Below are 69,969 nucleotides of genomic sequence, written 5' to 3' on the forward strand. Positions count from 1 at the left end.
TTCCGCGCACACCAACACTGGGTACACGCACTGGCACCGGATTTACTAATCCCCGAGACGCAGCTAGCAGCTCTCGACATTTTGCAGGTTATGCCCAAAAAGGAACTCTGCAGCAATTTATGAAAAGTGGACTTGTCACCATAGCAACCAGTGATGGTTCCAACAGATTGCACAATTCGATCGGTTGCTATGGTGATAAGACTCTTTGCAGCGGAATCACTTCTACAGTCTAGTTTCGGGAGTCATTTGTATTAATATTGTACACCCCACCGGTGGGTAACTGCTTTACTGTAATTCCGGAAAACCAGAAGCGACTTTCGGGGGTGATTTACCGCCGTCCTCGCCCCCTGTCCCCCGGCATGGCTCAGACCCCACTACGGAAGCTGCCCTTTGCATTACATAGGAAAACTACAACTCCCGGCGTGCCCTGCGCGACGGCGTTCTGGCGTTGCTTGGTGACGGGGCGTGATGACGTCAGACGTTGTTTGTTGTTGTCGAAGTTCCTGATGGGAAGAGAAAGATGGCGGCTCACTGGAGCAGTGAGAATGTGGTGGTGGAATTCCGCGATTCGCAGGCTAGTAACCCGGGGTAGAGCCCAAGGGGGTAACTTGATTCTGGGTGGGGTATCAGAGGTTCGCGGCAGTGTTGCTGCCAGATGTGAGAGGGTTGTCGGTGTATGGCCGGGCTCTCCCCACCTAATCATTCGCTTTGCGTCAGTCTGTCAGACCCCTGGAATATAATATACGCTTTGAAAAAAGCGCTGCGTAGACTGCTGGGGCCGTATAAGTAAAAGAGAATAATAATAATAAATAATAATTATTCCTGAGCTGTCACCGTCTGTCTGTCAGTCCCGGCCCAGCGAGGGTTGCTTTGCCGTCCCGGGGCAGTTGTGTTGTTTTCGCCTGACGTTTGATTACTGTGCGTTTTCTCCTTACAGGCGACGGCCATGTCTGTGGACTGTCAGGGGCAGCTGGCGGTGCTGTCAGGGTGAGTTGCAATAGCAGTAAAGGGTTAATTATTTGGGGGCTCGTGTTCTGCGACTCTCTGATATATTCCTGCCTGTCAGATAAAAAGACCTGCCCTAATAGTTGACTTGCCCTGGGCCGCCTCCCGTAGGTGGCTTTGGCTGGGGCTGCCTCCCGTAGATGGCTTTGGCCGGGGCCGCCTCCCGTAGATGGCTTTGGCCGGGGCCGCCTCCCGTAGATGGCTTTGGCCGGGGCCGCCTCCCGTAGATGGCTTTGGCCGGGGCTGCCTCCCGTAGATGGCTTTGGCCGGGGCCGCCTCCCGTAGATGGCTTTGGCCCTTCCTTGTATCGCACAAGCTGTACAGCATGGTGACTGCGCCACTGCCTCTCTCTCCCCAGCCGCCGCTTCCTATACGTTGTGAATCTCGAGACCCCTATGGACGGGCATCGCAAGATATCTCGCCAAAGCAAGTGGGACATCGGGACGGTGCAGTGGAACCCGCATGAAAGCCACGCGCACTTCTTCGCTGCTTCAGTAAGTAAAGGATCACCCAGACCTCGGAGGCTACGGACTCGTATAACCTGTTCAGAAGACAGACGTTTGTAAAGCTGCTCCGCTAGGGGCCACGCCGGGCCGGCTTTGGGAGCCGCTGCTAACTGCACCCCAGTGAGTAAGGAGAGTGAATAGAAAGCTTAGCTCCGGCTGTATGTCGTTCCAGAGCAACCAGCGCGTGGATCTGTACCAGTGGAAGGACGGCGCCGGGGACGTGAGCTCCTCTCTGCAGGGACACACGCGCGTCATCAGGTTCAGCGGCCCTTTCTCTTGGGGGGTTTGTGCTGGGAAGGCGTCTGTGAGGCGGGGCCTTTAGCCGCAGTCAGTGTACTCGCTCCTCGGAGCGTTACCTGCGGGAGTACAGGGAATAAGGGGAAGCGTGTAACGGCCCGTCCCGGGAGACTCGCTCTTATGCACCGTTCTATGTTTTCTTTTGCTGCAGCGATCTGGACTGGTCGGTGTTTGAGCCAGACGTGCTGGTAACCAGTTCCATTGACACCTACATATACATTTGGGACATCAAGTAAGCACATGGTGGATGGATGGATTCATTGGGACAGCGTTGGTGACCCAGGGCCGCTTAATGGGCGAGCGAGTCAGACTTTGCTGTAACTCTAGGCAGCTACATTTGTAGAATCTTTACATATTGTCGCGTGATTGACATGCTGTAACTCGCCTCTTCGTGCGTTATGTACATACCTCTCCTTGCAGGGACACCAGGAAGCCCGCAGTGTCCTTGTCTGCAGTGGGTAAGTATTACAGCTGGCATCTGCCTTCCTACGCAATCTGAATAAGGGACCTCTGTGACGCATGCTACTTCTTCCTTATCCCCAGCGGGGGCGTCACAGGTAAAGTGGAACAAGAAGAACCCTAACTGCCTGGCGACGAGCCACGACGGAGACGTGAGGATCTGGGACCGAAGGGTGAGTGCAGGTTAAACACGGCGGCCGGTAGAAGTGAAGCGCGGTGCGTACGGTTTAGGCGCGTGGCTCAGATCACCGTTAAGCATTCCTCCTCTCTTACAGAAACCCAGCACTGCCATAGAGTACATTGCCGCTCACTTATACAAGATCCACGGTCTAGACTGGCATCCAGACAATGAGAACATCCTGGCCACTTCCAGCCAGGACAATTCTGTCAAGGTAACCGGCGTGCCGGACGGCGGCGTCTGATCACTAACCGTGGATTGTGTGGTGAGAGACGCCGGTAAACGATCGGATGCAGACCTGATGCCTAAAACATAGAGGAAGTGTCTCATCCCTGACTCTCCGCCGCTGTCTGCCTGATTGCTGTGTTGTGTTTCTCATATTATCGCGCATGTTCTCAACACGTGGATTCCATATTCCTTGTATTGCAGTTCTGGGATTCCCGGCAGCCGCGGAAAAATCTTAGCGTGTTAACCTGCCAGGTGCCTGTGTGGAAAGCACGTTACACGGTAAGAGCCTCAGGAGTGACACTCGATACACGGCAGAACGTTTAGTTGTTCGGAATAAACTTTATGAAATGGTTCTTTCCGTTTAGGGGATCCCTGGGCTAGCGAATCTTGCGGCGGGCTCTTATATCTCAGCCCAGCTTCTGTATGTGATGTATTTCTCATCTTCAGCCTTTTAGCAACGGCCTGGTGACCGTGATGGTGCCGCAGCTGCGTAGAGAGAACAGCCTCCTGCTTTGGAACGTGTACGACCTGCACTCTCCGGTTCATATATTCGTGGGACATGACGACGTGGTGCTCGAGTTCCAGTGGAGGAAGCAGAAGGAAGGTCCGTGCGTCGTGTGGAGCGGCTGGCTGAGGGTTGTCGCTGTGCTCAGTGCTTTTCTTTTCGTGCTTCCAGGGTTGAAGGATTACCAGCTGGTGACCTGGTCCCGAGACCAGACTCTGCGCATGTGGAGGGTGGATGCACAGCTGCAGCGGGTAAGAGCTTGGTAAATGTTGCCATGTTCTCAAGGGGCAGTGTGTGGGGTATTTATCTCTGTGGGATGAGGGCTGATGGTGGCGTGTGTGTAAGGGCCACCACTCTCCTCTTCCCTGCCAGCTTTGTGCTAATGACATTGTGGACCCAGTTGATGAGCTGATGGACGGGTTATCCTCGGTGCCTGAGCAAGAAAAGCCACTGCAGCCTCCGGAGCAAATCTCAGGCCCCTCAGAAGAAGATGGTGAGTTTTACTGCTACAGGATCTCGGTTGGCTGCTACTGACTCCACTACTACTGAGCTCCATATCGGCCTCAGTGTTACCCCAGGATCCAGTCGCGGCTCGTGCATGGGCTTTCTGTGATCTCATGTTCTGTATGTTACAAAGAGACACCTCTACAGCTAGTTTGAAATGCGAGGACAAGGGGCAGTAGTAACAATGGAGGGCCGGAGGGAGACTCCCAGCAGGAGTGGTAAATGTCATTGAAACATGTATGGGATGAACTTATGGCTGTCCTGAATACAAGACGATACCAAGGCCAAGTGTGAGCTCTAGCAGCAGTGGGAGACGTACGCGGGAGTGAGGGCTCTTTGGGTTCGGTTTGGGTAGTAATGGCATCGCGTGATGCGGTTAGAGCCAAAACTCGCTGAGCCGTTGCCTTTTCTCTTTATTTCTAGTCTTCGGCGAGGAGAAAGTCTCCCGTCCCGTGATGAGGCCAAACTCTGAGCAGCCGGGGCTCCCTCAAACTCTGCAGCAAGAGTTCTCCTTGATCAACGTGCAGATCAGGAACGTGATTGTTGAGGTGAGCGGTGCTGGGACGCGTTCCCCTGGCCATGCACGGCTTCTTCTGGCTGTTGAACGAGCTTTTCTCTTGGTAGATGGACGTTATGAATGGCAGCTGCACTGTGTCTGTGCACTGCGGGAATCACAGGGTGTGCATGCTGGTCATGTTTCCCGTTCAGTACCCCAACAACGCGGCTCCTTCCTTCCAGTTTGTCACCCCCACAACCATTTCTTCTGGTATGAAGGCCAAGCTATTAAAGGTAAGAGAATATTCTGGAAGGAGGGGGAGCGACGGTGCGGCTGCTGTCAGGTTCCTTCGTTGATTGCTTGGCAGGTTCGGCGGTGATCACTCTGCTTGCGCTCTCTTTCAGATCCTGAAGGACACGTCTCTGCAGAAGGTGAAGCGGAATCAGAGTTGCCTGGAGCCGTGTCTGCGGCAGCTCGTATCCTCTCTGGAGAGCTTTGTGGTAAGAAGACTGACTCGGCAGCAGAGGGAGTAGCGCTCTATTTAAACGTTTGCGGAGGTAGTATAGCTCTATACGGTGCTTTGCCTGGCATATTCTGCACTTTGAAGAGGTGCCCTCGCGTGGCTGCATTGATGCCAGCTCTCAGCCGGCCACGGTTGTCTCCCAATGCTTGGCTGTCTTTTTTTTCTTTCTTTCATAGAACCAGGAGTCCAGTCCCTCGAGCAACCCATACACCATGCAGAGCTCTGTCACTCCTCCGCTGCCCACCTTTGCCCGGGTCACAAATGCCTATGGCTCATACCAGGATGCAAATATCCCCTTTCCTCGAACTTCGGGTGCCCGTTTCTGTGGTGCTGGTGAGTGGCCTAAATCATTTCTGGTAACGCAAGTGCCAGCGAGGTGTGACTTGGCCTGTCTTCTGAGTGATGTCAGGCAGCTAGCCGTTTAGCCGTGCCGTGTCACTGTGCGCTGCTGTCTTTTCAGGGTACCTGGTGTATTTCACACGTCCCATGACCATGCACCGAGCTGTATCCCCCACTGAACCCACTCCACGGTAAGCAGACTACAAAGCAATCCTCCCTAAAGTGGCAAATCCTTTGCTTAGCTCTGGATCACCTGGAGGTCCATGAAGGCTGCATACGTTTATTATTTAATTCAGAAATTCCCCATCAGATGGGATGTTTCTTATCTAATGGAAACATTGCTTGTCCTTTAGGCTGCAGTTTTATTGTGTGCTTACATTATTCTGTCTGTATAGAATTGTCAGCAAAGGGAACTTTCAGTAAACTCAAGTGCGGCTCCAGTAAGACTTTTCATGTAGCTGCAATACCCACACTGTCCACTGGGTGTCACAGCTCCAGGGCAGGTACTCGCTGTACCCTCAGGGCATTTTGGAGATCCCAGCAGATTGATGGAATATAAAATATATGGAATATATAATAATTACTCTTAAGGGACCATTGAAAGTCCCCCTGGATAGACCTAAACTCCTCGAGGTGCTTTGACCCCCTGTTGTACCTTCAGCATTCCTTCATTCCGGGGCAGTTACACTGAGAAATATAGTTTCTGGAGGCAAATAAAGTGCTTAGCGCCGTGCTTGATACCTGTAGGTAACATGTCCTGTTCATTCTGTCTATCAGATCCCTCTCTGCCCTGTCAGCGTATCACAGCGGTGTCATCGCACCCATGAAAATGCGCACCGAGACCCCCGGGAACCTCCGTCTCTACAGTGGGAGTCCCACTCGCAGTGAGAAGGAACAAGTCTCCATCAGTTCTTTCTACTACAAGGAGAGGGTAGGTAGCTGCTGCCTGAGCCTTCACTCACTTATCTTATCAGTGTGTCCTCGCTCACTTCTGGACAAAGTACCTTAAATTGACTATAAACCGATTTATTACCTTACGAACCTGCTGACAGAGCTGACTGCGCGGTTATCTGCCCTTCCAAAACACTTTGTGGCAGAGCATAGTTACAGAGGACCCCTAGAGCACTCGCGCTCATGCGCAGCAGCCCGTCTTACTCGGTTTTCTGGAAGGACTCTGTGAGCACACGCTCATGCGCAGCAGCCTGTCTCACTTGATTGTTGGGAAGGACTCTGTGAGCACACGCTCATGCGCAGCAGCCCGTCTCACTTGATTGTTGGGAAGGACTCTGTGAGCACACGCTCATGCGCAGCAGCCCGTCTCACTCTTTTTTGCTGGTCCATGACTGATGTCTGGCAGGTGTCATGGTGGTCGCTGTCGCTGGTTTGGGGGCGTATGTGTGAGATTAAGTTATATTGCAGGCTGTAAGCTTCACTGGCCGGTCAGACCATTTCCAGTTCTTGATGATTATTTTTCCCTTTTCTTTGTTTTTTTCTCTTATCCTCTCCGTTTCCTCCTCATCCTCCTTTCTCTCCTCCTCTTCTGACATGCAGACGCCCCCCCTGTCTGCTCGCCGGCGCTGGTCCATCCAAGTGATTAACGACTTCCCGGTAACTGTGCCGTCTGCTAAGTAACTTCACCTCCTTTCTGCTCAGCAAGAAGACCCCAAGAATAAAGCCCTCGCTCTCCCACCGCTCTGATCGCTAGTTGTGTCCAGGCTAGAAGGTTGCCCCGGCTCCTGGCGGCCTTTTCAGTCTGACCGCTCGTAAAGTAACCTCCCAAAGAGATTGCACGAGATGCTCCGTAAGCGACCGTAACGGTGTTAATGCGGCCGTCCCAGGAAGAGGTCCCGTTACTACCCCCGGGGGGAGAGGGGGTACCATGAACTCCTGGCCAGAGTGCGGTTTGGAGACGTCAGGCTTTTTATTCTTGGGCTCTTGGTATTTTTGGCTTTTTCTTGTTGCCCACAGCCAGTCGGTGTCGGGAGTGTTTGCATCTCTTGTCACTTGTGGTGTTGACCCTCCATGTACTTTGTCATGCTCCTGCTTCCCGTGCTGGGTGCTCGCCGTATGGTACATGCCACCCACACATCTCTCCTCTTTCTCCTCTAAGGTCCCCCCCCGTTATTCTTTTTGATGCCTCTCCTCACTCTGGTGCTTATATTTCTGGTCGTCTGGCTTCTTTCTTTGTCTATGAATGATGTCTTCCAACTGGCACAATCACTCCGGGTGGTGCGATGCCAGTTCTCTGCCAGGCAGCGATTACTTATAAGATGGGCACGGGTCATAATCGGGTGGCAGGTGTTACTAATCTCAGTGTGCCAAATGTGATGTCGTATTATTGAGTGTTAAGTAAGTCCATCGGACGGGGGCTCGCCAACATCTCACCCTTATCCGTGGAGCAGGTAAATGAATAGAAAGCCAGGCACATCCAGACACACGGACCCAGCTTGGCGAAGCGGTGAAGGAATGGCAGCTGTCGTGGGCTCCGCTGAATGCTGTGCGTCCTCAAGGATTCATTTCTTTCTCTTCTTCTTGCTCCATGCCCACGTAACACAAAATAGAAGAGGGTCACCGCAGCCGAAACCGAGCGCAAGCTCACACTGGGACGTTAAGAGTTACTCCCGTAAACGAGCCGCAGGACACGCAGTTAACGTCCAGCGCTTTCGAGCCGCGCAGGGGGATTTCTCTTTCGTCGGACTCGCCCGAGTCACGGCTCGTGTGTCTGTTTTGTGCCCCCAGAAATCTCGCAGGTGGAAGTCGAAGCGTGAGAGCAGCGACTCGAGCACCCGGCCTATCAAAGCCGCGGGGAAAGTGATTATCCAGGACATCTCCTGCCTGCTGACTGTGCACAAGGCGCTGGGGGAGATGTACATGTAAGTCGTGTAACAGAACACATCCGTGTGCCGCAGTCTATCGTCCCGTCTCGCCCCACCTGCTGGATCTCCTCTTCTTTTGTCTCCCAGCCTGAACCGCGGGGACCTCCAGGAGATGTGTCAGAAGAATGCAGCGTCCGCCATGAGCGTGGGCCGCAAAGACCTGGTACAGGTAACAGTCCTCTCGGCATGTCGGTTGGTGGCACTTACTGTCACCGTCACCATGGAAACCACCCCGTCGGTTACAGAGAAAAAGCATTCATTTCTGATTAACGTTAATATTGTGTATTCAGGTTTGGGCCCTGGCGGCTGCTGCTAATGACATTTGTCTGAACCCCAAATCAGACCCGGATATGGAGACCCCGTGGGCACGTCACCCGTTTGGCCGGCAGCTGCTGGAGTCTCTGTACGTTGCCTCCTTTGTATTTTTTTACATGCCCATGATTTCTTGGCTCTTGCATCTTTCTGGGGTTTTTGGGTCTCGTGTCTGTGGCGTATCTACCCTGCACCCTCGTGTCTCTCTCTCCTCAGCCTGGCGCATTACTGCCACTTGCATGACGTTCAGACGTTGGCCATGCTGTGCAGCGTGTTTGATGCCCTGTGGCATCCACAAGGAGGTGGCGTGGCATCGTGCCCCCAGTTACCTGCTCGCTCGGCACACAGCCGCTATGTAAGACATGTCTGATTCCCCTTGCTCGGTTTAATGGCGCGCAGGGGCGAGGAGTTTACTCCTTATCCTGTTCTTTTCTCTCAGCCGAGCTTTACGTCCTCCGGTTCTGGTTCCAGTATGTCTGATCCGGGTTACAGTAACAGTGGCTGGAGTATTGGTAAGTGTGGCCTGTATTTGCTCTCTTATTAATAAGCATCGATCTTGAACCAGGCGAAGCATCCCATGGCCTGAATCCGGTGTGTTTTTACAGGTGGTCAAGACGGGGAACATGGGGCTCCGTGGGGAGATGCCTCTCCTGATGAGTATCGATACGGTAACATAAGCTACGTGGATCCCCGGGAACGAGAGCGAGACCAGCATGAAAAGAACAAGCGGTGATTATTAGCAGCAATGGAAAGCGACACAGGAGACCCGAGGGCGGAAAGGGGGGTACGCTGAATCGTGTGTTTGTGATATTGTCGGTTTGTTACCCGAGTTACTTTCTCCTGCAGCCTTCTGGACCCAGCAAACACGCAGCAGTTCGACGACTTTAAGAAATGCTACGGAGAGATCCTGTATCGTTGGGGGCTGCAGGAGAAACGAGCAGAAGTGCTTAAGTTTGTCTCCTGCCCACCTGAGCCTCATCGAGGTATAGGTGAGTGAATGAGGCCGCTTTGGCCTGGGATAACACATACCCGAGAGACAACAATGCCTTTTGTGTAGACACTTATCCCTATTTCAAGCCCATACACATGTTGTTAACCTGAGCAGTGGGGGGATGTCAGGACACATGGAGTGGGCACGATAGGGTCGGGGGACTTCTACAAGGGGTCAGTGTACTTCAGCATGAGGATAGTGGTGAGCTTTCTGTAATGTCTGACAACGCTTGTTCTCATTCTCTCCTGGCCAGAGTTTGGGGTATATTGCAGCCACTGCCGCAGCGAGGTGAGAGGGACGCAGTGCGCCATCTGTAAAGGCTTCACCTTCCAGTGTGCCATTTGTCACGTAGCTGTCCGCGGCTCCTCCAATTTCTGCCTGAGCTGTGGCCATGGTGGGCACACAAGCCACATGCTGGAGTGGTTCAGTACCCAAGAGGTTTGTCCCACTGGATGTGGCTGCCACTGCCTGCTGGAGAGCACCTTCTGAGGGGCAGGAGCGTCCATCTGCACTGGACAAGCCCAGTAATGGAGTAGTGTTGAAGAACGTCACGTGCCATCCAGGAGTGGGGACTGGCTGCAGAGCACCATGTTATTTGCAGCTATGTGATGAAGGACTAGTAAATGAGGATGGTGACCAGTGCAGAGCAAATCTTGTGTTTGTGTGCTCGGTGGGTATAGAATATGCCGGGAGACATTTCTTTTGGTCTGAGGGAACTCCACGAAAAGACTCCAACCCGTTTACTGCTTTAGACTTTTATTTTATACAAACCGGGGCAGTGAGGCCGGGCGGAAATCCGTGTCGCTTTTTGGCCACGTTTCCCCTTCAGAGACTGTCTGTTGCTCTACATTTTCTCTCGCAATGGAGCGATTCATCATCCAGCATCCCCGCACTCCTCACCTACCTGCTCTGTAACCTTACCGGGGGGCAATCGTCTCACCTAGGCCTTCACGCGGTGGAGGAGTTAATACTTTATTAACTTTAACATTTATTAACCGCTACCTCATCACACCCGCCTTCCCTTTCCCCTGGCGTGTTACGAGGGTTCATTCCTCTGCGTCTTGGTAAATGTAAGCGGTCTGGATAACGCGTCTGTGAGAGCGAGCGCCGAGCCTTGGGTAGCCGGGCAGGTGTTTGATCCCCAGGACCTGAACCCTAAGCCCGGTTCTAGTTTGTTCTGCGTCACAAAAAACGCATTCTTACCAAATCAATGAGATGGTCTATTTAAAGGAAATACAATATTTAATAAAGATGTTAACACATGAGCTGCTGTGTGCATGACAATACATAATCGTACTCATTAAGCACATAGACTAAGTTGCCCTACTCTACCCTAACCTTAAGTCCCCCGCTAATGCAGGCTTTCAGGATCTCCTTACCTGTACCGGGAGAGCTTGTCAGACTGTCAAGCTGTGGGGTGTCCTCCAGACCCAATCACTCCTTCTGACCTCCATGTCATCGGCCGCGTCCCTGATTGATCCCCCACATATTATATATAATATAATATTTATATATTATATATCATATATATATATATAATATAAATATACATTGCATGTGTGAATGTCCAGTAATATAAACAGGACGACAAAGACCGTAGTAACAGCCCACACAGACAGACACATATAGAGCTGATGCGTGATGTGCTGTGGGGTATATATATATATAATCTAAGCAGGGGAACCAGGTGAGTTGATCCCATAATGAGCGATAGGGCCACTGTAGGGAACGCGTGGGGGCAGCCATTTGTAAGCGGTACTACAAGCCCACAGTACCATCCGCTAAACAGGCAGTGCCCAGCACGCCTGGCCCTGGGCTCCTTCTCTGCGGACCCCTGGGGTGCCCCTTCCTCATATTTCCACAACACTCCAGGGATTCTTCATACATTAAGTAAAGAACATGAAACCACAACGCTGTTTTGGGCGACTTTATTCTTAAGCTGGTGTTTCTACCAAATACATGCAATAAATATACGTTTGTTGCTTCCCTGGGCACACAATCGAGGGGGCCATTAACATGGAAAGTGATGACAGCACCGGGCTGTGATGTCAAATTCAAGGCTTCTGATGTCATTGCTCAGGAAGCAAAGTTTCTGGGATACGTCACCGAGGCTCAGAGGGGCAGCGCGTTTCCCCACTGCGGGGTAGGGGCACAGGCCAAGCTGCCAGCGTGGAATCGAGTGCCATCTGTTGGGTCGCCATAACGTTTCCTTGTGTTATCCAGCAGCGGAGGCAGGAGATGCAGCCAAAGCTTGCAGCCAAAGACCTACAAGTGAAAGCAGACATAAGACCTCCTGTGGCCACTGTGACAGAAGCCTCCATCACTGGGGCCACTGGAGAGGCCTGACTGCCAGCCTCCTCCCTATTGACGATGGGCCCTGGGTTTGTAAAGACTTCTGTGTCACCCCCAGCAGTATCATCTCATCACTGGCTGAGGGGATTATCTCCGGCAGACAGCCAGGATCTGCAAGCTGGGAGTGACCGCCATTGTTTCAGTTTAATATCAGACCCCCCCACCCCATGGTGCGTTATTATGTTGTGTAAATCAGTCTCTCCCCCCCTCATTGTATTCTTAATCCCGTTACTGCCCCTTTTGTCTCTGGGGGGGCAGATTAAGGGGGTCGCTTTGTATCCCTATATCTTGTTTTATGTTAATGTGTGTTTGCTGGATATATATATATATATATATATATATATATATATATATATGTGTGTACACCCTACACTGAGTCTCGGCGAGTGACTGGGGAACCGGGAAAAGTGTGTTGTCCCAGGCTAAGGGCGCACAAGACAGCGGAGATAGTCGGTCGGACTAGCCAGATCCGTGACAACCACCGTAACGCGTGTCCATCTATCCGTTATAACTCCGGCGGTGAAGAAATCCCCGGAAACATTTTACAGACTCCTCTGCGGAGCTGAAATGAAACCAATCTCTGCGGAGCGGGCAGTCAGATGGCAGGGGAGCGATCAGTAACGACCCTAACGAGGGGCGAGTGAGGGACTTCTGCGGATTTATCACGGTCAAAGCGGGCATCAGACAAACACAGAAACTGGGGATGGACAGGAGTAGATGCCACTGGGCGGTGAGCTCTAACTAATGAACTAGGCACCCAGTAAATGCCCCTTCATAAAGTGTTTTGAAGGTTATTCTAGATAAATACCCTCAGATACAGATAATGCAACTTTGGACGGGAAGCAAAAAGAATAGTTTTTCTGCGAGGACAGTATATACTGGTGCATACTGGTGCATACTGGTGCATACTGGCATGCTTGGGGTTAGTGTAGAGCTGGCTCCTTAATACCCGACAGCACTTAGGACAAATGTTTGGAGCAAACGCCATGGGCAGGCAATATCACACCCCGACACGGCTGCTGCCCCCCAACACATGAATGGAGCTGCCGGCAAGTGAGTGGGCCACGGGAGGTGAGACCCACCTGTCGCCCTCTGCTGGCTGAAGCTCTCCATTGCAGCGGATCTCCCTGAGGCTGCGGATGAGTCTGGTGAGCTGCCTGAGCGTGAGCTCAGGAGCTGGGCTTCTCGCACGACGCCGGTGGCTGTGCCGTAAACACGGAGGGGCACCCAGCAGAGACAGCCAGCTCCTCCGGTTCTTGCCCGTAGCCGGCCACGCCGACTTGTTTCCATAGCACGAAGCGTACTGAAACACACACGGCTCCGCTCAGCATTACATGGAGATATGAACACGTTATAAACACGTTTGCCACGTCTGGTCTGCCCGTTTCTCCTTCCTTGGCCATTCCTTATATTCAGTGACCACAAGCTAAATCCACACGCATGTTAAAATCAGTAGTATACGTGTGTCTTCCCCTTAATAATAATAATACCGTCTCGTCACTAACACGCAGTGCGGCTACTCACGGGCAGGAAGGTGGCCATCGCAGAAGATCACGCTGATGGTATGTGTCTAGATGGAGTCACTGACAGGGCGGATAAACCAGGGGGGATTAACGTGAGCCTCCGGGATCTTACCCTCCCTCCACACCCTGCTGGTCATTAAATACCCCGTCCTCTGGCGAGTGTCAGGTGTCTGCGCGTTCTGAATATAAGACTCACGTTACCGTCAAGTGAATGGATCCTATGAATAAAAAAGCAGGGTGTGTTCCTCTTCGCACCTTCTGTGGGCTCCTGGCAGGCGCAGAGTATCCAGTTATACGCCGGTAAAGCCGCCTGTGGGCTCCTGGTAGGCGCAGAGTATCCGGTTATACGCGGTAATGCCGCCTGTGGGCTCCTGGCAGGCGCAGAGTATCCGGTTATATACGCCGGTAATGCCGCCTGTGGGCTCCTGGCAGGCGCAGAGTATCCGGTTATACGCCGGTAATGCCGCCTGTGGGCTCCTGGCAGGCGCAGAGTATCCGGTTATACGCCGGTAATGCCGCCTGTGGGCTCCTGGCAGGCGCAGAGTATCCGGTTATACGCGGTAATGCCGCCTGTGGGCTCCTGGCAGGCGCAGAGTATCCGGTTATACGCCGGTAATGCCGCCTGTGAGCTCCTGGCAGGCGCAGAGTATCCGGTTATATACGCCGGTAATGCCGCCTGTGGGCTCCTGGCAGGCGCAGAGTATCCGGTTATACGCCGGTAATGCCGCCTGTGAGCTCCTGGCAGGCGCAGAGTATCCGGTTATACGCCGGTAATGCCGCCTGTGGGCTCCTGGCAGGCGCAGAGTATCCGGTTATACGCCGGTAATGCCGCCTGTGGGCTCCTGGCAGGCGCAGAGTATCCGGTTATACGCCGGTAATGCCGCCTGTGGGCTCCTGGCAGGCGCAGAGTATCCGGTTATACGCGGTAATGCCGCCTGTGGGCTCCTGGCAGGCGCAGAGTATCCGGTTATACGCCGGTAATGCCGCCTGTGGGCTCCTGGCAGGCGCAGAGTATCCGGTTATACGCCGGTAATGCCGCCTGTGGGCTCCTGGCAGGCGCAGAGTATCCGGTTATACGCCGGTAATGCCGCCTGTGGGCTCCTGGCAGGCGCAGAGTATCCGGTTATACGCCGGTAATGCCGCCTGTGGGCTCCTGGCAGGCGCAGAGTATCCGGTTATACGCCGGTAATGCCGCCTGTGGGCTCCTGGCAGGCGCAGAGTATCCGGTTATACGCCGGTAATGCCGCCTGTGGGCTCCTGGCAGGCGCAGAGTATCCGGTTATACGCGGTAATGCCGCCTGTGGGCTCCTGGCAGGCGCAGAGTATCCGGTTATACGCCGGTAATGCCGCCTGTGGGCTCCTGGCAGGCGCAGAGTATCCGGTTATACGCCGGTAATGCCGCCTGTGGGCTCCTGGCAGGCGCAGAGTATCCGGTTATACGCCGGTAATGCCGCCTGTGGGCTCCTGGCAGGCGCAGAGTATCCGGTTATACGCCGGTAATGCCGCCTGTGGGCTCCTGGCAGGCGCAGAGTATCCGGTTATACGCCGGTGACCAGCAGTGATTTGCGAGAATATGGAGGACGTGGATTTGCCGGCATACAATAAATTCAGGACGTCTCATTTTGCCGACCGCACACAGTAAAGGAATTTGAGGTCCCAGGACGAGGGCACTACAGCGCATGTTCTGCGTGCTACTGTGTGTGATTGTGTGTTACTGCGCATGTTCTGTGTGTTACTGTGTGATTGTGTGTTACTGTGTGTGATCGCATGTTACTGAGTGTGATTGCATGTTACTGAGAGTGAATGCATGTTACTCTGTGTGATTGCGTGTTACACTGTATTTCTGACACAGCCTGTCGCTCAGAACATGACAGCATCCCAACAGAGGACCGTGTTCAGAGCTAACACGTGTTGCTACACTGTATGTAGCGTGTGCAGAGAGCGAGCCGAGTGCCTGGCAGTGAACGGGTTAAGCACTGTGTGTGAATGGGGCTCTTGTCTGCAATGTGTCTGTGGGGAGGCTGCGGGGGGCTCGGGCGGTCAGCAGAACAATAGGACCCAGTAAAGGTGCGGCCGTCCGGCCCCCTCCAGCATAGGAAGCGCGATGGGGCACAGCTGCAACTGGCAAGAAACTCCCTGATTGTCCTCATACAAAACCCAGCCTGTGGCCCCCTGCTCTCCGCTACAGGCCGGGGCACAACAGGGACACCATTAACCCACCAAAGGCTGGCATGGTGTCCCACCACAGAAGACCCATGAGCCCTGACCAACTACTGTGCCAGAAATTAAAGTGGGTACATGGAGGCAGGGAGTGGGCACACGGTGACACAGAGTGGGTACATGGAGGCAGGGAGTGGGCACACAGTGACACAGAGTGGGTACATGGAGGGAGGGAGGGAGTGGGCACACGGTGACACAGAGCAGGTACCTGGAGGCAAGGAGTGGGCACACGGTGACACAGAGTGGGTACATGGAGGCAGGGAGTGGGCACACAGTGACACAGAGCGGGTACATGGAGGGAGGGAGTGGGCATACGGTGACACAGAGCGGGTACATGGAGGCAGGGAGTGGGCACACAGTGACACAGAGCGGGTACATGGAGGGAGGGAGTGGGCATACGGTGACACAGAGCGGGTACATGGAGGCAGGGAGTGGGCACACAGTGACACAGAGTGGGTACATGGAGGGAGTGGGAGGAGAATGACAGGGAGTGGGAACATGGAGACAGGACCACATCCACGAGCGTCACACACCCATTATGTGTCAGGGGACATGTAGTCTGCCCTGAGGGAATTACCCCCCAGTGTCAGGGGCATGTAGTCTGCTCTGAGGAAATAACCCCCCAGTGTCAGGGGGCATGTAGTCTGCTCTGAGGAAATAACCCCCCAGTGTCAGGGGGCATGTAGTCTGCACTGAGGAAATAACCCCCCAGAGTCAGGGGGCATGAGGACTGTGCAGAGGAAATAACCCCCCAGTGTCAGGGGGCATGAGGACTGTGCAGAGGAAATAACCCCCCAGTGTCAGGGGGCAGTGTCAGGAGGAATGCTGTCCTCCCTGAGTGGAATCACCCCCGTTGGGGTGCCGCTGTTAGGCAGTTCTTGCCCCTTTCGCTGGCTCTTTCCGCAGCGTTGCCGCCAGGGGGCGGTGCTGGGCGTGCTGCTCTAGGCGTGTGTATGCAGATGAGGGGGCGTGTCCCGCCGGTGCAGCTCCCGGGCAGTCGCACGGTAGGCTCGCTCTCTTCTCATTCGGCTCGATGGCTGCGCGCGGGGTATCAGCTGCAGAGCTGCGGGGCAGGTGCTGGGTTCGCAGGGGCAGAAAAGTCTATGATGTGTCGGAGTTTGTGAAACTGCACCCCGGGGGGGAGAATCTGCTGCTGGGCCGGACTGGGAGCGATATCCAAGCGGACTTAGAGGGACCCCCACACCGGCATTCGGGGAATGCCCTGCGCTGGCTGGAGCAGTATTATGTGGGGCAATTGGAGGAAGATGCCCCGCAGGAGCAACCACGGGGGGGCGCAGAGAACCAGGTGAGACACAGGGGCATTTAAGGTAGTAGGGTGATTGCTTCTATATACTGTGGGGCAGGGGCATTTAAAGAGGGGTACAGGTAAGTGCTTACATATACTGTGGGGCTGGGGCATTTAAAGAGGGGTACAGCACACTGGCAGGGGGGCAGTAAACTGGTGTGTGCCTGACCGGAGCATGCGGAAGGCACAACCTGGCACTGAGTGATAACAGGGGCAGCTCCTGGTTGTGGTAGCTGAAGGGCAGTGGGGATGATGCAGTGGATTTCCACTCAGAGTGGGTGCTCTGTGACCTTTTAGCAAATTTTGGAGCAATAGGTAGAGGTGTCACCTACTGGCCACTGCGTTAGGAGTTTTAGCAATAAACTCTAATCCAGCTGGTGATAAACCGAGGGTGATCCTGCCATACAGGTGAGCAGTGGATATGCTTGAAGAGTGTGAAGGAATAGTGTGATACATAAGTATCAGAGCATGACAGGTAATAGTGTAAAACAGGTAAGCACTGAGTATGTTAGAGGGTGACAGATGTTACACATTTGAGGACTGGGTGTGATGGAGGGTGACAGGTAATAGTGTTACACAGGTGTATGAGAGAGTGACAGGTAATAGTGTTACACAGGTGTATGAGAGAGTGACGGGTAATAGTGCAACACAGGTGTATCAGGCAGTGACAGGTAATAGTGTTACAAAGGTAAGCCTGGGGTGTGTAGGACGGTGACAAGTAACATTGTTACACAAGTGAGGACTGGGTATGTTACACAGGTGACAACAGGGTGTGTCATATAGTGACAGGCAACAGTGAGACAGGTGAGCATGGGATGTGTTGGAGGGTGGCAGATAACAGTGTTACACATGTGAGCATGAGATGTGTCGGAGGATGACAGGTATCAATGTTACACAGGTGTATCAGAGAGTGACTGGTAATAGTGAGAGAGATGTGAACATGGGTTGTGCCGGATGGTTCCAGGTAATAGTGAGACAGGTGAGTATGGAATGTGTTGGAGGGAGACAGATAACAGTGTTACACAGTTGAGCATGGGGTATGTCGGAGGGTGACAGGTGAGCATGGGGTGTGTCGGAGGGTGACAGGTGAGCATGGGGTGTGTTGGAGGGTGACAGGTGGGCATGGGGTGTGTCGGAGGCAGTGACAGGTGAGCATGGGGTGTGTCGGAGGGTGACAGGTGAGCATGGGGTGTGTCGGAGGGTGACAGGTGGGCATGGGGTGTGTCGGAGGGTGACAGGTGAGCATGGGGTGTGTCGGAGGGTGACAGGTGGGCATGGGGTGTGTCGGAGGCAGTGACGTGTTGAGAAGGTGGTTTCAGGAAGAAATTAGTGACGGATACAGGTGGGTACAGGGTGGGGTGGGGGTGCCTAGTTTAACCCTGATGTCTTCATTAATGATCACAAAACTTTATTTGGTTGCTGGGACTGACACATGCCATCCAGATTGTGCTTTTAAAGAATTGACCTGTATTTCATAGAAAGACTAGTGAAGGCGTAAATAGAATTGTGGAGCGTCACAGGGGTAGACCTTTGCCTTGGGTCCACGAATGATCTCACCTGGTATGGATAGTAAGTGGTCAGCCATGGGCTCATTAAACATGTTGAATGGTAGGATGGGCCCCCGAGGGACTGCAGCATAAGCCCAGGTACACTGAAGCGCCATTTACACTTATCTGAGCCTCGGCAATTAGCTGCATTGGGGTGCTCAATGTGGGTCTGCACCCCGAGGGGATCAGGTAACGAAAGAGAAAAGCGAGAGACACCAATGCTTAGTAGAGAATGCAAGGCGACAATGGTCAGATGTCGGTGTGAGAGTTTGAATCATGGAAAGAACAGGGTAATAGAGAAAAAAAAAATGTAATATATTTTTATAAAAACATAACAATAAACAAATAATAATAACAATTTTGTATAAATAATATTATTGTTAGTTAATAAGACAAAAGATGTATGAAACTGCGCCCCTGACGCGTCACCGTTAGTCACTGGCAAGTGGAACTGTTTGAGCAAAGTATTATTGTCGATTGCGGTGTAATATAGAGACGTTTGCTGCACGTGATGCCATCTTGTCGTATTGTACACTAACCAGGCACTATGCATGTGTATGTCGTCAATATATCTGATCAACCCCCCTCACTAACATTAACCCACTCCTGCATGTGTTGTTAATGGACCACCAATACACTGCATGTGCTATCGGTGTATGTGACCACGGGCCTACTTGTGTAAGTCTTGACAGTGAATGCCACCAACTGGTCTATGTGTCACCAACATACGTGACAAACCCCTTACAGACATATGTGCTCCTTATATACCTGACCAAGGGCCACTCGTATAGGTGTTGCTTATGTACTTGATCAGTGTCCCAGTTGTGTAGGTCTTCGATGTAGAGCATCTGACTAATGCCCCACTTTTACATGTGTTGACCATGTACCTAACCAAATGCCCCCCTGCGTCGCGGGGACTTGTTGAGGTTGCCCCTCATCCTACGTTAGAGGATTTGAGAGACATGAACGTGGGTGAAAGGCCACCGAACCTGGTATTCCAGATCCCCGAGATCAGATAAAACTCTTTACAGAAATCTGATGCCTGCAAACAGGCGGCCCTACTGTCCTGTGACAGAGCCGTTTACAGCACCTTATCGCTGCCCTTATCTCCTAACTGCCCTCTGCCCACCACATGCTTCTCTCCTCAGCCATTATCACCTTTTTTCTGTTCACGTCTCCCAGATGTTACCTGCGCAGCTCCTATTCGGCCCTAAACGTCACGTTCTCGCTAAACCCCCCGTACAGGCGAGCTTACAATCTACCCTCCTAGTACCTGTCACCGAAGGCCCCCAGGGCCCTGGGCTTCTGTGGGTTAGCCCCCTTCCTACAGGCTACGGGCCCTGGCCTTGGAAGGGGTTCTGTTTTTAGGGAGGTGGGTACAGGGGGGGTCCATTAGGACTACTTCTTCCTCCTGGTACAGAGTGCCACGTTTTCCCAAGTACCAGAAATTCTAAAGACTGTGGAGCGCGGACACAGATTTGGGGTTCCTGCATTTTGGGGGGGTTATGTGTGGTGTTACTCTCCATCAGGTCAGGACTTACAGGACAGAGACCTCTATGACCAGTATTTGCACCAGGATCTGATATCCAGCAGGATTCGGACAGATGTCAGGGAACCAGCCGTGTTTACCATCTTCCCCGCGGACTACAGCAGCAACCCGCCACTGGGCGGAGATGGGCCTTGTGCAAATACTGAGCCGTGGACGTGATGGAAAACTATGTGTGTTTGGCTGTTACTATAGTAAGTAAAGTACCGGCTCGTACCGTTTAAATACCTCGCGTGTTTCTCATTAAACGGAGTCCCTATTTTACCCTCTAGTTCTGTCTGGTTCTTGGGGTAGTATGCGAAGAGCTCTGCTCGTTTAACCCTTCGTATGCTGGACCTCTGGGTCCTGTCCTGGGTTTAAGGAGCAGCTACCAGGACCAGTACCCACAGTCTGTGTTCTTGAGGGGAGCCTCCTGGCCACCCACCTTCCGTATCGCCCTCGCGACTATCCCCCCCAAGCAGCCCCTCTCCTCCGCTCGCCCTCGGCTTCCCAATGGATTGCACGCTGTAGTTACTTTGCTCTTCCTCTTTGTAACTGCGCCGCGGAATGTGTTGACGCTCTAGAAATAAATGTAATGGATAGAAGATTGGTAACAGTTTCATGGGAAAAAAAACGTGATCTCAGCCGGGACGAGGACCGAGTGACGTTTAATCACTGATGTGCGTGAAAGGTTGGTGCACGAGGCCACTGGTCCGAACCCAGCCACACCAACATGTGTTGGAATATTACGGGGTAATTGCTGAATCCTGCCCCGCTGGTGTGTGCGTCAGTAGTCTCTTCCCCCGTACACAATCCATGCAGGTGGAAATCCGTTAATGACGGACTCTTTCCTCCCCGATTCCTGTCGATTTTCCCCATGAGTGCTCCGGAGTGGTGCCGTGTGGCTCATGGCCGAGTATCTCGTACGTTGCGCTTCGTGCAGTATTGCGATCTGCGTGCAGCCATTACTTTGCTCGGTGTCCCACACAGACCTCCTTGTTCGCAGTGATGAACGGCTGCCTGTTTTCCGGCACTGAATGCCGTGCATTGTTACGGGAGGCAGAGCTGATTTCTGTGTCGCTGACGGTACCCGTGAAAGCACAAACCGCTCCAAACGTGGGCAGTGCGGTCATCCGATGGTCTTTGCCGTTATTGTCGGAGGGCTTGGGCTTCTCTCTCTCTGTTCACGCTTCGGTGTCTGAGTGTCGTGGCGTTCCATGTGCTACGTGCAGGGGTATTAGGGCTCCGAAGGTTCCTATGTGCGGGGTAGTTAGTGTAAGCGGTTCAGTAAATACCCCTCTGATCTGCACCAGCGAGATCTCCCTTTTTTTTGGATTCTCCCCCAGTTAAGATATTAAGTGTCAGTGAGAGTCTAAGGGACCACAAAGACCCACCAACAAAGGGTATTAAAGTATCTTTTAACATGCATTCTCTTCTTGCCCCCAAAAACACTTACCTGCCAATCACTTGCAAGAAAGCACTGCCACCCAAATCGAGAGGAGCGCTTCCTACGCACGTGGCCTTCTTAGAATGGGGGGTCAGGGAAAGAGGGCACCACAGGCTGGTTGCCCTGTCTATAACGATCAGTCACCCCCATTGGTGCGCGATGGGCTTTGGTGGCTCTTTAATCCAAGACTTGGAAGAACGGATGATGTTAAAGAGCCGTTAATGACCATGTGCTTGTCTCGCGCACGGAACGTCTCTCGGTCGTCTTTAAGGAAATAAGTAGGTTTTTGCTAAATAAGGAACCTAGATTCTGTGAGAATGGCGGACATTCTTTATGGTCCATCTGTTCTATTAGTTATTCCGTTATATTTGCAACATTTGACTTATTCCGGGAAGTGATTTTTACCGTTACACTGGCCTGCCTATCCTTGGGGGCTGATAATTGAGATCATTGTATGGGATGGGAGGTAGCATCACGTCTCAGCACAGGAACTAACCTTCACGGGCCCAACCAAAGGTAATGTTATTACCCCAGGGACAGTTATTTGGGAAAACATGCCGCCGGTATCCAGTGAGTTTCCGTTATGGTCTCGTTCATCGTCACCGGTCAGCACCGTATTGCTGGATGTTCTTCTCAGACGGAGCCCATTAGGTCAGCTGGGTGCCGTAACTCCTTTACCTGCGAGGTCGTCCTCCGATTCCTTCACGAGATGTCATTGTTTATTACAGACACACACAAGAACTTATTAGGCATTACCAACCATTCATACTTACAACCAGGGTCTATGTGAAATTCACTAAGTGCGAGCCAATCAGAAGAGTAGGAGAGGACCCTGACAATAACCCCACGTTACAACCAGCAGAGCTTCTTCTGCTCTCCCAGCTCATAAAGACACTTTTAATTTTGGCATCTTGACATTTTTGGGGGCAAATGTAAGACACGAGCACACTTTATATGATGCGTTTCTGAGATATCACAGAATCACAGATATCACAGTCATCAACGACAGGAAAACTCTGCGGTTGCTCAATGTTAGAAATGTTAGAAAGCGCTTGTGACTTCCAGCAAATGCCCGGCAGCATATTAAAGGAAGTCGCCGAGGAGAACGAGGGCCGTAACGCTGAGCTCCTTACTTACTGTAAGCGGAATACGGAATACGGGCGCATGTCTTTTTTCAGCCTATATAACTATGTAACTGTGAGATGGAGAGTAAACATTGTATCAGTTACATTATTCCGGGGATGTCTCGCACGCACTCAGTGTTATCGCGCAGCACGCACACTCCGGTCGCTGTGAGTTGCAGCCCAAGTGGCAGCTGGCCACCGGATGCAGTCTCTGCAGGGGATCAGGGAATGAGATATCGGCGATCAGCTCTGGGGGGTTATATTACTGTATACAGCGCTGGGGGTTATATTACTATATACAGCGCTGGGGGTTATATTACTATATACAGCGCTGGGGGGTTATATTACTGTATACAGCGCTGGGGGTTATATTACTGTATACAGCGCTGGGGGGTTATATTACTGGATACAGCGGTGGGGGTTATATTACTGTATACAGCGCTGGGGGTTATATTACTTTATACAGCGCTGGGGGTTATATTACTGTATACAGCGCTGGGGGGTTATATTACTGTATAGAGCGCTGGGGGTTATATTACTGTATACAGCGCTGGGGGTTATATTACTGTATACAGCGCTGGGGGTTATATTACTGTATATAGCGCTGGGGGTTATTACTGTATACAGCGCTGGGGGTTATATTACTGTATACAGCGCTGGGGGGTTATATTACTGTATACAGCGCTGGGGGTTATTACTGTATACAGCGCTGGGGGTTATATTACTGTATACAGCGCTGGGGGTTATATTACTGTATACAGCGCTGGGGGTTATATTACTGTATACAGCGCTGGGGGGGTATATTACTGTATATAGCGCTGGGGGTTATATTACTGTATACAGCGCTGGGGGTTATATTACTGTATACAGCGCTGGGGTTATATTACTGTATACAGCGCTGGGGGTTATATTACTGTATACAGCGCTGGGGGTTATTACTGTATACAGCGCTGGGGGTTATTACTGTATACAGCGCTGGGGGTTATATTACTGTATACAGCGCTGGGGGTTATTACTGTATACAGCGCTGGGGGTTATTACTGTATACAGCGCTGGGGGGTATATTACTGTATACAGCGCTGGGGGTTATATTACTGTATACAGCGCTGGGGGTTATTACTGTATACAGCGCTGGGGGTTATTACTGTATACAGCGCTGGGGGTTATATTACTGTATACAGCGCTGGGGGTTATATTACTGTATACAGCCCTGGGGGTTATTACTGTATACAGCGATGGGGGTTATTACTGTATACAGTGCTGGGGGTTATATAACTGTATACAGTGCTGGGGGTTATATTACTGTATACAGCGCTGGGGGGTTATATTACTGTATACAGCGCTGGGGGTTATATTACTGTATACAGCGCTGGGGGGTTATATTACTGTATACAGCGCTGGGGGTTATTACCGTATACAGCGCTGGGGGTTATTACTGTATACAGCGCTGGGGGTTATATTACTGTATACAGCGCTGGGGTTATTACTGTATACAGCGCTGGGGGTTATTACTGTATACAGCGCTGGGGGTTATTACTGTATACAGTGCTGGGGGTTATATAACTGTATACAGTGCTGGGGGTTATATTACTGTATACAGCGCTGGGGGTTATTACTGTATACAGCGATGGGGGTTATATTACTGTATACAGTGCTGGGGGGTTATATTACTGTATACAGCGCTGGGGTTTATATTACTGTATACAGCGCTGGGGGCTATATTACTGTATACAGTCCTGGGGGGTTATATTACTGTATACAGCGCTGGGGGGTTATATTACTGTATACAGCGCTGGGGGTTATATTACTGTATACAGCGCTGGGGGTTATTACTGTATACAGCGCTGGGGGTTATATTACTGTATACAGCGCTGGGGGGTATATTACTGTATACAGCACTGGGGGTAATATTACTGTATACAGCGCTGGGGGTTATATTACTGTATACAGCGCTGGGGGTTATATTACTGTATACAGCGCTGGGGGTCATGCTCGGGGGAAATGATATTTTTAGCGGGTCACACTGTGTGATTTCATCTTTTTTTAATTATCAGCTATTTCCGCGCGTTTCACAATACGACAGCCGGTGGGGAAACGAGTCCGGGAGCTTCAGCTGCTCTGTGTTCTAAACACAAAATGAGACACTGAATATGTAATTAAACAATTATAAGGTGTAACATATTACAAAATACCCGCCCTGAAATATTCTGTGCCACCCCCCCCCCCCCGGGTCATGTTCATGTTTAGAACCCTTTGGATTTCTAAACACACGCACATGTGAGTGCGTGTGCCCGCGGTGCGTGTGATCAGTGTACGGGGCAGACACACGCCTGTCCCCCCTGTAACAGGCTCCATCTTTGGACGGGGCTGATTGGCTGGGCTGCGTCACGGCCGCCGGGTATCTGCAGGTCTAGAAGATAGTTAAAAATTGATTAGAGAGCAAATACGAGGTCCCCTCAGTGCCTGGTACAACGGTCACAAGGACGTCAGGGCAGGCGTCCTCTGAGCGCTGCGGGGATTAACTCTTCCATCCACCGCCTTGCGCATGACCTTCCCCAACGAGCCAGCAGAGCTTGGATACGACTGCTTGATTTCTTAAGAGTCAATGTACTCCATAGCACCGTGTGGGGCTCTTCAGTCCGTCAATGAGCCGCTTACCTTACACCCAATAGCGTAGGGACTTGTAACACAGGGGTCCGGGGCAGCTGTACATGTTTAACATGGGGGATACTAGAGAGAGGGAGTGAGGGCACCTATATATTGGCGCATTCGAGCCGTTCTGCATGTTGGGGCCGGTGATGTTGGTCAGCCGTGCAGTGATTGCGGCTACTTGGTCGGCATAATACCCCCCCCCCCCCCCGCCGCAGCGAGCTGACATTTCATCCGACAGACAATGTAATACGTGGGCTCCGCTCTTATAGCGTGACTGCCGCCCCACGGCGAAGCTGCGTCTGCGGAGTGGGAGCTGGAATTTAACAAATGTTAATAGTGCTGAGCTGGCCCTGGGGAGTTTGGGGACAAAGAATAAAGAATGGGCAGAATGTAAAGAGGTTTTATTTAACCCCTGCGGGGATGCAGAGTCTCTCCCGTACCCAGGAGTACGCCGCCCTACCAACAGGCAGCCATCGTTTATATCGCAGTCGCTCAGCATAGCAATCCTTCGCTAAACACACAGATACAGGAAAGTACCCGGCACTCGTGCTTCCCTTACATGCGCAATAGTTCATGTGTGTATACGAGGCGCGTGTGTCTGTGACAGATCTGGGTGCGGGAGTGTATACGTCTACACCACACAGTCTTTGGGAAACACGGTCCTAATTGTTTCGTGTCTGTTTTCCCCCTTTAGCACGTGAGAGCGAGGGCAAATCAGTACAGTCCTGCCACAAGCCGTGCGAGCTGGGAGTCCGAAATGCAGTTCAAAACGCTGAACCCAAAGGAGGTAGGTCTGTGCCGAGCGTCCATCATGGCGGCAGGTTGGGGAGCGAGTTGGCTGAAGCCGGTGTCTGCTGGGACGCCTTTTGCTCCGGGAAGCAGCTCGCAGGCACGTAGAGATGTTCTATCCATGCAGGTTCCCATCGCATGTCCTGGAGAGTCCAGCGTGCCGGCTATATATATCTTAGCGGAGGGCACAGCGGGACCCCAAATAAACCCATGTCAGTCCCTCCACGCCCCATGTGTAAGCGGCCCCTTATTCTGGAGTTGAGACAGTTGTGTCTGGGGTAAGGGTCGCTGCGGTTGCTTATGTCAGGCGCATGCACAGATCGCATTGATAAGAGCCCAGTACAAAGGTTTTTTTTATTGATGCTCTCCTCGGTTGTTTGGAAGCTCGGTGGGGGTGCGTTTCTCCCTTCCCCCTCCGTGTGTTCACTTATTTCTGAGCAGTTTTATGATTAATATATTTTTCCCTTGATGTATCTCCGGCCCGTATCCGCTCAGTCGGCTGCTTCTCGTATTCGCCCTGCTGTTTAATCTTCTCCTCCGTGACATTTTAGTAACGGAGTAAACACGGAAATACAGTTTCACCGCCTGGCGTTAATTCTCACTTATAACTGTGAGACATTTCCTTTATCCAGTGTATAAAGTGCTGGTTTATTGGAAGCCATTTTTACGTAAAAATGAGGATTTGGTCAATTACCTTCCAATCTCCGAACTCTCTGAAAATGAAAATCTCCAGAAAAACCGTACATTAACCAGATGGTGTTCCCTCTCCAGGACCTGGTGGACTGGGAAAAGCCGCTGCTCTGGCAGGTGGGCCACTTACGGGAGAAGTATGACGAGTGGGTCCATCAGCCGGTGAACCGACCCATCCGGCTCTTCCACTCAGACTTCGTAGAGTGGTGTTCGAAAACCTCCTGGTAACTATTTGCTGGGGTGGTCTGAGCTGGGGGCACCTGGGCAATCTCTGGCAGTATGAGCGGCCGTTCCTTCTTAGTGAGCCTCGCTCCTGTACTCATTGAGTCAGAGGGCAACATGTCAGCCCCGCACCGAAGAGCCCTAAAACAAGCCACGCCGACAGGCGAGCGCCCGTCTTCTCCTAAGGACCCTTACCTGTCCTCCCATTAGCACGGGAGAGGGCATATGTTCTAGTCCATTCATCCATAACAGGTGATTAAACAATAACATGACGCGGGCAGCTCTCGTGCCGATATACCGGCAGCAGACGCTTGCGGGATATGAAGGGTTAACCCTTTCCTCCCCGCGTACAGGTACATCGTGCTGGCAGTGTGGGTCCCAGTGGTTGCGTACTTGGTCTGGTACTGCCTCACCGAGCTGGCCCAAGGAGAAACAAGACTCTTCTCTTCATTCACAACAGGTAATCGCCAAAGGAGCGTTCCTTCTCTAAGTGAAGGTCTCTGCTTCGGGGATGTATTTCGGGCTCACGTGACAATGTGTATTAATTTATTTTCAGATTATTCCATTCACGTCCCAATCGTATGCTTCTTCCCTCTCTTCCTGACCGGGGTAATGGTTTGGACGCTCATGGAATATGCCATTCATAGATACGTCTTCCACATGAATCCTCCGGCCAGCAACTACTTTCTCATCACCCTGCACTTCATGCTACACGGACAGCACCACAAAGTAAGAATCTCACTATATGAGGGATGACCTGCAGTGATTCACTGAGGAGTTCATCCAGATCCAGTCAGCCTGCTCTGCAACATTGTAGCAAATGTTCTTTAACAACCGAAGACAATGGTCACGGTCGCTTACATTGAGAATGATTGTCTTACGAACGATTGTATGGGGCCAGTGCTGGATCCTTACACTTTACTGCAGGGGCCGCGTTTGGAAGAGTAATGTGTCTTATTTCCACAGGCTCCCTTTGACAGCTCTCGGCTGGTCTTCCCCCCGGTCCCAGCGTCGTTCGTGATTGTACCGCTTTACATCATCCTGCAACGAGTGCTTCCCCCGCCGGTGGGGCTCTCGATCTTTGTGGGTGGACTATTCGGATACGTGGTGTACGACATGACGCACTACTATCTGCACTATGGTTCTCCTGCCAAAGGATCCTACCTGGCCTGGCTAAAGTCCTACCACGTCCGCCATCATTTTGAGCACCAAAAGTTAGGTATGGGCCCAATTTTCCCTTGGTTTTGTCATACATGTTCTGACTGGATCTTGATGAGTGAAAGAGGTTGTGTTGTCTGCCATTAATCTACTCCAAATAATAAGTTTGCTCCCCTCCCCAGGATTTGGCATTACCAGCACGCTATGGGACCGGCCCTTTAACACTCTCATCCCTGAAGATTCGGTTAAGGATCAATAGTCTCTGCTCTACAGAATCTCCAACTCGTCAAGGAACTCTGCTGACTACATTCATACTGGGGGAGGAAAGAACTGTTCTCGTTCAGTTTGTTTGCTTTTATGCGATTTCAGTGTTTTTTTCCATTGATCCCGCGTGGTATGGAGGCACAGAAAAAAATATATAATTATTTATTTAAAAATAAAAAGAAATTGGAGTGCGTTTCGGGAGTTCCACATCCTTCTCCCAGCTGCCTGTGGAGCCGCGCTGCTATCGGCCATGGATACATTTTTCTAGAATCTCATCATCTCACACGTGACGTTAACGATTACCTTTGCTACTCCCAGTCTGTGAAAAGGCCTAAAGTAAAATCCAGAATGTGTATAAATACCTGAAAATAAACTAACTTTTTTTTTTAAATTCGTCTACCTGAAGTCCTTTGTTACTTAAGCATGTCCACCCGTGGCGAGAAGGATGGATTCTGGTGAGCAGCGGGTGTTTTTCTAGAGATGACTGAAATCTTCCAATTATAATATATATATATATATATATATATATATATATATATATATATATATATAACTCACTAATGAGGGCAGAGTCAGATTGTGAATGGTGCAGTTTGTAGGAAACGATACTGACTTGTAACCACCATAAAGACAAGACTTGTGTATCTTACCAAACCGGTTGCTCCTCACAGAATGAAGATTACTAAACAAAGGTGTTTGTTAGGAAACTAAGAGCAAAGTTCATTCTCGTGGAAGGTGTAGCCATGTGAACTCAATGCAAACATACCATAAAATTATATTTTAGAAGCTTCCTATCTGCTAAAGAGCTCTTACATACCAGAGAGTGGCAGGTAAGACGAGAACAAAGGCTGAGCCTTAACATCGGGAAAAACGGGCGACTAGACGGGCCAAGTAGGGCCGATCTGCCGCCAGGTTCTCTATTAGAAGGAGCCTTAGCTGCCTACTGTTCTAGGAATCCCCTGATAATGGACCCAGTCCTTACAGATTACATCTCTGCTGGGAGTTGCTTCATACCTAACGCCTCGAACGATGGCACGGAAACCTGACACCATTAAAGAATCCTGCAGAATGGCCTCTGAGCCCTTCATTCACACGCTCTGTGCAGTTTATGCGAAAGAATACTGGATCGCCTGCTAGCAGTAACTGCTCATATTTCCTGAAGTGCCGGCTACATGGGTGTGAACCGATACCGACAATCACTTTGACATAAAGAGCCTCTCTTGTCACGAAGCTCTCGCAGAGAGCGCGTAGTGACCTAGGGCTCTCTGCTCGCTGACACGTGACGGTAGCCGGCACTTATCCCTTCCCAGTGTGTACCGTATAGACGTGTCGCAGGGACGTCTCCGAGGATGCCATCTAATAACTGGGCATCGGGACCACCCCTGAACAGTCTGTCGTTTTCTATGAATGTCAATGTTACCTTTTTCTTAGAATTTTGGAGCATTTCACAGATAAATAGGTAGCATTCATTGAAAACTAGAGACGGACCGAAACCCTGACCGGCTCCATCTTCCCCATTGATGTGAGCCGCTCGCCCCATGTAATCTGCCCGCGTCTCGTCTTTACATTCGATGACATGCCGTTTGCTGCTTAGCGTATGGTTTCCTTAGTGGATGTCAGTGTGCGTCTGTATCTGTCGGGGCGGAGTACAGACACACTGCCGGCTCCAATCCCTAGGACTACACACGTCAGTGGATACAGTTCTCGGGAGCACAGGCAGGGCACAGGGTGGCAATGCGCCATGGACGCCCCTTCCATATATATATATAGGGCATTTATCTCCTCTGTACCTGCCTGGGGGGCCACATAAAGTTCAGGTTTCCTGCAATACATTAAATATGGCGTACCCTCTCCAATCACTTATCCATTTTAGCTCCGGCGTTCCTTCCATGTTTAAACGAGAAGTAACAATTCCATAGACCAGTCACTAAATGTAATGCCCGGGGCAGAGGGAGCTCCGGGCAGCTCAAGGTCAGAAGCGTAAATCTCATTATACAAGCGGGCAATAAATCTACTTTCTGCAAAAAGATGGTAAATAATTACCCTCTATTGCCACCTGCTAAGCTCATTACCAGGGAACGTCCACTAAGTTTATGGTGGATATTTCAAAAGGCCGTGCGCTGAATTCCTTGCGGCGCTGCGTGTTAACCCTTTATCTCATGTTACGGTAAAGTGTAACAAGGAATTGCTCTGCGTTTGCTGTAGTGAGTGATGGTGATATGATGGACTTCTGTACTTAACGTACGCTGATCAGAACCAAAGCACCTCCGCAATGCTCATCCCTCAACATTCTGCACCAATTGCCCTTCCCATTCAGTGGGGCAGGAGACACCCCCCCCCCAGCTACTCTTGCATTAGACTGAAATTATTGTATTACGTGGCCAAAACAGCTTTAGACCTCTGGCCATCATATGCTGAACTTGCATGTTGTGTTCTAGGCTTCATACCCATACTCTGGACTCCTGGAAGGGCCCGGGGACTGCTGGGACTAGGCTTGCCCTGCGCCGGATCCACTATTTCTTGCAAAAGACCATTAGTCTTTTCCAGAGGTGGAACCGGGAGCCATGCTTTGTGTGTCTGGGTTTCCTCCAGATGAGCTTCTACTGGAGCCAACCTAGCCGCAACTCACTGAGCGAGACGTCACAGAGATGACTGCAAAAGGACTGCGGTATCCACTGTGTCCAAGCTTACTTAAGCCTGCGCTTGAAACCTCGTCCTTTTACAAAACCACAAGTCCATTTTATGGCCTGGTCTTGGTAATCCCGAAAGCATGCGCGTCTTTGCCTTTGCATGGACTTTATCCCGTGGCATTGATCTGCACCTGCTCCGCTGTTTGCTCTGACTAATCCACATGCTGATCTCTCCCACCTACAGCCAATGGCCCAGTACCCCGATCAAGTCACGCCTGGAGCTGAGTAACAATACAGGGCCCCATTCATTCATCTGGGAGCCCCCAATGGGCCCAACAGGAAAACGAGCCGTGTTAAAGCTGCAGGGGATGCCGCACGAGGCCCAGGGACCGGAGACATGCGTAATACAGTCACTAATTTCGATATCACACGGTGTGTGGCCGCGTGAGCGCCTCGGCGGACATATGTAGTTCCCCATTTCTCGATGTGTAAGCTGTAGAGTCTACTCAGTCGCTGGGCGCGCCACCCTGGGTTTACTACTCGGCCAAAGATAAAAGAGGCTAAAAGACGTGGGTCACCGATACTAATACCTGACAGCGAGTCATATCTCTGTTTACTCCACAAACCAATAACCCATTCATTTCTTATCACCCCTGTCCCCCATGCACAATGTGCCCTGCCCTATGAATACCTGCACGATGACACGTTGCTTCTGGGGAATGCCCTGATGGAAAGGTTGCGCACACCCTGCATCCATTACCACGGAGCCAACAACCTCATGTACACCGGATGTTAACACCACCATCTGGCTCTCTGCTGTGGCCATGGAACTCTTTCGTCTTTAGTAAATCTCTCTCCCCAAAGAAAACCCTCATTATTACACCTTGGCCATAGAAGGGCCCGATCCTTAAATACGGATGCAGACTAGCAGAAAAGAGCCTGCAAGGCCAGTATCTACAAGACACGTCTTCTAAAACGGCAGCGGCTAGGGGACGGTCAGCTGAGCTTTACATCCTGGACCCATATAGGCTGTTTGCTATATACACCAATCAGCTATAACGTTATTACCACCTGCCTAATATCGTGTCAGCCCCCTTTTGACCCATCGACGCATGGACTCCACAAGACCTCTGAAGCTGTGCTGTGGTATCCGGCACCGCGGCGGTTAAGTCCTGTAAGTCGCGATGTGCGGCCAGGACAGGCCTTTGGGGTGTGTGACCTGTGCGACCGCACAGGGCGCCACACTCCAGGGGGCGCCACCGCGGGGTCCGCCGCCGCCACGGGGTCCGACGCCACCGTAGCGTACCTAGCGCGGGGGGGGGGGGGGGGCGGTCCGCATCCTCATCAGGGGGGCACCCGGCACCTCTCCAGAGACGGACAGTAATGTCTGGCGCTGGAGGAGCAGGCTCGCAAGGGAGCGGTATCGGAGGTCTTTAAGCCGCGCCCACTGCCGTCCGTGCCCTCTGACCCGGAAGAAGACTGAAGAACTGAAGAAGAGGAGAGAAGAGAAGGAAAAGGACCTGTAAGGTGAAAAGAGGAAAGGTAGGAAAGCATTCAGTGAGAGTGAGAGTGGAATGGTATATGTGTGGATTAGTGTATGTGTGGATTAGTGTGTGTGGATTGGTATATGTGTGGATTGGTATGTGTGTGGATTGGTATATGTGTGGATTGGTAAATGTGGGTTGGTATATGTGTGGATTAGTGTATGTGTGTGGATTGGTATACGTGTGGATTGGTATACGTGTGGATTAGTGTATATGTGTGGATTGGTATACGTGTGGATTGGTATGCGTGTGGATTGGTATGCGTGTGGATTGGTATGCGTGTGGATTGGTATGCGTGTGGATTGGTATACGTGTGGATTGGTATATGTGTGGATTGGTATATGTGTGGATTGGAAAGTGTGTGAGAGTGATGGGTGTTATGCTGTACCATTTCCAATGTCTTTTTCAAGATCTAATTATGCTCTAAAAGTACATCATAACTCCCATCACTCTATACTGTTCCATACAGTGGCAGAGCTGGGAGGCAGAGGCCTTGCACCCCCACCGCAGGACTCCTGAAAGGTAAGTGAACTTCAAAGAGGGAAAGGGTAGATAGTTAGGAGGGGGTAGATAGGGAGAAGGGAGTGAGACAGGGGAAAGGGGGTAGATAGGGAGAAGGGAGTGAGAAGGGGTAGATAGGGCAATCATACTCCTATCATGCCAAGTCTGCGAGTACATCCTGGAATCTGGGTATGCCTGGGCATGATAGGAATGTGATTGCTGTTAATTATATATATATATATATATATAATATTGTTATTTAATTGACAATGAAGTGGTAGGCCTACACCACATCAATGTTTGGCGTAGTATATAGTGATTGGGGTTTTGTTACAAGTTTTTATTCCTTTCTTTTTTTGGGATGGGGGGGCGCCAGAGAAGTAGTCCGCATTGGGCACCAGAACACCTAAACCCGTCTCTGGGTGCGCCCGTTCTCCAGGTAAGCGACACACCCGACCATCCTCGTGATGTAAAAGAAAACATGATTCATCAGACCGGCCGCCTTCTTCCATCGCTCCGTGGACCAGTTCTTATGCTCACCTGGCCATTGTAGGCGCTTTCAGCTGCGGAGAGGGGTCAGCATAGGCACCCTGACTGTTCTGCAGCTACGCACCCCCATACGCAACAAACTGCGATGCTCTGCGGCTCCGCTGCCCTGTACGCAACAAACTGCGATGATCTGCGGCTCCGCTGCCCTGTACGCAACAAACTGCGATGCTCTGCGGCTCCGCTGCCCTGTACGCAACAAACTGCGATGCTCTGTGTTTTCTGACTCCTTTCTATCAGAACCAGCAGTCACTTTTTCAGCAGTTTGAGCTGCGGTTGCTCGTCTGTTGGAATTTGCCCACACAGGCCGGCCTTCTCCCCCCCACGTGCATCAAAGAGCCTCGGCCGCCCATGACTCTGTCGCTGCTTTTTCCTTCTTTGGACCCCTTTTGATAAATACTGACCACTGCAGACCGGACCCCCCACAAGAGCTGCCGTTTTGGAGATGCTCAGTCGTCACTCTAGCCACATAAATATTTATATATAATCTCGATGAGGCAACAATTATAGCAATGGAGTAAGTGACTCATAAGCCAGCGAGTGTTACCTGAGTGAGGCAGGGAGGATCAGCAGGCTAGGCAAGAGTTAATCTGTCTCCCTCTATAAATGATAGCATTAGAGAGTCACATCGTTAAATGACATCATGCCGTGACAGTCATACAACGGGCAGGTAGGGGCGCACTTTGCTCTGCCGGTGCACTTTTATCTTTTTGTCATGCTGACACGGGAAAAGCGGATCTCATCCCCAAGAGCTCGAGCAATGTGTGACAGACTGCTCTGACGGGCTGGGGTATCAGGTGGGACACGTTCATTGCTGCCAGTCTGGCGCCCTCTAGTGGAGTCATACTGCTAAGTGACACTTTTATTGGGCTAACATCGAAAAAGATAGAGTGACATAAGCTTTGGAGACCTTGAAAGTCTGATCCCGTGCTGCCTGCCTTGACCTATTGCCGTTTTTGCAACACTGATCCCGTGCCGCCTGCCTTGACCTATTGCAGTTGTCGTGACACTGATCCTGTGCCGCCTGCCTTGACCTATTGCCGTTTTCGCAACACTGATCCCGTGCCGCCTGCCTTGACCTATTGCTGTTGTCTTGACACTGATCCCGTGCTGCCTGCCTTGACCTATTGCAGTTGTCGTGACGCTGATCCCGTGCCGCCTGCCTTGACCTATTGCAGTTGTCGTGACGCTGATCCCGTGCCGCCTGCCTTGACCTATTGCAGTTGTCATGACACTGATCCCGTGCCGCCTGCCTTGACCTGTTGCTGCTTTCCTGGCACTGATCCCGTGCCGCCTGCCTTGACCTATTGCTGTTGTTGTGACACTGATCCCGTGCCGCCTGCCTTGACCTATTGCTGTTGTTGTGACACTGATCCCATGCCGCCTGCCTTGACCTGTTGCTGCTTTCCTGGAACTGATCCCGTGCCGCCTGCCTTGACCTATTGCTGTTGTTGTGACACTGATCCCGTGCCGCCTGCCTTGACCTGTTGCTGCTTTCCTGGCACTGATCCCGTGCCGCCTGTCTTGACCTATTGCAGTTGTCGTGACACTGATCCCGTGCCGCCTGCCTTGACCTATTGCTGTTGTAGTGACACTGATCCCGTGCCGCCTGCCTTGACCTATTGCAGTTGTCGTGACACTGATCCCGTGCTGCCTGCCTTGACCTATTGCATTTGTCATGACACTGATCCCGTGCTGCCTGCCTTGACCTATTGCTGTTGTCATGACATTGATCCCGTGCCGCCTGCCTTGACCTATTGCTGTTGTCTTGACACTGATCCCGTGCCGCCTGCCTTGACCTATTGCATTTGTCATGACACTGATCCCTTGCCGCCTGCCTTGACCTATTGCATTTGTCATGACACTGATCCCTTGCCACCTGCCTTGACCTATTGCATTTGTCATTACACTGATCCCGTGCCGCCTGCCTTGACCTGTTGCTGTTTTCATGACATCTGTTCTGTGCTGTCTGCCCTTACCTATTTGTACTGATTCTGCGTGCCCCCCTGATGTGTTGCTTCTTTATATGATTTGAAGGACTCCAGCAAAGGATCAGGACCGTAATGCGATATAAAGCAAGAGTTCATGTCAGTGATTTCACTGCCCTGGGGTCACGAAAAACAGTATGAAAAACTCCAGATTGTCAGAGGACACGTAAGGAGTACTGAAGTAAAGGGGGAATTTCCTAAATGATGTAATAACTCAGGAAGTAGGAGGAGTCATCTTTCAATACCAAGTTTGGTTACAGGCAGAGGAATTGCTTTCTTCTACCTCGCAGGGAGCAGGGAATCTCAGGTAAGATCACGCGATATGCCTTGTGATGCTGGCGTCATGCACGATCCTCGCAGGTGGTTGCAGCGCTAGTCGCAGCATTAGTGAGGAAGCCGGGTTAGGGGCACGGAGGGACGGGGCTCCTGTATATGTCTGCGTGACACTCTGTGGGGTTTATCCTACACAAGACCGTCACAGAGTGCAGCGTACACCCGGATCCTGTCTGAAAGTGAAGTTATGGGGGACGCGCGATGGATACTGTAGCACGTCTCTCTCTCTGCGTATTAACCCTTCCCAATCAGTAAACAGGAGGAGGGCTGGAGTTAGCAGACATGGCTTACATTTTGAAAGCAGAGTCTGATGCTGTTAATCAGTCATTAATATTTACATGATGTTAAGATGATATGAGGATTGTATATTTATCCATTTACTAAAACATAGAACTTACTGGCGGATCGGCCCCCGTCTAGTCACCCGCTTCTCCTGCTGTAAAGACTCAAACCTTAATCAGTCGTTGGTCTCGTCTTTGATTCAGGAGCCGTATGTCTATCCCATGCGTGTTTAATACCCTCACTGTATTACCCTCTACCACTTCTGCTGGGAGGCTGTACCATTTACATAAACCTCTCACCCCCAGGATATGGAGGCACTGGGGAATGTCTTACAGATCGCAGAAACTATCTACAGCCTTTGTGAGACGGCCAGTTCCAATAAGAAGCAATGCAATCGCTTGCAGAAGAGAATAAAGATGCTTCTGCTAACGGCCAAGCAGCTAAGGAAGCAGAGCGACAAGTCCGAGGATCTTAACGAGGTATTGATGGAGCTGGAGCTGACGCTGAGGAACGCCAGGTGCTGGGTCGCTAAATACTCCCATCGAGCGTGGTGGAGAAAGGTGCTCCAGGCCAACGGGATCAGGGAAGAGTTCGATCTGATCAATGACCGGCTGAAGGATGCGGCTGAGAACATCTCTCTCCTGATGGTGGCGGAGCAGAGGGGCAATTTCCTGGAATTTTTTGATGAGAAACACAGGAAAAGGCAGAATCAGAAAGATATTGATGATGATCTAAAGGATTTGAAAGATTACCTAACAAGTATGTTCTTCTTTTTGTAAAAGAATCCTATTTTATATAATAGCGCATGCGCGGTTAAGTCACGTGATTTCGCATGCTTTGACTCGTCGATTCGCTGAGAAAAGGTTTAAAGTGCAGGGTGGGCATCAAAGTCGAAATCTGCCTCATGTTTTTACTTTTGGGCTTTGCAGATGAGATGAGACCCATATGTGACAAAGTGGACCACCTGGCGGAAAAATTAGAGGACGCCGATGCGAGCGTGAATCATATTCTCAAACAGATAGAAACGCTGAAGCTACTGTGTACGTATCCCGAGAAAACACAATCCCGCGGCCCCACAAAGTGTCCATGTCCTTCTAACGCGGAAAACGCATAGAGCTCTTTGTTACCGGTTGGTCCCGGAGGGCATGCGCTTAATGTAGGGAGCAGCAAGTCTGAGCACTCACACTCCAACTCATTGCCAAAGCAATCTAGAAACGAGTGTCTTCTGTTTTCCAGCACTTGAAGGTATCCGCACCCCCTGGAATATCGCTGAGCTCCGGGTGACAGACCTGAAGCGGGGCGAGCTGGTGATTGAGAAACCCACCCACTATCTGTACAGAGGAGAGTACCACAAGGGTCCGGTAGCCATCAAAGTGCTGAAGGGGCAACTGATAAAAGACCAAGAGTGGGTCCCTTTCTGTGTCCGTCTCTGTCGGCAGATCCGTTCTCGGCGTGTCCGGCCGAGTTCACCTGCTTGACTTGTCTTTCTTTTCAGTTTTGTGAAGAAAACGTTTCAGGCTGAGATTAAGACCATGAAGAAATTTGAATGTGTGAATATTCTGCGACTCTATGGCATCTGTATTGATAATTCAAGTGAGTACATACACCAGCTTCTCTCTGCCCAACCCATCCATGTTCCTCCCTGCTCTCACGACCCTACATTCCCCACTCACCCCTCTGCGCTGCTGTTTGCAGAAAGCGAGCCGTGCTATTCCCTGGTGATGGAGTTTTGTGAGAAGGGGACCCTGCGAGATCTGCTGAACAGAGAGAAGGAGCTGTCCTGGACGCGCCGTGTTCACATGGTGCTGGATGCTGCCAGGGCTCTGTACAGGTGCGTGGATCGCATTGTCCAGGACGCAGGTCTGATAGGGGGTGGAATGAACGGGGATCTGGGCTCTTCTGGGTCCTGGCTATTAGCTGCTGTCCCGCTGCTTTGGGACATTTTCTTCTCTTCTGGGTTTCACCATATAAGACGTGGCTTTGTTACGATGACCTGCAGGGTCCATCATCGGACTCGGCGTACTGAATGACCCCATTGTCCTTGTGCAGGTTACATCAGACGGAGTTGAAAGCCATTCTGCACGGAAGTCTCAGCAGCTCCAAGTTCCTGGTGGACGGGACATACTGTCTGAAGGTAGCAGAGAACCTCATCCTCAGTTCTATCTCATAATCTGTCTGTTAGGGTCATACAGGAATAATATAATAATAGCCTCCGGTACCCCCGTCGGTTCTCGGTTGCTTCCTCCCAGGGTCTCGATGGGAGAAAGGCGCTGTATAAATACTAGTTGTTAGCTGTTATGTGGTCATAATACTGATCAGTAATCAGAGATAGCAGACGGAAGACGAGGCACATGTTCCACATGTCCATCTGCCCTTCTCCAGAGATGCTTTCAGGGCCGTGCAGATTAAGCCATGTAATGGGTATCGGGTGGATCTCTGTTCTTCCATCTCTCGGCAGAGTAGAATTCAGCTTGTGGGCGGCTGTGGCGTCTTCACGTTTCTGGCTCTTATAAATGTTCAACGATGCTCTTGAGCGCTCATGGTTACTTGGTGAAACCATATTTCTAAGCCGCACTCCACCAGATCCACTCTTCTGTCCCTGACAACTGGCCCTTGTGCCCCCATACACCACAACCGTACAACTACATTCTGAGCCGTTCGATTTCTTAAATATATGTGTTCTAGACTGAGGACAAATATGTTGATGCTTTATTACCTGAAAGCATCATAAATCAAGATCATCTCCTTGTTCTTAGCTCTCGGGATTTGAGCTCTCCAAGACAGAGTCATCCATGAGAAAAAGCGCCAACGCAGAGAAACGCAAGGAGAGCATTGAATGGGCGTACATTGCTCCCGAGACCCTGGAGAACATCAACGCATATGATAAACGCAGCGAGGTTTACAGGTAAGGGGCTTATGGAGGCGTAATGGGTCAATGGGAAGTTGATGTACCCAGAAGTATATTTAAATTATACTGCACACCAACAAGCCCCTTAAAATTTTTTCTCATGTTTCTCCTTTTTTTCAGTCTGGGAGTCGTGTTTTACGAAATCGCAAGCGGGAAGGTGCCTTTAGAGGGTGAGTGCGGCTCTTTACGGAGTGGGAGCTCTGAAGCGGCTATAGATTTTGCATTAATGAGGGTCCGTGGGTTACCAGCTTATTTCACCATTATCTGGCCTTGTAGGACTGCCGGCCCCTGAAGGAAACCTGGACGAGATCCATCAGAAGCTTCGTGCCGAGGCGGAGGCCGGTCTTCCCTCCGACTGCCCGGCTGTCCTTTGTGACATTATCAAAAAGAGCCTAGAAAGCGACCCCAATAATCGCCTGACAGCCGGAGGTAAGGAGGTGCTAGATCCCATTTGCAGTCCCATGTTTCTGTAGGGTGTATGGGTACGTAAGAAACGTAAAAAGCCATGATCCTCACTTTTTTGGGATCTTTACTGAAGCGGAGGTGAGTGGTCCACGCTCACACTCACACGTTATTCTGCAGGTACACAACACCACAGTGCTAGGTATGGAAAGCAGGCTGGGATTTCTGGGACGTAGCTGTGTGCTGGACCTGCGTTGTAATACGTTTTCATGCCTTTCTTCCAGTGATTGTGGATTTACTGATGTCCCACTTGAACCAACAAGATTCCAGACCACCCTCTCCTGAAACTAGCGTGTAATGCCAGGGGCCACGGCGAGGAGAGGACACCGGTGCAGCCGTGCACCAAAGCTAACTTCACATTTTAAGCTTGAAAAGCTACTTGTACGACAGCCCGTTACAGAGCATGGAGCTCCCCGGTCCTTGTATTTTCATGGTTTTCGTGTATCGAAGACTCATTGTCGCAGTGAAGCCTTGTGGACAACCACAAAGAGAACTCTGATAAAAATATCTATAGATACAATGTCTGGGGGGCACGGAGAGGCACCATGGCGTATTTCATAATTACAAAAACACGTCCGGCTTCCGCAAAAATACACTATAAAACTAAATCTTATCGACACACTCTACAGTTTTGATAGTAGCTGAAATATTATATTTATAACATGTTTTTTTACTTTGTTTCTAAAGGACTGTATTTTATACCTTGAATAAACAGCAATAAAGCGGTTTAAAAATCACTTTGGTTGTGGCTGTGATTTAGGAGTCTGGCATGTGCAGGGGCTCCGCGGTAAAATAACGTAACCATTTAAACCATTTTATGGTCTGTATGCCAGACACGACAGTAAACTCTAGCGACAGTATTACCGTGATCTGCCCCAATGACAGATGCCCACCCGTGTGGGATTGTTAATGAGGAAACGAAGCTGCGTTAGCTGCTTGGGCCAGGTGTGTTGCGGTTGAAAATGATCTACATCGGTTACCGCGGCCATGCGCAGAATGGACCTTGGGCATGTTAACATGGTCCTGGCATAGAGCGTGTTAATGTCCCCGTGTACTCGTTACATTCCAAAACATTCCTTCGAGAGAACATGCTGCAATATTCCCAACCGTGTCACGCATGAAAGAGAAAGCGAAAGCGTGGGAAGCAGGAAGTGGGAACATGCGGCGAGATTAATAAAAGGGAGCGAGGTAAGAACACAGAGACGCCCGTTGCTTCGTAGCACCCACTTCCATCGCAGAGACTTCGCTTTTACATCACAGGCCTGATTCACCTCGCGGATGAGGGTTCTGCAGGACTATCCTGGAGGTCACACGCACCGCACGGGTGTCTGTTTCTTTCTATCGCAGGCTGAACTGAAATGTGGAAAATGCAGCATGTTTATTAAAGTGCCGTCACGGAGGAGCCCAGACTGTTCCCAGTACGTGGCAATCTGAGGCTGGAGGAGCAGAGACCTTTTGGGTTGCCGGCTACTGCAATTTCTCCCATCTCAGGGCCTTTTGTTCACAAAGTCCGCACCGACGTAATTTTATAAACCTTTAAGTATAGTCCTTTCACCTTTAATGAGATCCTTTCAGCTAAACGTATATCTAATTAATACATAATTGTGTGCACTCCGGAGATAAAGCTCGTTTGTAGAAACCTAATTTTTGTTTTGCTGCGTGTGGCTACCCAGTTGGGGCCGCTGGCAAGTAGTTAATGCCGCAGTGATCTTCCCTCCGCAGGCCATGGAGATGCTGGGGAGTATTATTGCCTCTGCCAAAACGATCTACCAGATGTGTGACGAAGCCCAGTCCAACAAGAAACAATGCAAGCGCCTGAAGGAAAGAGTGCAGCTGCTGATGGTGCCTGTGAACCAGCTGACGACGCAGCGCCACAAGTCCCAAGAGCTGGAGGGCGTCCTCAGTGAGCTTCTGCTTATTTTGGACAATGCCAAGTGCTGGCTGGTGAAATACTCCCAGAAGGGCTGGTGGCTAAAGATCATGCAGGCCTTCCGCATTAAAGAAGAGTTCGGACTGATCAACGATCGCCTCAGAGACGCCGCCGAGTCCCTGCAGCTAGCGCTAAATGTGGAAGCGAGGGAAGAATTTCTCAGATACTTTAAGGAAAACGTATGGAAGAAGCAGAACTGGAAAGCTGTGGATGAGGATCTACAGCAGCTAAGTCAAGACCTTAGAAGTAAGCGTTAATGCTCGTTTCACACGCGTCACACCTTCCGAGCAGCCGTGAAGCTCCGTGGGTTCTGTGCCACGTGTTTATCGGGCGCATCGTCTATCATCCAGGCTGCTACGGTATCTGTCAGCCGCCCAACTGCCGCAGATCTGACGAACCTAATTACTCTGTGACACGTTAGATGGGGTGTCACATGGTACCGAGCTGCTGAATATGATGGCGCCACATAAAACAATAAATAAATAATGTATAAATTATATATATATATATATATTCTTGGATTTTCATTAATAACTACAGTCAAGCGTGGGAGGTTTGGAAACGGTCACTGTGTCCGGTATGTTTCACTTTACGCAGGTAACAAGGTGGACAGTCCAAGTTCTGCATTAGAAGATCACAACGAGAAGATTGCAGCGCTGTGTAAGTGAGCACAAATAAACGCACCAAACCCTGTACTGATCACCGATACCTCCGGGCTCACTCCGCCGTTAAGCTCCCGTCCCTCTGCAAAGGGAACGTTCCTTCTTACAGAGCCGTACTGGGATGTTCCCCGGGGTTGGCTTCAGATCCAACTGCCGCTGGACATTTTAATAACTGATCCGTCACCTATTGAAAAGCCCGCAAGGCTGTCTCTACCGTCTGAGCATTCTTCATAAACGGCTTCCTTCTTAGCAATACATTTCCACTAACTGGGCTTGATAATAATTTCCCTGAAAGTGATTAGCACACCCATATGGGGGTACGCCATTATCATATCAGCATACTTAGGGGAAATGTCCATTAAGAGCAATTCTGGGGTCGAATCTTCAATTTGGAGCAATCAGCATGGAAACCAAATGAATCCTTTGCTTATCGATATAGATGCGTACATATTTTCTATTCCAGGCATTTGTACGTTTAGTCAGACCTGGACCTGATATCCCCTGCAGATATAACGTTACCGCACGTGTTATCGAGGAAGTGTCGGATCATTAGTTGTATTTTGCAGTGTCACAAGGTATCTGCGCATCCTGGAATATCACAGAGATACGGGCGACAGACCTGAAGCGGGGCGAGCTGCTGACCGAGACACCCAGCCATTCTCTGTACAGGGGAGAATACCACAAGGGCCCTGTGGCTATCAAAGTGCTGAAAGGGCAACTGAATCAGAATGATGAGTAAGTAGGGTCTTGTCTCTTAATGTCATATATGTCAGGGTCGTTCCTAAGGGTCTACTGGCCGTAAAACGATGGGGTAAATCGCTGAGATAAATCTTTTCAGTTTTGTGAAGAAAACGTTTCAGGCTGAGATTAAGACCATGAAGAAATTTGAATGTGTGAATATTCTGCGACTCTATGGCATCTGTATTGATAACTCAAGTGAGTACATACACCAGCTTCTCTCTGCCCAACCCATCCATGTTCCTCCCTGCTCTCACGACCCTACATTCCCCACTCACCCCTCTGCGCTGCTGTTTGCAGAAAGCGAGCCGTGCTATTCCCTGGTGATGGAGTTTTGTGAGAAGGGGACCCTGCGAGATCTGCTGAACAGAGAGAAGGAGCTGTCCTGGACGCGCCGTGTTCACATGGTGCTGGATGCTGCCAGGGCTCTGTACAGGTGCGTGGATGGTATTGTCCAGGACGCAGGTCTGATAGGGGGTGGAATGAACGGGGATCTGGGCTCTTCTGGGTCCTGGCTATTAGCTGCTGTCCCGCTGCTTTGGGACATTTTCTTCTCTTCTGGGTTTCACCATATAAGACGTGGCTTTGTTACGATGACCTGCAGGGTCCATCATCGGACTCGGCGTACTGAATGACCCCATTGTCCTTGTGCAGGTTACATCAGACGGAGTTGAAAGCCATTCTGCACGGAAGTCTCAGCAGCTCCAAGTTCCTGGTGGACGGGACATACTGTCTGAAGGTAGCAGAGAACCTCATCCTCAGTTCTATCTCATAATCTCAGGGAGCTAGACGCTCACATGTGGCACCTCACACATTTACTTTTCTGGGCATACATTACGCAGGTCCCACATTAAAGAAAGAGACTGTTACATACGTATCAGTATAGGCACCACTTTAACCACTTTCCACCTGTAGTCCCCTCTCTTTCAAACGGCTCTGTCTCTCCTTCCTCAGCTGTCTGAATTTGAGCTCTCCAAGACGGAGTCATCCATGAGAAGAAGCTCCAACGCAGAGAAGAGGAAGGACGGCATTAAATGGGCGTACATTGCTCCCGAGACTGTGCAAAGCATCAACGCGTATGATAAGCGCAGCGAGGTTTACAGGTAAGACGCCATTCATAACGTGTCATGAGTTTTAGCAGCGTCTGTACTTCGGAATAAGGATACAGATCTCTTTTTAATGATTACATCTGACTTTTACCCACCCCCCCCAAATATAAACAGATACAGATTTCCGTGGCACTTTTGACAATTTTTCATAGCGACTCCTCCTCACAAGCTGTCACAACGCGCCGCAAAGCACAGTGTAGGGCTGACATTATGTCTCTGGGTGTTAGCACATCACTCGCCAACCATTGTTTGGTAAATGGCCAGCTGTACTGGGCCTGTCAGATAAAGTTACTGATAGGTATATAAGCCGGAGAAAACCTTTCGTTCAGACGCTGGAGGGTCACTCTTTTTAACATTATAACATTTAGGCTTCATCAATGGCAACTTTTCCAGCATCCCAAAGGAAATATAAAAGCCCTGAGGAACAAAAGCCCCATGTACCCAGAAGACACGCCATTCCGCGTGTAAAATGTGCACACACAATTTTTTTCTCATGTTTCTCCTTTTTTCAGTCTGGGAGTCGTGTTTTACGAAATCGCAAGCGGGAAGGTGCCTTTAGAGGGTGAGTGCGGCTCTTTACGGAGTGGGAGCTCTGAAGCGGCTATAGATTTTGCATTAATGAGGGTCCGTGGGTTACCGGCTTATTTCACCATTATCTGGCCTTGTAGGACTGCCGGCCCCTGAAGGAAACCTGGACGAGATCCATCAGAAGCTTCGTGCCGAGGCGGAGGCCGGTCTTCCCTCCGACTGCCCGGCTGTCCTTTGTGACATTATCAGAAAGAGCCTAGAAAGCGACCCCAATACTCGCCTGACAGCCGGAGGTATGAGAGGAGATGTATCACATTACTATATTTAGAGGTGTAGTAAAGAGAAATGTCTTACATTAACCGCTGATTCTAACGTTAACGGGAGCCGCCACCGGAGACGTGCAGAGAATCGGCCTTATGTCCTGGCTCTACACCTAGAAGGTCAAAAAATTGATTTACAAAGAAGGTAGAGATTGGCATGAAAAATAACTGCGTGATATATTACCCAATAACAGCACTTTCCTCTCTTTTCTATAGTTATTGTGGATCAACTGGTTTTTTATCTGAACCAGCAAGACCCCGTAAGAGCCGCTGTTGAGACCACCGTATAGGGTCCATTCCCACAATGGAGACCCACACGCCGCCGCCAGCCTTTCTGTGTTACAGCTACCGAGGCTAACCCGGGACTTTAGGATGGACCCCGTCCTCCTCCTCTCCGCGAGTGACTCTGGAGCAGTTATGTATTGTGAAGCAGCGGCTCTGCTCACCAGCGGCTGGGATTTAGTGAAAATGAACGATTTGGGCGGACTTTGAGAATATTTTTGCTGCAAAGGACTGACAATCTACCGAGAAACCAGTAAGAACAGCAGACTCAGAGGCTAGTTGGCAGTGTTCCCTCTAAGCTGCGCGCTTGTGCGGGCGCACATAGCGTTTTTAGAGAGCGCACACGTCCAAAAATTGTGCGCACAAGTTTTTCCCAAAAAAAGAAAATATTTTTTTTGAAACTTTATGTGGTGCGGATTTTGTGCGCACAAAATTTTTGCTCTGTGAAAATTTTTGCACAAGAGAAATTTTCTGCGCACGCCAACTAAGAAAAATTAGATGGAACATTGCTAGTTGGGGTATCTAATGGCTGCGGGTAAACCAGGCTGCCAGATTCATGTACTTGTCGGGCTCCGCGGCTGCATCCAGTTCGCTTTGTGTCTGTGCCTTAGTTTGTGTTTCTCCGTTTCTTCTATTTAACCTGCCATGTGCCTCTGTTTGGTTCCTACCTGCTACAGGTGAGCACCGTGGCTCCGGTTTCTGCTTCATTGTCTGATTTCTTAGTTCGGGGCTAGATTTAAGACCTGCCTAACGTGAAGTACCCTGAAGTAACGGTCGCTTCCATCTCCTGTACCACTAGACTCGGCCCGACCCCGGATCTGGATTTTGTACGGGATGCCCAGTCAGCACTTCTTACAGGTGGAACATGCTGGGGACACTGCGCATGGTTTTATGTCAGTGTATGGTGGGCATGGTTCTGTACACCACCTATCACCATAACTCAAGAGGGGCCATGTAATGAAATGGTGCAGAGTACAGCGCCCCCTGCCGCTACCTGATGCCTTGGGTGCAGTGCGCTTCTTACGGGGGTTTTGGTGGTTGATTTTAAAAGAATATGAAATAAAGCGTTTATTTCATCATTCCTCCTGATTTGTGTCATTTTGTTTTGAGGCCGGGTGCTGAGTCGTTGGGGCAGATCCACTTTAAACGTGAGCGCAGGGGTATCTGGGGACAGTCCTAGTCCCGGGACACTCGGCATACTGTGTGAGCGCGGGTAAATTATATACATTACTCTATCTGCTTGCACAGTCCCGCTCCCTGAGGAAGGCCGGTGCCGCTGAAACGTGATCAAGACACACTGCTTTGCCGTTACATGCTTTGTTATGACCCGGCTTTGGTGTTACTGGTCAGTCTGGAGCACATATTACCCCGGCACAGGGCACCAGAGGCACTTATTACCCCTAGCACTGGGGGCACTAATTACCCCTGGCACTGGGAGCGCTTGTTACCTCTGACACTGGGAGCGCTTGTTACCCCCGGCACTGGGGGCACTCGTTACCCCCGGCACTGGGGGCACTCGTTACCCCCGGCACTGGGGGCACTCATTACCCCCGGCACTGGGGGCACTTATTACCCGTAAACCATCTTGCCGCTTCAGGCTTGGTACGTCAGGAATACCGGAAGTGCAGGTACAGCAACCTGTTTCCCACCGAACGCTCCGTGACTGGCAGCCAAGCTCAACCAATCAGCAGACGGGGCGAGAATCCGGATGTCGCCGTCTCCCAGGTGAGGGCGGAACTATCTTCCCTTGGATACGGTTAAGTGAAACAGCGCCTGTCCAATGATATCCGGGCGCGGAGAGTGGGCGGGGCGGTACTGTGGAGTTGGCGCGGAGAGTATGATTTGACGGGGACGATTGCCCGGAAGTTGTTTCAACGATTCTCTCTGGTCCGGTTCGCAGGTTAGTACATTGCACTGGCGGCCGTCTGATAACGCCTGTCAATCCCGCCGAGCTGTATGGAGCGACCGGTAGGGGCCTTTCGCTGGTTTCCATGCCAGGATACCGGACATCATTTTGCGGTGCCCGTTGTTGCCCCTTTTCTGCGGCTGGTACTTCTTCCCTTGTTCCTGCTGTGCTGCTCTTTTTATGATTCCTGTGATGGTAACAGGGATTGTGGTAATACTGTGTGCTGTGCCATGTCCCCTCTCTGGGGTTCACTGCTGCCCGCTGTACCTGTTGGTGCCTGCCTGCCTGCTGGCTGCCTGCCTGCTTTTCTTGTTGGTGCCCCCCACTCTTTCAGTTCCTGTTGGCGCCCGGCTGCTCTTCCCGTCGGTGCCTGCTGACTGCCTGCTTCTCCCGTTGGCACCCCCTGCTCTTTCAGTTATGTGCAGTTGGTGCCCGGCTTCCTGCTTTTCCTATTGGTGCCAGCCTTCTCTTCTCGTTGGCGCCCCAGCTGCTTTTCCTTCTCATTTTTGTTGTTAATAAAGCTGTATGTTTGTGAATTCTAGCTGGGAAGATGGCGCAGGAGGAGATGGACGTGGATTTCCCCGTCTTGTTGGATCCGAGCAGCCATCAGGCCTCTCCTGTGGCTTCACATCTGGTGCTGCCTCCTCCTACCCTGTATTCAGACAGCTCGGAAGATCTTTTCCTCGTGAGTGAGGGCAACGAGGTGATTACGCTGGACTCCGGTGGGGAGACCGCTGACCCACATCTAGCCGCCTCCAACGCACTGCAGATGCTCCAGGGAGCTCTTGAGCATCTCCGCCAGGGTGCGGATCAGCAGGCAACTGCACGTCGCGTGCGGACCTTGCGAAGAAACACTAGACGGCAGCAAAGGAGGGGTTCCCAGCGAGCCGCTGGCGGCAGGTAACGGCTTATTTCTCCAGATGTACGGAGCCGATACAATTTACCCCCCAGGACCGCTGCTCAGCCTGTGTTTGCTTTGCGATGAAAGTTAAATCCTGGTTTGTTTTTTTTGTTTTTTTTTTCTCATTGAAAAGTCACTCTAAATAGGTTGTATATCGGAATGTAAAAGTGTATTATTTGTTGAAGATTAACTTCCTGTGCTTCATGGGTGCTTTTAAACTAATCTGTAAAAAAAAAAATGTGTCCCTAGCTCCCGTGCAAGCCTGGCAAGCTTCTTCCAAATTAACAGAACGCAGGCGCTCCCTCCTGCTGGCGCTCCACGGGGAGGAAACTCGGAGATGCTCGGGGAGCCACCGGACAACGGAGAAAACTCTGATGGGACCGTAGAGCTGAGTGACGAAGATCGTGGAAGCTCAACCGACGTGGACGATGGAGACGCGGATGCCAGAGCCGTCCAGCCTCCGGAGCCAGGTCTGTTCTGCTGTCCTCTATGATCCCTGCTGAACATGGGGGGGGGGGGGCTCTTGCGCATGCTAGTGTGTGGTGGAGAGTAGCTCAAGAGGAAGCGCCGTTCTTGTGGTTATCCTGCACCTGTTCATTTTATTGATGGGATTTAGCTTATCATAAGGTGTCTTATAAGGCTTTTTGCGCGTTTAGCTGCGGCATCGTGTCCTGGCGACTAACGGGGTGTCAATTTCCCTTAGCCCCTGAAGAGAGACACATTGACACTGTGGCTGTCCGCACGGTAGACTCCGGCACTTTGGACACAACTCTGCAACAAATCCAAAACAAGCCGGTATAGTGAAACTCCAGATCCTCTGTACTCTGTGTTACTCGTTTTAATTTGCTGTTGGCCCCCCGGGTGACGTCTCGCTTGTGTTGTACGCAGAAAACCCCAGTGAAGCCTGTGCCTGCTGCCCCTCCTCTCGAGGAAGAGGAGGGTGACACCTGTGCCATCTGTTTCGATTCGTGGACTAATGCCGGGCAACATCGCCTCTCAGCCCTTCGCTGCGGCCATCTCTTCGGCTTCACCTGCATTGAGCGATGGCTGAAGGGAGGAGCAGCAAAGTGCCCCCAGGTAAGAATCAAAAGCATCTGTAATTTCAATGTAAAAGGGTTACCTTCACAGTCCGCCTTGGAACTGGAAAACCATGCGTCTTACTGGAAACAAGCGATAACATGTTTCTGCTCAAGGAATGTCCTCTAAGAACTCATCATTTTTCTTTCTTGTCTTAAATGTAACAATTTATTCTGTGCCCCCCAGTGCAATAAAAAGGCCAAACGCTCGGATATCGTGGTTCTGTATGCCCGGACGCTGAAAGCTCTGGATACCAGTGAGCAGGAGCGAATGAAAAGGTATCCTCATCCTGCCCTCGTCGACGGGTTTCCCGTGTGCCTATTTTTAAATGAATTAATAATTATGGTTATATATAGCATGCCTGCCCTGTTGTAAATATCAAACCAGACAGTGAATTGATTTGATTGCGTGACGGTGAGAGGTCGGTCTGTAGATCTAGGATAACGCTGATCAGCCAGGGACAAGACACAGACAGCTGTTTCTTACTATTAACAATTTGGTTCTATAAAATATTGAATATTTAGAGAAGAAGCAAGCTTTGGTTTGCGTGTGTACTTTGAAAGCAGTAAGCGTGTCAGATAGTTAGACGTCTCTGTATTCTGTCAGTTCCTTGGAGAAGGAGCAATCGATGCGCAGGAAAGCGGAGCTGGAGTCTGCGCAGTGCCGTCTGCAGGTCCAGGTGCTGACCGACGAATGTGGTAAACTGCGCAAGCAAATCCAGGTGAGTAACGCTGTGAAAGGCAAATGGCTAAAATGTCATTCACTTGGTGTGTGTATTTATAGATTATGTGTGTGTGTGTATGTAGATGTATAATTCCAATGATTCTTTGAAGGTCTGGGTGATACGTGACCCTGTTCATTAAACTAAATCTCCCTTGGATGTTTATGCTTCTCACTCATGGAGCCATTATTTTTCTATCCCTTAGGAGTTAAAGATGCTAATTGCCCTGAATGGCACCAACTCTTCCCAGCTGCCCTCCAGCTCGCGAGTTGGGGGCTGTGGTTCACTTTCCTCCAGCCAGGGCCAACACAAGTACAACTTTGAGAAGGCCATTTTGATCTCCCAAACTGGAAACTGCCGTGTCATGTCTTACTGCGAGAGCTTGTGCTGTCTGGCCGTGTCCCAGCCTTCTCCCCAGACAACGCTTATTCCTGGTAAGGAGCGTCGGGCATTCCTCGGCGAGCCGGCTGTCCTGGGTGTGCACGGTGTGGTCTGTATCACACGTATTGGGAAACCTTGGCTCGCGTTAATAAGTACATCAATGTGTGCTTGGGTGGCCCAGCAGGTGGCTTGCTGTGCATGTGGACGTTAACCAGAATTACGCTCTTTTCTGTGCTTCCAGGTTGCGGCATAAAGAAGCTCAGCGCAGCCAATCTGAAAAGCAGTCAGTACGTTCCCATTCACTCGAAGCAGATCCGGGGCCTGGCGTTCAGTAACCGCTCCGATGGCCTTTTGCTTTCAGCAGCTCTTGATAACACAGTGAAGCTCACAAGGTGGGTTCTTTGGTAACTAATAAAGATGACAGACTGTACTTTTGTTTACCTGATTTACAGCAGGGGCTTAAGGTTTCAGGGTTTGCCTCCCTGTAAGTCCTCGGTCTTCTGTGTCTCCCTCGCAGCTTGCTGACCAACACGGTGGTGCAGACCTATAACGCGGGGAGACCGGTGTGGAGCTGCTGCTGGTGCTCTGACAACACAAATTACGTGTATGCCGGTCTAATTAACGGCTCTGTGCTGGTGTATGATCTGCGTGATACCAGCCAGTGCGTGAAGGAGCTCGTCCCACAGGGCTCCAGGTCAGTATTTATCTTATGTGTGCCTGTGACGTCATAACTCTTCTCCCCTTGCACCTGTACACTTAACCAGTGCTTTCTTTGCAGATGCCCCGTGGTATCGCTCTCCTATGTGCCCCGAGCCGCCTCGGAGGTGTTCCCTTGTGGGGGGGTATTGGCTGGGACACTGGAGGGTGCGTGTTTCTGGGAGATGAAAGATGAGCGGTACCGTCCCCACATCCTTCCTCTGGAGCCCGGAGGATGCACTGATATTCAGACAGAGAGCAGCACGCGCCACTGCCTTGTTACCTACCGCCCTGGTAAGCTGCACCTCTGGCGGGGCAGGATGACGAGCATGTGGGTTAGGGCTGACTTAATTTTACCCCAATACATTTTTTCCAGGGAAAGCCAACAACTACGTCCGCTGTGTGATGATGGAGTTGACTAGTAGTCGCCTGACTGACTCTGAGAATGAGTACAGTTGTTCTTGTTACCCAGTGCAGACCTTCAACGCTGGCCCCACGTGCAAGCTGCTTACCAAGAACGCCATCTTCCAGAGCCCCGACAGGGATGGCAGCATCTTGGTGTGTGCCGGCGACGAGTCCTCTAACTCTGCCATGGTAAGGATTAATCTTAGTGGCATATCTCTGATGTCAGAGGGGCAGGAAAAACACAGGGCATGGGGGGCTGGGGCAGCGGTCCGGTGGCATGTTAATATAAAATCGTGGCACTTTGTGAGAGGGGGAAGCTCTGGATAATGTATTGGGGGTCACTACACCTTTTAAAACTGTCATTCTATAATCCCTCCCATTGAATATATATATATTGTGAGCCGAGGGATAATTCATATTTTAACCTCCTCGCACACATTGAAGTTGGGATTCCAGAGCAATCTTCACCGTTTCCTGTGCTATGGTTTCAGGTCTGGAATTCCGGATCCGGCTCCCTCCTCCAGAAGCTGCAGGCTGACCAGCCGGTTCTTGACATCTGTCCCATGGAGGTGAACCAGAGCAGCATGCTGGCCACTTTAACGGAGAAAATGGTGAAAATCTACAAATGGGAGTGAGTCGTCGACCAAAAGCCACCAATCAGAACGCCTACACGTACCAGTCATACGAGTCTTAATAGTAGTCTGAGTCCCAGGAGCACGTCCTGCGTCTCCCAGAGGCTGCGCTTCGTCCGCACAGTCGCGTGTGTTTACGTGGTACTGATTCGGCTGCTGCGCTTAGTGGGGACGCAGCATACGCTAAATGGGGAAAAATGCACAGACCCGGCTGGCGATGAGCTGTCTGCGCTGCCGTTCACCACGGACTCGAAGAATTCTATTGCTTTTTTTTGTGTATATATGTATATTGTATGTCTCTTGTATGTGTTATAATTGTCATTTTTTTGTGATATTCTGCTCTGCTCCCAATAAAGAATTTAATTTTTTTTAATAGTGTTTTTTTCTTTGCATACTAAAGATTGTTTCACTAACAGCAGCGAAAAAAACAATCTGCTTGTTAGGCGGCACTCAACTTGTTGGTGCCCGAGCCGGACTCCGCACGCAGTGATTTGATGCGTGTGTTCCACGGTGTGAAAGGGATCCTGTGGTTGGTGTGAAAGGGATCCTGTGGTTGGTGTGAAAGGGATCCTGTGGTTGGGTTGAAACGTTGCCAGGTAGAGGAATAAACGCCCCTGAGTTATATCGCTCTAGCTGGCTGCTGCTTGTGGATATTTCTATAGGTGATATGACACCCCCCCCCCATGGGGTAAACAGATATTCCTATAGGTAATATCAACCCCCCCATGTGGGCTACACATTCTATGGATATTCCTATAGGTGATACATCCACACACCCCCATGTGGGGTACACATTCTATGGATATTCATATAGGTGATACATCCACACACCCCCTCCCTGTGGGGTACACATTCTATGGATATTCCTATAGGTGATACATCCACACACACCCCCCTGTGGGGTACACATTCTATGGATATTCCTATAGGTGATACATCCACACACCCCCATGTGGGGTACACATTCTATGGATATTCATATAGGTGATACATCCACACACCCCCCCCCTGTGGGGTACACATTCTATGGATATTCCTATAGGTGATACATCCACACACCCCCATGTGGGGTACACATTCTATGGATATTCATATAGGTGATACATCCACACACACCCCCCCCTGTGGGGTACACATTCTATGGATATTCCTATAGGTGATACATCCACACACCCCCATGTGGGGTACACATTCTATGGATATTCCTATAGGTGATACATCCACACACCCCCTGTGGGGTACACATTCTATGGATATTCCTATAGGTGATACATCCACACACACACACACCCCGTGGGGTACACATTCTATGGATATTCCTATAGGTGATACATCCACACACACACCCCCCTGTGGGGTACACATTCTATGGATATTCCTATAGGTGATACATCCACACACCCCCATGTGGGGTACACATTCTATGGATATTCCTATAGGTGATACATCCACACACCCCCTGTGGGGTACACATTCTATGGATATTCCTATAGGTGATACATCCAGACACACCCCTATGGGGTTACAGATTCTATGGATATTCCTATAGGTGATACATCCACACACCCCCCCTGTGGGGTACACATTCTATGGATATTCCTATAGGTGATACATCCACACACCTCCCTGTGGGGTACACATTCTATGGATATTCATATAGGTGATACATCCACACACCCCCCCCCCCGTGGGGTACACATTCTATGGATATTCCTATAGGTGATACATCTACACACCCCCATGTGGGGTACACATTCTATGGATATTCCTATAGGTGATACACCCCGTGGGGTACACATTCTATGGATATTCCTATAGGTGATACATCCACACCCCCCCCCCCCTGTGGAGTACACACTCTATGGATATTCCTATAGGTGATACATCCACACACACCCCTACGGGGTTACACATTCTATGGATATTCCTATAGGTGATACGATCACCCCCCCCCCGTGGGGTACACATTCTGTGGATTTTCTTATAGGTGATACGATCACCCCCCCCTGTGGGGTACGCATTCTATGGATATTCCTAAGGGTGATATGACCAGCCCCCCCTCCCCCGTGGGGTACACATTCTATGAATATTCCTATAGGTGATACATCCACCCCCCCCCCATGTGGGCTACACACTCTATGGATATTCCTATAGGTGATACTTTAACCTCACCCCCCTGTGTATACACGCAATAAAAACTTTATTGACGGTCGCAGGTGACATATACGGAGTGCAGTGAGTTTCCGGTTTGGAGGTGATATTCTTTTAATAGGAGACCGGCACCCACATGTCCTCTCTGGTCTGTCTGAAACTCGGTGGTTAAGCTGCCCTATTTAAGTGATTGGGCGAGCGGCGCGCACTTCTTGTTTAGCGACGCGCCGTGCGTGATGACGCATCGCGGTGTCAGGTGTCGTGCGCGCTCTCGGTGCAGCCGGTTGCTGTAACGCGCCTGCAGCTCCGTGACTGGCTCTTCCCAAGATGGCGGCCTGCGGACGTGTCCGGCTCTGCTGGGTGCTGTATGTGAGCGCAGGGCTTGCTCTGCTCGGGCACACGACTGCGGGTGACTTTCCTGCTGGGCAGGAGGTTGCGGTACAGCCCGGTGCAGCGGCCTCACAGCCTCGCAGGTTACCCGGCTGGAAGCTGGCCGAGGAGGAGGCCTGCAGGGAGGATGTGAGCCGCATCTGCCCCAAACACACCTGGGGTAACAACCTGGCCGTGCTGGAGTGCCTTCAGGAGATCAGGGAGGTGAGAAGAAACCGACCGTATCGCCTATGAAGCTCCCTATAGAGCGTATATCGCCTATAGCCCTGCATGTACAATGTTTACATACAGGAGAACTAAGCATATCGCATGTATCACTGCATGTACAATGTATACATACAGGGGAACTAAGTATATCGCATGTATCACTGCATGTACGATGTATACATACAGGGGAACTAAGTATATCGCATGTATCACTGCATGTACGATGTATACATACAGGGGAACCAAGTATATTGCATGTAGCACTGCATGTACGATGTATACATACAGGGGAACTAAGTATATCACATGTATCATTGCATGTACAATGTATACATACAGGGGAACCAAGTATATTGCATGTAGCACTGCGTATAGAATGTATACATACATGGGAACCAAGTATATATTGCCTATAGCACTGCATGTACAATGTATGCATACAGGGGGACCATATATATTGTCTGCAGCACAGCATGTATGATGTATACATACAGGGGGAACTGCGTATACAGTCTATAGTACTGTATATAGAATGCATACATACAGGGGGAACTTATACTGTCTATAGCACTGTATATAAAATGTATAGATGCAGGGAACCAAGTATATCACCTATAGCACGGTATATAAAGAAACTAGAGATAACTGTGCTGCTTATAGCACTAAATATACAATATATATAAAGGGGAACAGTATATTGCTTATAGAAATGCGTATAGAATGTATACATACAGGGGAACATAGTGTATCGTCTATAGCACTGCATATGCGATGTATACATACAAGGGAAGCCTACAGCACTGCCTATAGAACTGCATATACAGTGTATATGTACAGGGGAGCCATGTGTATCACCTATAGAACGGCATATACAATGTATACATATAGGGGAAAAGAGTATTTTGCCTATAGAACGGAATATACAATTTATACCTACAGAGGAAGAGTATACAGCACCGCATTTAGAATACATACATACAGGGGAACAGATTCTATCTCCTATAGTTACATATACATTGTGCACATACAGGGGAAGTGTATGCCTCCTATAGCACTGCATAAACAATAGATACATGTAGGGGAACAGAGCATACAGCCAATAGCACTGCATATAGAATGTATACAGCCTATAGCACTAAATATAGAATGTATGCACACAGGAATAGAGTAAACTGCCTATAGAGCTGCATATAGAATGTATACATACAGGAGAATAGAAAATGCTGCCTATAACACTGCATATAGATTGTGTACGTAGTGGTGAAGAGTGTCGCCTATAGTGCTGCATAGAGGGGAACAGAGTATACCGCCTATAGCACTGCGTGTGCAATGTATACATACAGGGGGAATAAAGCATGCTGCCTATAGCGCTGCATATAGAATGTATACATACAGGGGAACAGAGTATGCTGCCAGTAGCACTACATATGGTGTATACATACATGGAACCATGTATTCATATGGGGAGAGCGGAACCTCTTACTTGTAGAGCTCCCAATATTCTTCATACACTCAGCGGAGCTCTTCCTACAAAGTACTGCCTATAGAGTATAAATATAGGGGAGCAGATCGTATTACATAAAGCACCGCATTTAGCACGTATACATAGTAGGGAGTTGAACATTCTACGACCTACAGAGTGTTTACATGCATGAGAAACGTATACAACCTATACAGTGTGTACACATGGGGCTGGTCGTATCACCTATGGCACCCAGTATATACACTGAGGGGGAACTGATCGTATTCCTTATAGCCCTACCTATAGCCTTTATGCTTACAAAGGGAAACTGAACCTACTACGCTGAGGGGTACTGATGGAAGTGCATATACCAAGGCCGGTAGAACTCGCGTGGATATGGAATTAGGTAGCGAGGCTGGGGGGTGGGCTCGTCCCCCAGCGTGGGGAAAGGCTGTGTCTGTGTGGAGGCGACCACAGGTAGGGATAAATCCTCTCCATATGCCCTGTAGGCAGAATCACACGCCTGTGAGGGGCACAATTGCATACCTACCCATATGTTTTGTAAGGGGGGGTGATGTGCGCATATAGCAGTCACGTTACCGTCATAGGATCTGTTAACTTATTTAAAGGCTGAATCTATTTAAGTTATAGCGCCCGTGCAGCAGGTTGCCGTCTTCTGCTCCTCTATTGGCCGTGTACGGTCCGCAGGCCTGTGACTGGAGGCTTTGTCCTTGCTGTGTGTGTTGGGAGTCTGTCTCGTTCTGGGAAACTTTTCTTGAGTGTCGCATTGAGCCCATCTCTGAGGAACATCGTTACTGCTTTGTGTGGTGAATCTGATCCGTTCTGCTGGACGAGATGCTGGTTGAATCTCAGCTGGGTCTTTGTTTAACCTCTTAATTGTGACGGGCTTGAAGGAGGTGTGTTAAGTGGTGATGTTTGACTTTGGGTCCTTTCTAGCACTGAATGTTAGGTTGGCCTTTGCGCGGCCCCTCGGGTTGGCCTTTGCGCGGCCCCTCGGGTTGGCCTTTGCGCGGCCCCTCGGGTTGGCCTTTGCGCGGCCCCTCGGGTTGGCCTTTGCGCGGCCCCTCTGGTTGGCCTTTGCGCATCCACAAAAGGTGCTGCAGCAGATCACATCGCGTTCACGGATGGCTTCCCTGATGAAAGGGCCGGCTATGGGCCTTGTGGGGCATAGGGGTGCCGTGCCCGCCCGCTGCTGCCACACAGTGTGGGGGATGATTGTGAGATCCTCGGTGGATCTGTAGTATTCCTTGTCTGAATCGGTGTTAGTATTCTTCCATCCGGCTCGTTGTGTGCACTTTGTCTGCGTTGGGACTCTTGTTGATTTAGCTTTGGAAGCCGATAAGGTTGATGGGAAGAAGAAAGGGATCGCTGAACACGGAGAGCTGGGTAAGTAAAGCATTGTTTGCGCAGCGCTACAACACAATGGCTGTCAGAGCATGAAAATAGGGCTTTTTAACCCCTGCTTTCCCCCGATTATAAGCATGCAGATTTAAATGCCAGGCGTTTGTGAAGGCCGCCGTGAACGTGTTCTGACATGCCCAGGAACTCGGCGTCCCGGCTACTAAATTCTTTCAAGCAGGGTGGATTGTTAGCCACAGCTACTGGACGATAAGGGAAGTGTTCCTGTAATCTGCACGCCCCTTTCCGCATTTATTAAAGGAACTCCGAACCGTGTGTCGCATCCGGGGCCGGTGCGGAGTACAGAAAGCAGTTACGCTGCAGTCATGTGATGCACGTTTGGGTCGGAGAGCCTTAGAAGCTGGCGATTGCCAGAAAGGCTACCGTGATCTGAGCCCCCGGGCTGTCCGGCGTGTGGCCTGCAGGTGCGGTGTAGCACGGTGGACGCCCTGCCAGGCGGATTCCTCGCGCGGTTGGCAGAGATATAATTAGTGCGTGGGCTCCAGCCTAGAAATAGCTTTACGCTCTGTCTGGGAAGCTGCGTTACTGGCATAGCTTTATATTCGCTTCATGGGTTGGGTTATCTCCTCTGTCCCTCGTAGTTTGGGGGTTTTATTAGGTTTCGGGTCACCGTTTAATGGCTGAAGCCAGCTGATTTTTTTCCTGATCTGAATAACTGGTTCGGTGTTGAAGCCGTGCTTGGCTGGTAATTTACTAACATGAATGTGAGATGCCAGATTAACCATTATATGTCTTCCTTGCAGGCTGATAACGAAATATCATCGGACTGCAACCATGTGAGTATTTCCCCTCCGCTACCGCATGCGTAAAGCATTGCTGGGTCTAAATGACCCAGTTTACGTTGTGAAAGATTTGGTTTATTTAATTTTGTTTTTTTTAGCTGCTCTGGAATTACAAGCTGAATTTGACAAAGGACATAAAATTCGAGTCTGTGGCGAAGGAGATCTGCAAGTCCACGCTGTCTTCGGTAAGTGCCGTGTACGTGGTGACAGCTGGTGGGATAGCTGTACGAATAAACTGAATGCTCCCGTCTTAGTTGCGCATGTCCCGGCGCGTGTAGCGTCTTCCTGTTATTCTGTACGCTCCCGCCGTTCACGTATCCCGCTTGTGTTTCTGCAGATGAAGGAATGTGCTGATGAGACCCCTGGGAAGGGGTACGTGGTTTCCTGTTTGGTGGATCATCGCGGTAATATCACGGAGTACCAGTGCCAACAATACATCACCAAAATGACAGCCATTATTTACAGCGACTACCGGCTCATCTGTGGCTTTATGGAAGACTGCAATGCTGAAATCAACACACTGAAATGTGGCAACATCCGGCCTGGGGAAAAGGTGCGGACATGTTTGAGGGGGCTCCGCAGTGGTGGGCTTCACAGCATCAGCAGTATATGACCTGCTGCTTCCTAAGGGTCTTTGGGGCATTTGGCACGCCAGGTGCCTCCTGTATCTGTTCATGACGATGTTTGTGTGTTCCGGTTTAAGTGAGGCTTGGTTTAGTGAGCTCTGCTGCCGACGGATTTTTGTCTTTTATGCTAACGTTTGTGCTGCGTGATGCTTGTGCATGTATTTCATGCCCCGTTACATGCTGTCTCCTTTTTAACCCCTGTGTCTCTTTGCAGGACCCTCACTCCCAGGGCGAGGTAGTGTCCTGTTTGGAAAAGGCAATCATTAAAGAAGCGGAGGATGCAGACACCGTTGTGCACATCTCAGATAGGTGCAAGCAGGCCATTTTGCGTGTGGCTGAGCTGTCCTCTGACGATTTCCATCTGGACCGCCATCTTTACTTTGCGTGCAGAGATGACAGGGAGCGTTTCTGTGAGACTGTAAGTCCTGGTGTATTTTCTATATAATCAGGGCCTCCTAGGCTATGAATGATACGCAGCGTAGTAAGATTGTTGGGTTTAGGTAGGATTGTGACAAATGACTATTCTTGGGTGTTGCATTGAGGAGTAAAGTGGAATGCTGTATTTGAGCACGGGGTTTGTGTGTTTTCTTTGTTCTAGAGAGGTGCTTTTTAGTATAGTTACTATGCAGCTTGTCTGGTGCAAGCCCACGAGCCTGCTGCTGAAGCACTTTGCTGTCTGACGTTGAGAAACTCTTTATTTAGAACTTGCTGAGCGCATGTGTGGACAATAAGACATGCTTTCCCAGCAGCAAGATCTGTCTTCTGCTCACCTCTTCTTTTCTTTTGGCATCCAACAGGTTCAAGCTGGAGAAGGCAGAGTCTACAAATGTCTGTTCAACCACAAGTTTGAAGAATCCATGAGCGAGAGGGTAAGGAAGAGATGGCAATGCCTGATGGGTCCTCTGTTCTTTAGAGTCCCTTTATAGCCATGCCCATGATGCCTCGCTGTGCCAAGACTCGGTGTCCTCTTAATACCAAAAGTTTTGAGGGCTCTTTATGTAGACGGCAATGTTTATCCTTAATATAAGAGAAGGCGGACTAGATGGGCTCACCGGCTCTAATCTGCTGTCAGTTGAACATTCTTGCCTTTTCCCCAGTGCCGCGATGCCCTCACCACGAGACAGAAGCTGATAGCGCAGGACTACAAGGTCAGTTATTCCCTGGCAAAGTCGTGCAAGGCTGACCTGAAGAAATACCGGTGTAACGTGGAGAATCACCCTCGCTCCAGAGAGGCTCGTCTGTCTTACCTGCTTCTGTGTCTCGAGTCTGTGGTGCACAGAGGTGGGTTACCTTTTGGACACGACTCGTTACCGCATTTAGCTCTTAGTTTCTGTCCAGTTAAACTACCTTTTATAAGGGATGTTTATTGCAGGAAACGCATTTTCATGTGTAGTTACCCGATGTAACCATCTTCTGTGTTCTAAGTAATTGTTTCGTTGCTGTGTTCACGATCCGTATAATGTTTTCTGGCTTTTATTCCATCCACCAGGCCGCGCAGTAAGCAGCGAGTGTCAGGGGGAGATGCTGGATTACCGGCGCATGCTCATGGAAGATTTTTCTCTGAGCCCTGAGATCATCCTGAGCTGCAGAGGAGAGATTGAGCATCACTGCTCTGGGCTCCATCGGAAGGGCCGGACCCTGCACTGCCTCATGAAAGTGGTGCGCGGGGAGAAGGGCAACATAGCAGAGAAGTGTCAGCAAGCGGTAAGCGTTAGAACAGGCGTAGCTCCCGAGTGTTTTGCATTGTCGAGCCATGCCATCTGTTTTGACGCAAGTGAGGAACTTTACTCCTTCATTGTCCGTTCCCCTGTGCCCTGAGATCTCCATGTCTCGCAAGCTGTTAAAATGCCAGTTATTGGCACATACAACAGTCTAATTCTGACGTTTCATTTCCTTTGGCAGCTCCAAACCTTGGTGCAAGAGACAGACCCGGGTTCTGATTACCGAATAGACAGAGCTCTGAATGAGGCCTGTGAATCTGTGATCCAGACAGCTTGCAAGCACATTCGCTCTGGAGACCCAATGTGAGTATCAGGGCCTTATGGAGGAATAACTTTTAGATGCGTTTGTCGGTGTTCAAGTCCGGATAACGGACACTGTCTATTAGGCTACACCTGTTATAACTTGCATGCGAGCTGCTTTGGCGCGGCCCGTGTGGCTTTCCCTCCTGTGTCTATGGATGGCCCTTGCATTGTTGTGCTGCTGGGCTTGGTTTTGGCCGCTCTGCTGTGACACGTCACCATGCTTTCTCTAGGATTTTGTCTTGTCTCATGGAGCACCTGTACACAGAGAAGATGGTAGAGGAATGTGAAGATCGCCTGCTGGAGCTGCAGTACTTTATCTCCCGAGACTGGAAGTGAGTTCACCTTCCTTCCAGTTAGATTAGCTGGGTTGCGGTTTTTGTTTTGGTCACGGTTTTAGCTCTTCTGCCGGTACGTTCGCCTCACTCCTTTCTTTGTTTTGTAGACTAGATCCCATTCTGTATCGGAAGTGTCAGGGTGATGCTTCTCGCCTGTGCTTCGCTCATAGCTGGAACGATACCAGCGAGACCATGCCGGCCGGTGCAGTGTTCTCCTGTCTGTACAGACATGCCTATCGCACAGAAGAGCAGGGCAGGAGGGTGAGGACTTCAAAATCCTGTTCCAAAAAATAAAAGCTGCTTTAGTAAATGAAACGTTTCAGGCTCTTACACAACATGCGCAGATACGTGTTGTAAGTGGTCCATCATGTCCAGTTTGCCTTATTTCAGTTGTCTCGAGAGTGCCGTGCCGAGGTCCTGCGTATTTTGCATCAGCGAGCTCTGGATATGAAGCTGGATCCAGCCATGCAGGCCAAGTGCATGAGTGATCTGGGGAAGTGGTGCAATGAGAAGACGGAGGCCGGTCAGGTGAGCCTGTAGAACAGTATCATTTTAGCACATACATGCTTTAACATGCTGGCGACGTCGTATATTGAGCATCAGATTAGCAGGTTTATTGTGTCCTGAGCTCTTGCGTGTCTGTCCCAAGCATCAAGTCCACATCCGTGTCCCATGCTGGACCTTGAATGATGTCTTCTGTCCGCAGGAGCTGGAGTGTCTGCAGGATCACTTGGAGGACCTTGATGTTGAGTGTCGAGATGTTGTGGGTAATCTGACAGAGCTAGAATCGGAGGTCAGTAATGAGGATTCACAGCCTGGCTTTGTGTGATCACTTCTATTTTGCTGTACCTTCTAAAGACTCGCGTTGCTTTTTCTTTTTATTCTAGGATATTCAGATTGAAGCCCTACTCATGAGAGCTTGTGAACCCATCATCCAGAACTTCTGCCACGTAAGTGTATTTCTGCTGGACTTAAGAAGCCTGTAGCCCGTCACACAGAATGAGCACTTATAAACCAAAGATGAGAGCTAGCGGCTCACTAAGTGCTGTGAATTCTCGCCTGTGCTCCATCTAATTACCTTAAAATGTGTTGCTCTACATAGTGACCACTACTTGTGCATATTTAACTGGCATTCTTCATGCCTTTTTTAGGAGGTGGCTGATAATCAGATAGACTCTGGGGATCTGATGGAGTGCCTCATACAGAACAAGCACCAGAAGGAAATGAATGAGAAGTGTGCTGTGGGTGTCACTCACTTCCAGCTGGTAAGACATGCGCGTCTGTTCACCCATCATTCCCCCTGTATCGCTTCCTGCATGCCCCTCCGTGTCGCCTGTCCTGCCACGCAGGTAAAATGCCCACTCTGTCGGAATACTCCATGTAAGAGGCACATAGAGACCTGTTGGTGAGTCTTCAGTGTCTCGTGTGGCTTTTCGTTCAGTTGTGTTTTCGTTCTCAGGTCCAAATGAAAGATTTCCGATTTTCCTACAAGTTTAAGATGGCCTGTAAAGAGGATGTCCTGAAACTGTGTCCCAATATCAAAAAGAAGTGAGTCTTAAATACTTCCCTTGGTCTAAGTTCCATTGGGTGTAAAATGCATCAGATTCTCTCTGATCTGATGTTTCTCCTACGCGTTTTCCTTCCCACCATTTACCTGATTTGTGTGTTTCTTGCAGGGTGGACGTTGTTATATGTCTCAGCACTACCGTCCGTAACGACACTCTGCAGGAGGTGAAGGAACATCGCGTTTCACTCAAGTGCCGCAAGCAGCTGAGGGTTGAGGAGCTGGAGATGGTGGGTGTTATGTGCAGGGGTCTCATCTGCTAGAAAGCGCCCTTTCTTCATTATTCTCCCGTGGCGAATGGTCTGCCATGGCAGTTTACATGCCAACATAAGATGCGTCACTGCTTTAAACATTTCCTTCCAAGGGCTTTCTAACATTAGGCAATTTGCATTATTATTGGGGTAATGGTGGAGGTGACTCGGAAATCCTCCCTGCTGGCAGTGGAGATATGAAACGATGCGCTGGGTCAGCCCAGGTTGCGGTTATATCTTCTGGTGCGTTAGATGTGATCTGGTTTATTACAGAGCGAAGACATTCGATTGGAGCCAGAGTTGTACGAAGCCTGCAAGAATGACATCAAAAGTGTCTGTCCCAGCATCCCATATGGAAATGCCCAGGTAGGGTGACAGACTGGGTGGTAACCTGTGGTGGTTTGGGTCCAGTGCTAGGGGGCGGCTTTTCCATTCACTCTCAGCCCCGATATCAGGAGTCCTGAATATCCAGTGACTTACTGTTTTGGGGAAAACCACTTTGGACTGAAATGAATGTCAAATATCGGCTTTCACGTGGTAGGTGTGACCCTGTGTGTGCCGATGTCTCGGTTCTAGATCATTGAATGTCTGAAAGAGAGCAAGAAGCAGCTGTCGGCACGATGCCACCAAAAAGTCTTCAAGCTCCAAGAGACAGAAATGATGGATCCTGAGCTAGACTATACCCTCATGAGAGTCTGCAAGCAGATGATTAAGGTAGGCATGGCTTTTCGTGGCTTCCCACATGACCCCTCTAGTTTTTGGCTTCTAACTCTGTTCTTTGGCAGCATTAGTCCCATCAGCACATGTTAGTCTCCTTGCGTGACTCGGCCATGCGCGGTATCAGTGTCTGCATGTAAAGGGGTCCATATTTTCCCTTTGCAGAGGTTCTGCGGTGACACCGACCCTAAGGGCCTCCTGCAGTGTCTGAAACAGAACAAGAACTCTGAGACCATGGATCCCAAGTGCAAACAGATGATCACCAAGCGGCAGATAACACAGAATACAGGTCGGCATTCGCGGCTTGTCCTGCGTACTCGTGCTCCTTTTTCTCATGTGCTGTAACCCCAATTGGCGCTTTCTGCCCTTACTTTAGATTATCGCCTCAATCCTGTGCTGCGCAAGTCCTGCAAAGCAGACATCCCCAAATTCTGCCAATCCATTCTAAACAATGCCAAAGATGACACAGAACTGGAGGGCCAAGTTATTTCCTGCCTGAAAGTGAAGTATGCCGACCAGGTGAGGGCTCTGCGGGGGTCGGAGCAGTCGTAGGCTCGCTGTCGGATATGCATACGATGCTTTCCTGTCCTCTCCCCGCCAATGCATAGACAGTTCCTAGCCTAGCCCCTCCATAGTTGGAATTGGGCTATATGGTGCCCTACGTAGGGTTCTCGGTATGGAGTCTTGCCGGGCAGTCTCTGTGTTCTTGCCGTCTCATTTATTTGTTTTGTTTTTCACCACCCCAGCGCTTGTCTCCTAATTGCGAGGACCAGATCCGGGTAATTATTCAAGAGACGGCTCTGGATTACCGCCTCGATCCCCAGCTGCAGATACAATGCTCTGAAGAGGTAAGCTGCTGCCGCTCTGATCCGCAAGGCGTTTGCACTTTGTTACCCTGACACTTAAGTGACTGGCTTTCCTGCAGATCAATGAGCTATGTGGCGAGGAAGCGGCTGCGCAGGAGCCCACAGGCCAGGTGGAAGAGTGCTTGAAAATGAACCTACTGAAAATCAAATCCGGCGGCTGCAAAAAGGTAGGAAACCTGACTCTCGGGTTTTCCATACAGGATTTCTGAAACATGTAATTACATGTTAGTTGTAATTACCGTTTGGCGTGATTTAGTTAGGTGTTCTCATGAGTCCTTAATGTTATACTAATTACATGCGCTATTTATACTACTCGGTATCTTAAAATACTGCACCAGCTCTTTTGTGCTTGCGCGTCGGGTTTCCGTTGCTCAGCCATTATTTTTCCCGTGCAGGAGGTGTTGAACATGCTGAAGGAAAGCAAAGCAGACATTTTTGTGGACCCCGTCCTGCACACAGCCTGCGCTCTGGATATAAAGCACCACTGCGCCGCCATTCCCCCTGGCAAAGGACGACGTGAGTAGAGACCTCCCTGACATCTTTCTGACCCCCCCATGTTATCACTGCCGCCCTTATGTGATGTCGGCCGGCAGTTTAGTTTTTTGTTGGCCTCAGTAGGAGGCTGTGGTAAGTGACGATGGAATGTTTGTCCTGTAGAGATGTCTTGCTTGATTGAAGCATTACAAGATAAAGTGGTCCGCCTGCAGCCAGAGTGCAAGAAACGGTTACAGGATCGGCTTGATATGTGGAGTTACGCGGCCAAGGTAAGGAGTTCATCCCGGCCAGGCCTTGTCCGGTAACGTGGCCGATAATTCCTGGAACATGTGAGTTTGACCTGGGTATAAACACTTGTTACAAGGAGACACCATATAGTTATAACGGTTAATAAATGTCCCACCCGCAGTGCTGCAGCCATCCTCCGGTAATGGAGCCGATGCGTGCTCCTGTTTTGGAGCCGTTAAATCTCCTAGAAATTCTCTGTATTGGAGACAGCTGGCACGCGTTGCTTGGTCCAACGTGTAATTGGTGACTTCTACTTGGCAGACCTGACATTGACTTTTCCGTAACGGCTGCGTTTGGGGTTTATAGGTGTTAATGATCCAGTAGTCTGCGTTTCTGCGTGTTGGATGGTTCTGCTGGTTGTCTGAACACGTTGGTCTATGTTCTTTTGCAGGTGGCACCAGCAGAAGGCTTCTCGGACCTGGCCATGCAAGTGATTAGCTCTCCGTCCAAAAACTACATCCTGTCCATCCTTTTGGTTGGGGTTTGCGTGCTGTTCTTTGGGGGCCTTTTCTGTGGGCGCATCACCAAGAGAGTGGCACGTGAGATAAAGGACAGGTAGAGCCCAGAGACCCTCCTTCACCCCTGATCAAGAGCTTTGAGAAGCGGGGGCACGGGGGGAGGGAGGGCAGGCCTGTCACCATGTGTACAGCTCTCCCATGTATTCCAGTCCCACCTTCCTCCTCCCCACTCCTCCCACCAGAGTGCCATTTGGAGGGAGCAATGGAGGATTTTGGGTTTCCCCCCCCCACACACACACCCTCTTCCCCAATCCACCTGTTCCATGTCTGCTGCATCAACCAGTCATTCAGCCTTTCTCCCCTGTCCATTCCTCTAGAACGTGGTCTCGCTGGCTAACCCTGCCGCCTCTAGTGGCTGACCCCCCTACTCCATACCATGTTGCTCTTTTTCTTTTAGGTTTTATTTTGGGAGGGTAAACGTGGGGAATTTGCTTAAGCATTTTAACTTCATGCCACCCAGAGCTGGAATCCGTGCCTCGGGGACGGCCGCTCTGCCTAATCTCCGAGGGGTATGTGCGGATTTAGGAATCGTGTGCGGTCTGAGCCGGGATGTCTGCGCAGAGGGATCGCCTGGCTCCCTGCCCGCCAAAACCCTGCAAAACTCAGACTGTGTGCTCCGTCTCCCAGCGTGCTTCACAGATAAGATGTACTCGGAAACCACGTAAGATGTCTGAAAGGAGTCCTTAGCTGTATGCGGGGATTTTTTAACGGTGCAACCTGCCCTTTAGTTTTGTGACGCTATGTAAGCTATAAAAGCATTAAACATGTCCCATCGCTCCCATAGGAGAGAGCATCCTTTCCATTGCTTGTCTTCCATGTTTAAATATTATCTTCGGGTTGCACCCTTAAAGCTCGGTCTCTTGGTGTCCTGTTCTGCCTCTTCATGACTACGTTAAGAAACACATCTGGTATTTATCTTGCTGCCGGGATGGATGACGCTGCCCTTCGGACGTGCTTTAAAGAGACTGCCTTATTTAATGACAGGAGCCCCGCACACTTCTTCCCGCAGCCACCTCTTTACCCTGCTCCGCTCTGTCGGCTGCCGAGAGGATGTTCTCCGAACCCTGCCGATCTCTCGCTTTTCCCTGGGGGGGGGACAGGGACCTCTTGAATGTGAATGTTTTTTGGACTCTCGGACGATGAGTAGCGAGTTTATTCTCCAGCAGACCCCTTGACCGGTTACGATGTAGTTATACAGAAGGTTTTGTTACGAGGCTGTAGTAGTTCTGTAGCGATGTGCAGCCATATACTTCCTTTTAATTGGCGTTATTGAACCGTAACGCGCCCCCCGGGCAGATCCCTTACAGACTGGCTAGTTGGTACTAACTTATTCCCATGCACTGCTGTATTTCCAGTCCACTCAATGGTCCTGGTGGCCAGAAGGCGCGTAGAATTGCCCCGAGCCGTGTGGAATTAACCTGTGCTGTTTAGGCGACCGGTAAAAAAATGTTTTTTCAACGTATTCCTAACACAATAAATCTCTCTAGAAACGGCTTAGTATTTTTTTATATATATACAGATTGCGTAGTCCCAGGGGCTTTCTGGTCCTGTGCAAGGTGTGGGCCAGTAACTGGAGACGGGGGGCCACTGACCTGATAGGTAGCGGAGGGGGACGCTCCCAGCCGGTCTCTGCGGACACGGTACTTGCTTGGCGCTTTCACTTATTTATTGCGTTATTTTGCCGTTAGTGCCCCCTGCGGGTTACAGCCCGTGAGGGCTGCTTTTTGGTGGGGAACGCGTTGTCTCGTGTATGGATCTTTAGTGTAATCGGAACTGCGCCCCCCCCCCCAGCGCGCTCTTACGACAGGTTTAATCCGACGGTTGCTTTGCATCCGAGGATCAAACACAGCCACATGTTTGCCTTTGTTCTAGAGCCTTGCCTGCTACGGGAGACTGTACCCATAAGGACCCTATAGGTACCTATAAGGACAGCACTTCACTCAAGCCAACAAAGTTTAGACTGACACCATTCCCTTCTGACCTCGATCCGATCGTTCCCCCCCCCCGTCTAACCTCTCCCGCTAACCCCCTTCTAATCTAACCAAACAGCCAGGACTGCAAAATAAAGCAACGCGTTGGGTGAAACTGCAAGCTACCTGCCCCGTTAACCCTTTCCTGCTGTGAGCTAAGTTTAACCCCTTCAGTGTGAGGTGTACTTCGTTGTCGGCCGTGTCCTGCGATACACTGGAGTGTAGGCCTACCCCGGGCAGGGAAAATGGCTTTGTTTCCATTCTATCCCCCGTTCCTCCATGCTTTTTTTTTTTTTTTTTGTAAATGGTTTGGTTTCACCTCTGTGTATAGAATCGAACGCTCTCTCCTGTCCAGGCCGTGTCATAAGAAATGTTACCCCTGTAATAAACATATTGTGCTTTTTTTCTGTACAGATAAAACGGGAAGGTTTAATAAAAAAAACAAAACTATTGCTCTTGTGCTTTTGCTTGTTTACGTGGAATTCTGCCTCTGCCACGGGGTAGGTGCCAGATTTGGGGCTTCTGGATGAAGAGCTGGAGTACGCTGTCTGCTGAAAGCCTCTGGACCTGGCAAACCGGGCTTCTGCCTGTGTTAAGGTTTGTACGAAGCCCTGCATACAAATGCTCGTTGGTTTGTGTAGGGCTAGCATATAGCGCAGCACTGTACATGTGCCCTGTTTCAGATGCCCATATTTCTTTATGGCAAGCCATTTTTTTTTTAGATGTTCTATTGGGCTCCTGCTAGTGACGTGGGCTGCTACCCCTTGTGATGGGCATTATCATTATGGGCTATGTCCTGATGCCCTTTATCCAGACTGCCATGGTGGAGGGGGAGGTTGGCGTGTACCGCATAACGTGGCCCTTCTGCACTGTGTTTTTGGATACCGTATGGCATGTTGTGTACTGGTGCTGGTTGCCTCTGTGCCGTGGCATCATCTGGCTCTGGATTTTATATGCTGAGGCATGGGTTCTAAGGAGGTGGTTGTGGGGTGGTAAGATATACCTTGCGCCTCCTTATCCCCGTATAGTTCGTTTTACCCTACGATATCACATAAAAGCACGACACGTGTGAGCCTGGAGGCTAGAACTATAAGCCCGCTACTGCCCTAAAGGCGGGGCCACCAAAACACGCTCTTCCGGCACGACGTCACCGATAACTGGTATATGCCTCCTCCAACATGGCGTCTGCCTCCTTTTATCTTCCGATTGGTTACTGTAAGCCGAGCCCTCCCCTCGCCGCAAACGCGATTGGCTTGATGATGACCATGTGCGCAACCCAAACACAGGGAAGGGCGGGGCGCCAACGCACCTTCTGATTGGCTGAGTTAGTAGGCTGCGCGCTGACGTAACGGGTCCGGCGCGCCCTGCACAGGTCACGGCGACAAGTGAGAGAAGCAGAAGGGACCGGAAGCCGAGAGGTCAGAGGTCACCTATCGGGGGGCACCACCTCCGGGATCGGCTACAATAGGGTCAGTCACCCGCGGGACTTTCCATAATGGAGTCAGACAGCTCTAGGGCGCGTCATATACTGTGTGTAATAATATTATGTCACCTCTGCGACAAAGTCTAATGACAGCCTGACACTTCTAGCATTGTCTTGCACATCTAGGACTGTCTCGGTGATAGAGGTCTGGCACCTCTAGGACTGTTGGGTAATAATTTAAAAGAGTAGAAGTAAGCAGTGTCAGGATGCTCGGGATCTGTATAGCGTGGAGGGTAATAAACTTCGCACTGGGCTCTACTCTCCGTCACAATGTATGTTATGATATATCATATACGTTATATATACGTTATATGTACGGTAAACGTCACGTGCGCGCTCATCGGGCTCTGCTGTCGTTATACTCTATTAAGTCTTATCGCCGTAGCAAGTCGCAGAACTTTCCCGTCAGCAGGAACCTTCGGTTGCTATGGTTATAGGACCACCTTTATATCTCTGTGTCCGTTGGCTCGTAGTGACGTCACTCTCACCTTCCCAGCACTTTACCTTGGAGGGTCTCGCGGAGTCATCGGCTGCATGAGGCGGAGGTGGCTCGTGTTATGTGGCCCCCGGACCCCGTCTGTCCTCGGGGGGGGCCGCCGTTGTTGAAGGGGGCTGCTGCTTGGCTCGGTTTGGGGCCATCAGCAAGGACCTTGTGGAAGATTCTAAGCCCTGCGTCTTTCTCACTTTCAGCACTTCTGGCCCTTGGCACAATGCACGCCCGTTTGCTGTCGGACCTCTGCGGCCCTCTGCGGAGACATGGTTGGCGCTGCGTTTGCCCCCCTCAACGTGCATCATCCACAGAGGTGCAGCCGCTGCCGCCTCGCGCCCAGGTGGTCATCTGCGGAGGAGGGATAATGGGTGCGTCCGTGGCTTATCACTT

The 69,969-nt window shown here is 50.5% G+C and overlaps 4 protein-coding genes across 7 annotated transcripts in view; all 4 read left to right on the forward strand.

Moving 5' to 3' along the window:
• The first annotated feature begins 520 nt into the window (after positions 1-520).
• LOC149299343 (GATOR2 complex protein WDR59-like) lies at positions 521-9,708 on the forward strand. 4 transcript variants are annotated; one of them, XM_089486389.1, is made up of 27 exons: positions 521-574; positions 938-987; positions 1,364-1,499; positions 1,684-1,769; positions 1,960-2,040; positions 2,229-2,266; positions 2,352-2,440; positions 2,543-2,659; positions 2,875-2,952; positions 3,121-3,277; positions 3,350-3,429; positions 3,551-3,671; positions 4,106-4,230; positions 4,307-4,471; positions 4,583-4,678; positions 4,878-5,034; positions 5,162-5,231; positions 5,818-5,971; positions 6,592-6,648; positions 7,780-7,913; positions 8,004-8,085; positions 8,207-8,319; positions 8,445-8,583; positions 8,668-8,740; positions 8,834-8,957; positions 9,075-9,217; positions 9,473-9,708. In XM_089486389.1, exons 1-27 carry the CDS (start codon positions 521-523, stop codon positions 9,706-9,708), a joined length of 2,955 nt encoding a protein of 984 aa, XP_089342515.1. The 4 variants fall into 4 exon arrangements, with proteins under 4 accessions (XP_089342515.1, XP_089342516.1, XP_089342514.1 ...); XM_089486390.1 differs by lacking the exon at positions 6,592-6,648; XM_089486388.1 differs by lacking the exon at positions 6,592-6,648 and having other exon boundaries at positions 8,207-8,318; positions 8,378-8,583; positions 8,668-8,746; positions 8,843-8,957.
• A 6,639-nt stretch (positions 9,709-16,347) lies between these two features.
• LOC149299344 (fatty acid 2-hydroxylase-like) lies at positions 16,348-28,033 on the forward strand. The gene is made up of 7 exons (XM_089486562.1): positions 16,348-16,620; positions 25,610-25,702; positions 26,476-26,618; positions 26,970-27,076; positions 27,173-27,345; positions 27,583-27,835; positions 27,957-28,033. The coding sequence occupies exons 1-7, from the start codon at positions 16,348-16,350 to the stop codon at positions 28,031-28,033; spliced, it is 1,119 nt and encodes a 372-aa protein (XP_089342688.1).
• Positions 28,034-53,998: 25,965 nt separating this feature from the next.
• Positions 53,999-65,677, forward strand: LOC149299345 (Golgi apparatus protein 1-like). Its single transcript, XM_089486353.1, has 26 exons — positions 53,999-54,265; positions 57,914-57,946; positions 58,051-58,137; positions 58,290-58,505; positions 58,793-58,996; positions 59,376-59,447; positions 59,676-59,859; positions 60,068-60,282; positions 60,481-60,602; positions 60,833-60,934; positions 61,045-61,198; positions 61,328-61,465; positions 61,644-61,730; positions 61,825-61,887; positions 62,089-62,202; positions 62,397-62,485; positions 62,614-62,731; positions 63,026-63,118; positions 63,329-63,466; positions 63,635-63,758; positions 63,846-63,988; positions 64,216-64,317; positions 64,395-64,502; positions 64,731-64,851; positions 64,993-65,099; positions 65,510-65,677. The coding sequence occupies exons 1-26, from the start codon at positions 53,999-54,001 to the stop codon at positions 65,675-65,677; spliced, it is 3,369 nt and encodes a 1,122-aa protein (XP_089342479.1).
• Positions 65,678-69,904: 4,227 nt separating this feature from the next.
• The window catches only part of LOC149299346 (pyruvate dehydrogenase phosphatase regulatory subunit, mitochondrial-like), a 5,611-nt gene continuing 5,546 nt past the window's right edge, over positions 69,905-69,969 (forward strand). The window contains exon 1 of the mRNA XM_089486354.1: positions 69,905-69,969. This exon is cut by the window's right edge and continues 45 nt beyond it. Coding sequence (XP_089342480.1) covers positions 69,944-69,969 — 26 coding nt within the window. The 5' untranslated portion in view covers positions 69,905-69,943.

The sequence above is a fragment of the Sceloporus occidentalis genome, unplaced genomic scaffold (assembly GCF_023333645.1).
Source record: "Sceloporus occidentalis isolate IW3139 unplaced genomic scaffold, rSceOcc1.0.p SCAF_29, whole genome shotgun sequence".
Lineage (NCBI taxonomy): Eukaryota > Metazoa > Chordata > Lepidosauria > Squamata > Phrynosomatidae > Sceloporus > Sceloporus occidentalis.

Coding starts and splice junctions, on each gene's coding strand:
- LOC149299343 (XM_089486387.1), top strand. CDS start 521: ATGGCGGCTCACTGGAGCAGTGAGAATGTGGTGGTGGAATTCCGCGAT. Junction 575..937: donor TGGAATTCCGCGATTCGCAG/GCTAGTAACCCG, acceptor TTCTCCTTACAG/GCGACGGCCATGTCTGTGGA. Junction 4,472..4,582: donor TGAAGGCCAAGCTATTAAAG/GTAAGAGAATAT, acceptor GCTCTCTTTCAG/ATCCTGAAGGACACGTCTCT.
- LOC149299344 (XM_089486562.1), top strand. CDS start 16,348: ATGGCTGCGCGCGGGGTATCAGCTGCAGAGCTGCGGGGCAGGTGCTGG. Junction 27,077..27,172: donor CTTCTCTTCATTCACAACAG/GTAATCGCCAAA, acceptor ATTTATTTTCAG/ATTATTCCATTCACGTCCCA. Junction 27,346..27,582: donor TACACGGACAGCACCACAAA/GTAAGAATCTCA, acceptor TTATTTCCACAG/GCTCCCTTTGACAGCTCTCG.
- LOC149299345 (XM_089486353.1), top strand. CDS start 53,999: ATGGCGGCCTGCGGACGTGTCCGGCTCTGCTGGGTGCTGTATGTGAGC. Junction 61,888..62,088: donor TCATCCAGAACTTCTGCCAC/GTAAGTGTATTT, acceptor TGCCTTTTTTAG/GAGGTGGCTGATAATCAGAT. Junction 62,732..63,025: donor GGGTTGAGGAGCTGGAGATG/GTGGGTGTTATG, acceptor GGTTTATTACAG/AGCGAAGACATTCGATTGGA.